Source organism: Salmo salar, chromosome ssa02 (genome assembly GCF_905237065.1).
Source record: "Salmo salar chromosome ssa02, Ssal_v3.1, whole genome shotgun sequence".
Lineage (NCBI taxonomy): Eukaryota > Metazoa > Chordata > Actinopteri > Salmoniformes > Salmonidae > Salmo > Salmo salar.
Genome location: NC_059443.1, coordinates 33,093,299 through 33,163,970, shown reverse-complemented (window position 1 = coordinate 33,163,970; position 70,672 = coordinate 33,093,299). Strand labels below are relative to the sequence as shown.

At 43.5% G+C, this 70,672-nt stretch overlaps 4 protein-coding genes and 1 pseudogene across 11 annotated transcripts in view; 3 read left to right on the top strand and 2 right to left on the bottom strand.

Moving 5' to 3' along the window:
- The window catches only part of LOC106580557 (potassium voltage-gated channel subfamily V member 1-like), an 11,131-nt gene extending 698 nt beyond the window's left edge, over positions 1–10,433 (bottom strand). Inside the window, exons 1-3 of the mRNA XM_014161746.1 lie at positions 10,050–10,433; positions 5,857–6,891; positions 1–423 (exon numbers count right to left, since the gene is read on the bottom strand). The exon at positions 1–423 is cut by the window's left edge and continues 698 nt beyond it. Of these exons, the coding sequence (XP_014017221.1) occupies positions 1–423; positions 5,857–6,844 (1,411 nt within the window). The 5' untranslated portion in view covers positions 6,845–6,891; positions 10,050–10,433. The remainder of the gene's footprint in view (positions 424–5,856; positions 6,892–10,049) is intronic.
- A 7,227-nt stretch (positions 10,434–17,660) lies between these two features.
- Positions 17,661–24,682, top strand: LOC106580504 (protein DEK). 2 transcript variants are annotated; one of them, XM_014161664.2, is made up of 12 exons: positions 17,661–17,936; positions 18,756–18,924; positions 19,149–19,247; positions 19,506–19,615; positions 19,739–19,833; positions 21,731–21,851; positions 22,047–22,343; positions 22,531–22,707; positions 22,913–23,024; positions 23,132–23,274; positions 23,366–23,434; positions 23,619–24,682. In XM_014161664.2, exons 2-12 carry the CDS (start codon positions 18,759–18,761, stop codon positions 23,628–23,630), a joined length of 1,401 nt encoding a protein of 466 aa, XP_014017139.1. In that variant the 5' UTR covers positions 17,661–17,936; positions 18,756–18,758; the 3' UTR covers positions 23,631–24,682. The 2 variants fall into 2 exon arrangements, with proteins under 2 accessions (XP_014017139.1, XP_014017129.1); XM_014161654.2 differs by having other exon boundaries at positions 23,129–23,274.
- Positions 24,683–25,714: 1,032 nt separating this feature from the next.
- Positions 25,715–33,551, top strand: LOC106580498 (succinate-semialdehyde dehydrogenase, mitochondrial-like; annotated as a pseudogene).
- A 535-nt stretch (positions 33,552–34,086) lies between these two features.
- LOC106580477 (dyslexia-associated protein KIAA0319) lies at positions 34,087–49,359 on the bottom strand. Of its 3 annotated transcripts, none has more exons than XM_045702605.1 (18): positions 48,934–49,359; positions 47,841–47,918; positions 46,538–47,196; positions 45,753–45,924; positions 45,526–45,588; positions 45,304–45,396; positions 40,756–40,888; positions 40,206–40,417; positions 39,867–40,032; positions 39,609–39,757; positions 39,168–39,319; positions 38,889–39,027; positions 38,596–38,755; positions 38,249–38,385; positions 37,890–38,012; positions 37,691–37,781; positions 35,824–35,912; positions 34,087–35,735 (listed from the first exon to the last, which is right to left on the bottom strand). In XM_045702605.1, the coding sequence occupies exons 2-18, from the start codon at positions 47,890–47,892 to the stop codon at positions 35,578–35,580; spliced, it is 2,748 nt and encodes a 915-aa protein (XP_045558561.1). In that variant the 5' UTR covers positions 47,893–47,918; positions 48,934–49,359; the 3' UTR covers positions 34,087–35,577. The 3 variants fall into 3 exon arrangements, with proteins under 3 accessions (XP_045558561.1, XP_014017095.1, XP_045558563.1); XM_014161620.2 differs by having other exon boundaries at positions 35,824–35,915; positions 48,934–49,358; XM_045702607.1 differs by lacking the exon at positions 46,538–47,196 and having other exon boundaries at positions 35,824–35,915; positions 48,934–49,357.
- Positions 49,360–51,233: 1,874 nt separating this feature from the next.
- LOC106580462 (tyrosyl-DNA phosphodiesterase 2) lies at positions 51,234–61,865 on the top strand. Of its 5 annotated transcripts, XM_014161573.2 has the most exons (8): positions 51,234–51,316; positions 51,434–51,570; positions 57,769–57,852; positions 58,955–59,977; positions 60,388–60,479; positions 60,643–60,761; positions 60,928–61,098; positions 61,179–61,865. In XM_014161573.2, exons 2-8 carry the CDS (start codon positions 51,539–51,541, stop codon positions 61,482–61,484), a joined length of 1,827 nt encoding a protein of 608 aa, XP_014017048.1. In that variant the 5' UTR covers positions 51,234–51,316; positions 51,434–51,538; the 3' UTR covers positions 61,485–61,865. The 5 variants fall into 5 exon arrangements, with proteins under 5 accessions (XP_014017048.1, XP_045558550.1, XP_014017060.1 ...); XM_045702594.1 differs by lacking the exon at positions 57,769–57,852 and having other exon boundaries at positions 51,237–51,316; XM_045702596.1 differs by having other exon boundaries at positions 51,272–51,570; positions 59,001–59,977.
- The last annotated feature ends 8,807 nt before the right edge of the window (positions 61,866–70,672 follow it).

The following is a 70,672-nucleotide window of genomic DNA, read 5'->3' as shown; positions in this document are numbered from 1 at the left end:
CTCCTCCCCTTGCTGCCCCACCCACCTCCGAGTCACCCAGCGAACCCCGCGCCAGCCTCTTGAGCGCCTCCCCGTGCCGCAGCGCCACCTCCTTCATCTTGAGAGTGAAGTAGCAGGCAGAGAAGCGGTCGTTGATGATAGCGATGGGCAGTGCCAAGATGAGGATGCCAGACAAGATGCAGAGAAAGGCCAGCACCTTGCCCAGGGCGGTGTCGGGGCGGATGTCTCCGTAGCCCACCGTGGTCATGGAGGTGGTGGCCCACCACCAGGCACAGGGCACGCTGCTGAAGGTGGTGCCGGGGATGTCATGCTCCAGGGCGAACTCCACCGTGGCGAAGATGGAGATGCCCACGGAGAGGAAGAGGAGCAAGAGACCCACCTCCTCATAGCACTGGGTGATGGTCAGGCCCAGGGACTTGAGGCCTGGGAGACACAGGGATACAGAGGGCTGCGGTCAATTATACATCAGTTCAGGAGATTAAATGACAGATTACTTATTCAGGTCGTACACCTGAAAGTGCCTTGTCTAACGTCAGAGTCTTACGGCTGTCTGCACTGATGATGCCATCTGTTGGAAGACCATGCTGAAAGTGTACACTCTTTGATGGTACGCAAATCTTACAGAGTGTGGCAGGTGCACACTTTCAACTGTAGAATAATTACCTGAATAATAAACTCTTAAAATCAGTCTTAATACCTTTTCACTTGCCTAACATGAAGGTACTATAGTGCATCTATTCAAATTATACACTGTATTCCACAAACAGCTAATATAAAAAAATGTGAGAAACTCATGACTGAGAATTTAGTGGGGAAAATTGAAAGCTGGTAGCTGGTCTCGGCCTTGTCTTAGGACGGTAAGTTGGTGGTTGGAGACATCCCTCTAGTGGTGTGGGGGCTGTGCTTTGGCAAAGTGGGTGGGGTTATATCCTGCCTGTTTGGCCCTGTCCGGGGGTATCATCGGATGGGGCCACAGTGTCTTCTGATCCCTCCTGTCTCAGCCTCCAGTATTTATGCTGCAGTAGTTTATGTGTCGGGGGGCTAGGGTCAGTCTGTTACATCTGGAGTATTTCTCTTGTCTTATCCGGTGTCCTGTGTGTATTTAAATATGCTCTCTCTAATTCTCTTTCTGTCTTTCTCTCGGAGGACCTGAGCCCTAGGACCATGCCTCAGGACTACCTGGTATGATGACTCCTTGCTGTCCCCAGTCCACCTGGCCGTGCTGCTGCTCCAGTTTCAACTGTTCTGCCTGCGGCTATGGAACCCTGACCTGTTCACCGGACGTGCTGGTTGCACCCTCGACAACTACTATGATTATTATTATTTGACCATGCTGGTCATTTATGAACATTTTAACATTTTAACATCTTGACTATGTTCTGTTATAATATCCACCCTGCACAGCCAGAAGAGGACTGGCCACCCCTCATAGCCTGGTTCCTCTCTAGGTTTCTTCCGAGGTTTTTGGCCTTTCTAGGGAGTTTTTCCTAGGGAGTTTTTCCTAGCCACCGTGCTTCTTTCACATGCTTTGCTTGCTGTTTGGGGTTTTAGGCTGGGTTTCTGTACAGCACTTTGAGAATATCAGCTGATGTACGAAGGGCTATATAAAAATAAATTTGAAATTTTGTAGTTAAAATAAGTGCAAAACTCGAAATACACACAACTGAGCAGGTGGTAGGTCTATTCACGCACTGAAATTGCTTGTAAGCTCTCCAAACTCTTCAAGTAGAAAATAAATATTTGGTTAAGTTTGCCAAGTAAGTATACTTTTTAATGTTCTTTTTATGTACTGAAACACTATATGGGATCAAAATGAGACCTAGCTAGTACATTTGGTTCTTTGGAAGTTGTCTATAAACCAAACAGTAAAGCAAACGCATTTTTGTTTACAAAATGATACAGTTATCAGGATGCACCTTTCTTCAGGATATTGTCAGACAGACATATTGTCACACACATGGCAAGAACACTCCTGCCTTTATATTTTCAAGTCATTTTAGTCAGACCATGGGACTGAAACTGAGCAAATGTCATAGACTCCTCAGGGATATCAAGATATACCAGCATGTAGACAAAGTGGAGAACATGCCCTGTAAATCCACACTTTTCCCCTAAAATAATCTGTTTTATTAACAGCTATCACCCAGAGTGAGAAATCTATTTTTCTCTCTTTTCCTGACGCAACATGCCATACTTACCAATTTGTTGAAGTAGCATACTAGAGGGAATATGGTACAATTGCAGTCATGGATGCCAACAAAGATTTGTAATACATCCCATAATTCTATAAAAGTGTAACGATGGCCTACTATGTCATTTCATCCTAGATCAAAGACAAAGTCGACCTCTCATCGCCTTTTCTTTTTTCTTTCCTCTTCATTGAAAGGACAAGATGTGACGTGCTGGCTCTGTATCTGTCACAGTCTCTGGTCTACTTCCTCCCCTCTTATCTTCTCTTTTGGTGTGGTAACATCATCTCCCTTCATTATGCATGGCCTCACAGCCTACATCCCAAACCAGGGCTCTCATCCCTCGTCAAAATCAGCAACATCCAAGCCATTCACATGCATGAATTACCACATAAGGAATCATGTAGTAACCAAAACAACTGTTAAACAAATCTAAATATACTGCTCCAAAAAATAAAGGGAACACTTAAACAACACATCCTAGATCTGAATGAAAGAAATAATCTTATTAAATACTTTTTTCTTTATATAGTTGAATGTGCTGACAACAAAATCACACAAAAATAATCAATGGAAATCCAATTTATCAACCCATGGAGGTCTGGATTTGGAGTCACACTCAAAATTAACGTGGAAAACCACACTACAGGCTGATCCAACTTTGATGTAATGTCCTTAAAACAAGTCAAAATGAGGCTCAGTAGTGTGTGTGGCCTCCACGTGCCTGTATGACCTCCCTACAACGCCTGGGCATGCTCCTGATGAGGTGGCGGATGGTCTCCTGAGGGATCTCCTCCCAGACCTGGACTAAAGCATCCGCCAACTCCTGGACAGTCTGTGGTGCAACGTGGCGTTGGTGGATGGAGCGAGACATGATGTCCCAGATGTGCTCAATTGGATTCAGGTCTGGGAAACGGGCGGGCCAGTCCATAGCATCAATGCCTTCCTCTTGCAGGAACTGCTGACACACTCCAGCCACATGAGGTCTAGCATTGTCTTGCATTAGGAGGAACCCAGGGTCAACCGCAGCAGCATATGGTCTCACAAGGGGTCTGAGGATCTCATCTCGGTACCTAATGGCAGTCAGGCTACCTCTGGCGAGCACATGGAGGGCTGTGCGGCCCCCAAAGAAATGCCACCCTTCACCATGACTGACCCACCGCCAAACCGGTCATGCTGGAGGATGTTTCAGGCAGCAGAACGTTCTCCACGGCGTCTCCAGACTCTGTCACGTCTGTCACGTGCTCAGTGTGAACCTGCTTTCATCTGTGAAGAGCACAGGGCGCCAGTGGCGAATTTGCCAATCTTGGTGTTCTTTGGCAAATGCCAAACGCCCTGCACGGTGTTGGGCTGTAAGCACAACCCCCACCTGTGGACGTCGGGCCCTCATACCACCCTCATGGAGTCTGTTTCTGACCATTTGAGCAGACACATGCACATTTGTGGCCTGCTGGAGGTAATTTTGCAGGGCTCTGGCAGTGCTTCTCCTGCTCCTCCTTGCACAAAGGCAGAGGTAGCGGTCCTGCTGCTGGGTTGTTGCCCTCCTACGGCCTCCTCCCCGTCTCCTGATGTACTGGCCTGTCTCCTGGTAGCGCCTCCATGCTCTGGACACTACGCTGACAGACACAGCAAACCTTCTTGCCACAGCTCACATTGATGTGCCATCCTGGATGAGCTGCACTACCTGAGCCACTTGTGTGGGTTGTAGACTCCGTCTCATGCTACCACTAGAGTGAAAGCACCGCCAGCATTCAAAAGTGACCAAAACATCAGCCAGGAAGCATAGGAACTGAGAAGTGGTCTGTGGTCCCCACCTGCAGAACCACTCCTTTATTGGGGGTGTCTTGCTAATTGCCTATAATTTCCACCTGTTGTCTATTCCATTTGCACAACAGCATGTCAAATGTATTGTCAATCAGTGTTGCTTCCTAAGTGGACAGTTTGATTTCACAGAAGTGTGATTGACTTTGAGTTACATTGTGTTGTTTAAGTGTTCCCTTTATTTTTTTGGGAAGTGTATATTTTAGATTTTAAATTCTTTAAAGTAGCCACCCTTTGCATTCTCTAAACCAGCTTCACTTGGAATGCTTTTCCAAAAGTCTTGAAGGAGTTCCCACATGCTGAGCACTTGTTGGCTGCTTTTCCTTCACTCTGTGGTCCAACTCATCCCAAACCATCTCAACTGGGTTGAGGCCAGGTCATCTGATGCAGCACTCCATCACTCTCCTTCTTGGTCAAATAGCCCTTACACAACCTGGAGGTATGTTGGGTCATTGTCCTGTTGAAAAACAAATGATAGTGGGACTAAGCCCAAATCAGATAGGATGGCGTATCGCTGGAGAATGCTGTGGTAGCCATGCTGGTTAAGTGTGCCTTGAATTCTAAATAAATCACAGACAGTGTCACTAGCAAAGCACCCCCACAGCGTCACACCTCCTCCTCCATGCTTCACGATGGGAAACACACATGCAGAGATCATCCGTTCACCTACTCTGCATCTCACAAAGACACGGTGGTTGGAACCAAAAATCTCCAATTTGGAACAGATTTCCACCGGTCTAATGCCTATTGTTCATGTTTCTTGGCCCTAGCAAGTCTCTTCTTATTATTGGTGTCCTTTAGTAATGGTTTCTTTGCAGAAATTCGACCATGAAGTCACCTCTGAACAGTTGATGTTGAGATGTGTCTGTTACTTGTACTCTGTGAAGCATTTATTTGGGCTGCAATTTCTGAGGCTGGTAACTATAACTAACTTATCCTCTGCAGCAGAGGTAACTCTGCGTCTTCCTTTCCTGTGGCAGTACTCCGTCATAGCACTTGATGGTTTTTGCAACTGCACTTGAAGTTCTTGAACTTTTCCGGATTGACTGACCTTCATGTCTTAAAGTAATGATGGACTGTCATTTTTCTTTGCTTATTTGAGCTGTTCTTGCCATAATATGGACTTGGTCTTTTACCCAATAGTGATATCTTCTGTATACCACCCATACCTTGTCACAACACAACTGATTGGCTCAAACGCGTTAAAATATATTTTCCTTCTTTATTATTTTCCCCTTACCACACCTCTCCTAATTGGAGTAAACTAATGGACAACAATACGTAGGCTTCCACTTCCAGCTTAGACACACTACTTACATTTCACGGACAGTATATTTTACATTAGATATCTTTTGTTTGTTTTTTGTCCCAGCCTTCAGCTACCCTCAACCCCTCCCATCTATCTCTGAAGACCATCCAGTTCTGAATTCCAGCTGCCATGTATTTTTTTCCACTGTGCTGTGATGTTTCACAAAAGTTGACTCTCTATTCTATTAGTTTCAACAGATTCTTCAGAATTTTTGGCCTACAGACTACAATGACACACTGTTGTGCAAGTAACATCAGCCATCTTGTCTGTCTACCCTGCTGTACTTTTTACACACATCTACAATCACATAATGAGTTGCTGGAAGAAAGAAATAAGGTGTGATATATCCTTTGAAAATAATGTTGTATCTCAACTGGACTGCTACCTTCAAAATCAACTTTGAGATCCTGGACAATCTGACATCCTGGACTACTGCAGCTTGGCGTGACAAATGATAGGTAGCGGTATCAGGTTTAGGAATCATGACAGGATTAAAATGGCTGCGTATCTGTATGTTTGGATAGACGACTACATTACCTGTGGAGTGGCGTCCTAGTTTGAGCATGCGGAGGGACCTCATGAGCCTGAGCACCTGCACCACGCGGCCCATGTTCTCCAGCTCTGTAGAGCCACCGTGCAGACTCTCAACTGCCAGAGTCACATAGAAGGGCAGGATGGCTAGCAGGTCAATCACATTGGGAACACTACGGGTGAAGCGGCACTTGTTGCGCACGGAGACAAATCGCAACACCAGCTCGCCGGTGAACCACACCACGCACACATATTCCAGTGCGTCCACGAAGAAAGGTGTACCCCCATCACTGCCCCCGCTCTCGTCACCGATCCCGTTCCCACCCACATCCCCCAGGTCCAGCGAGATGAGCACAATGTTGACAATGGACACCGCCACGAAGATGATGGACAGCGTGCCGAAGGCGCGTGCCGCTCTTGAAGACTCTGGCTTCTCCAGCAGGTTCCACAGGCGCCGCCGGAGATCTGGGCACGCAGCGCCGTTGAAGTCTTCATCCTGGCTTTCGTCAGCCTCAGCCTCGTTCCGCACGTCCAGGCTCTCCTTGAGCTCCTTGCGGCGGTAGTAGCGTTCCCGGCAGCAGGGATCGATGCAGAGCTCGTCGATGCCCCAGTACTCTATCTCCTGGAGGAAGGAGAGCACGCAAAGCTCCTCCCTGACATGCAGGTGGCCTGTGCGGTAGAAGTTAATCACATACTGGAAGGTCTGTGAGCTGCGGTCGAAGAAGAACTCATTCTCCAGGAAGTCAGCGTCATCGCAGAGCTCCAGGGCAGAGTCCCGTGTGGACAGGGCCAGCTTGCCCAGACGGGTTTCTGGGTGGGATGCCAGCAGCTCCTGGGAGAGAACGTAGCGGCTGCCTCCCACGTTGATGGTGAAGAAGTCCAGCGGGTCGTCACAGACAGGAGGGGGCTCGCTGTAGAAGACGCTAGAGTCTATGGACAGGAGGGAGGTCCTGTCCCTGTAGAACTCAGCTGGGCTGGATGAGCTGCTCATCATGGCGGGCACAGGCCTGCTTGGGGTGGAGGGGAAAACCTGAAGGGGGACTAGGAGTGCAGTTGGATATCAAGGAAAAGGTAAAACACTGAGGTCAACATTTGTTCAGGTTCAAAATAGTGACTGGCACCAAATCCAATTGAGACCACATAGAGAACAGTTAACATGTAAGGTAGAATCTTCATACTAATTCCAAGAGGAATTCTCTACTCTGTCCCTGCTTGTTCCATCCCCTGTGTAGCCTATTAGCCATGTGGCAAGGGAATACATTGTACAGCTTGGCTAGAAGCAGCCATTAGTTATCCCTAATCCTCAGTTAAACTCCCTCTGCTCCCTGAATGAAGGAATCCACATTTCCTTGGCTGCTCCTACCAAAAGCATCATGTCTGACATCAGATGAGTGAGAGAGAGAGAGAGAGAGAGAGAGAGAGAGAGAGAGAGAGAGAGAGAGAGAGAGAGAGAGAGAGAGAGAGAGAGAGAGAGAGAGAGAGGGGAAGACAGGGAAAGAGCCTCTGGCTGTGTCCTGCTTCTTCAAAGCTCTTTGTGGAGATGTAAATATTTTAGCTGGCCTACCTAATTAATAGAATTAATGTTCCTATTCCTGTAATCATTAATACCCTTTGTTAAGTCTATCTGCTATCTAACAACGTCATGGTGGTAATTTTAAGTCACACATATTCAAAAGATAAATCCTGAAAAATGGATATCAGAGCAGTTGATCTGTTGGCAAGAACACAGACACTGTAAAATGTGCTCATCTGTCATGATTGAAAGGAACTACCATATACTGAAAACATGCCCTGTGTGTAAAAGTGGTGAAAGATTAGGATTTTCCTCCATTTTAAGTGAGAGGAGGAAGATAATGCCTAAGCTACACCAATTGATATAATAACAAATCCAAAAGGGGCAAAATGTAAATTGCTATTTAAACCAAAAGCTTAAAATGGTCCTACCAAACAAGTTTCTGGGTATGTTTACTCTACATATTTCTAATGTCTCTAAATGGCTGTGTGAAGTCGGAAGTTTACATACACTTAGGTTGGAGTCATTAAAACTCGTTTTTCAACCACTCCACAAATTTCTTGTTAACAAACTATAGTTTTGGCAAGTCTGCTAGGACATCTGCTTTGTGCATGACACAAGTCATTTTTCCAACAATTGTTTACAGACAGATTATTTCACTGTATCACAAATCCACTGGGTCAGAAGTTTACATACACTAAGTTAACTGTGCCTTTAAACAGCTTGGAAAATTCCAGAAAATGATGTCATGGCTTTAGAAGCTTCTGATAAGCTAATTGACATCATTTGAGTCAATTGGAGGTGTACCTGTGGATGTATATCAAGGCCTAACTTCACACTCTGTGCCTCTTTGCTTGACATCATAGAAAAATCAAAAGAAATCAGCCAAGACCTCAGAAAATAAATTGTAGACCTCCACAAGTCTGGTTCATCCTTGGGAGCAATTTCCAAACGCCTGAAGGTACCACGTTCATCTGTACAAACAATAGTACGCAAGTATAAACACCATGGGACCGCACAGCTGTCATACCGCTCAGGTAGGAAGGCCACTCAGCAAGGAAGAAGCCACTGCTCCAAAACCGCCATAAAAAAGCCAGACTACGGTTTGCAACTGCACATGGGGACAAAGATCGTACTTTTTGGAGAAATGTCCTCTGGTCTGATGAAACAAAAATAGAACTGTTTGACCATATTGACCTTCGTTATGTTTGGAGGAAAAAGGGGGAGGCTTGCAAGCTGAAGAATACCATCCCAACCGTGAAGAACGGGGGTGGCAGCATCATGTCGTGGGGGTGCTTTGCTGCAGGAGGGACTGGTGCACTTCACAAAATAGATAGCATCATGAGGTAGGAAAAGTATGTGGATATATTGAAGCAACATCTCAAGACATCAGTCAGGGAGTTAAAGCTTGGTCACAAATGGGTCTTCCAAATGGACAATGACCCCAAGCATATTTCCAAAGTTGTGGCAAAATGGCTTAAGGACAACAAAGTCAAGGTATTGGAGCAACCATCACAAAGCCTTGACCTCAATCCTATAGAAAATGTGTGGGCAGAACTGAAAAAGCGTGTGCGAGCAAGGAGGCCTACAAACCTGACTAAGTTACACCAGCTCTGTCAGGAGGAATAGGCCAAAATGTCCGCAATAGGCTGAGAGAGGCTGGACTGAGGGCTTGTAGGCCTGTTGTAAGGCAGGTCCTCTGAAAAAGCGTGTGTGAGCAAGGAGGCATACAAACCTGACTCAGTTACACCAGCTCTGTCAGGAGGAATGAGCCAAAATTCACCCAACTTATTGTGGGAAGCTTGTGGAAGGCTACCCGAAACGTTTGATGCAAGTTAAACAATTTAAAGGCAATGGTACCAAATACTAATTGAGTGTTTTTAAACTTCTGACCCACTGGTAATGTGATGAAAGAAATAAAAGCTGAAATAAATCATTCTACTATTATTCTGACATTTCACATTCTTAAAATAAAGTGGTGATCCTAACTGACCTAAGACAGGGAATTTTTAGGATTAAATGTGAGGAATTGTGAAAAACTGAGTTTAAATGTATTTGGCTAAGGTGTATGTAAACTTCCGACTTCAACTGTATAATGAGAAAATAAAATATGAGTAAATTGTATTTTCATGCCGGCAATCACATTAATTAATGAATGGTCATTGCAGAAGATATGTGATGAGCATACATGACAGAAAAGGCAGGATAAATGGGGGCGTCTAGACGTAAACTGGATTCCTATTACACAATAACTACATAACAATATTATATTACTGGCACAACATAATGAAAACGACAAGTATTCATGGTTTTAATTTCACTCGCAAATAAAATAACTACCTACATTTTGTAAGCCTAGGAGGTGAGCAGTTTGGATTATGTAATAACAGAGCAACACATGTGTTTCGAATGAAAAATAGCTGTAGATATTCTGGTTATTATATGAATCATGAATAAATATACAAGTTGCTGTCAAATATTTATTAGATTGAAATAAAGTATTAATATGTTTTGCATTAAATTGTTTTGTTGTCAGAGATAGTAGGTTACTGGAATGAACCATCTCTGAAAGATTAGCCTGTACTGTACCAAGTGGACCACAAAACTACAGTAGTAGCCACGAAACTAGCCCAACTAATATATCTTAGCCAATTTAACATAACAAGGGGGAAAATGTTGGTCTTACCTGGCTATATATTGAGAATTTCCATCTTGATAAAAGGGATAGTTGAGTTTTCCATTAGCCAAGTTCCTTTTTATACTCTGCGTAGAACAGCCAGTTATGCGTTTTGACACTAGTGTTGGTCATGATTCTTATCTTCTTGTGAGCATAAGTGAAAAAGAGCTCCAGTTATTCGAAGAAAACGTGACAAAACTCCGTGCGTTGCAAACAGCTCTAATACCTCAGATGCGCACCGTGCGCTAGACTCTCTTGACTCTGTCCTTGCTATCTTAGATCCTTTGGACGTCCCTACCCCTTTAAAGTTGAAATAAAAAATGGTTAGGGTTAATGGTAGGGGATAATGTTATGGACGTCCCAAGAATTCCGGTTTGTACTAACCCTCTTGGCTCGCGGTGTCGTTTAAAAATGTTGAGTAGCATCGAGCACACGCAAGGAGAGGCGTTTTTCTGAATATAGTGCATGCAAATGTCTTATGGGTCTTTAAAAATCCAATTGACCTTATTCATATTAGAAACCATGAAAATAAATATTTCATATGAAAGTTTTGAACGCTGGTTTATCAATGATATTACGTTATGCAGATTGATATTTCCAGAGAGATGGCATTTTAGACAATTTCACAAAATTGTTCCATCAAAAAATGTGGCCCATCTCAAAGGTTCTCTAACTGCAACGCATTTTTGTCCATTCAAACATGTCTCTGAAAAAGCGCTCATCTACATGCACCATTGTATGTTCTCATCTAATTTGTATTTGCAAAAGTCCCCCAACCATATGCTTTGAATCAGACAAAGCCAAGGTTCCTCAATTTAATTTTTACCTGCCATTTCAGTTCTGTAATGAGATTTATTTTCCTTCCTTGTTCAATGAGAGGAAGCCAAGGCAGGGGAGAAACGTCAAAGTACTTTTTTTGTAGGAGTTTGGTACTTAAAATATCCACATCTATTTGTACAGATCCAGGACATTATTTTTAAAAGGTAGGTTCCTGAATTCCCATTTCGTTTCTACTTGTCACAGTTCACCTTCCGTTGACCCCAGAGAGCCCTCTGATCTTTTCTTCACTTCCTATGGCAATTATGGAAGCCTTGAGACAGGCTTGGTCTGCTGTGACTGCACCTCCACAGCTCTCCAGACATGCAATTACTGTCCATCTATATGTGGCATTTCTCACATTGTTCACCCATGTGCATGGAAAGAATATGTATACAATAGGATACAATGGGTCCTATGTGACATGCAGGACATCAGGATCCAGGTTTATCTGTAAAGTGTCTACGAAAAATGATAGTTTCAAGTTCATATGGCTACAGAGTTAATATATCAATAGTATACCATTGTTCGATTGAGACTTTTTAATTTATCTGCAGTCCCACTAACATGTATCTAAGCAATTTGGTGTCAGTTTCCAGAGGCACTGTAATATCTGTACCATTGCTCCCATTGATAAGTTACTTGGCACCATCTTCTGTTCATGAGAGGTATCACCAAGATTAATATTGTGATGGGTCCGTTTTATTTTATACACAACCATCTGCTGTTCATGAGAGTTATCAACAATATTCAAATTGTGATGGGTCCATTTTATTTTATGCACAACAATGTTGTATTATTCATTCATTAACAAAAAATATCAGTCCCAAAAGGTGGTATCATTTACAAAACATAAGAGATATTTTAGAGTAATAACTAACTCACACCTCCAGAGAGTATGGACCAGACAGTGATCAGAATTTTGAGCTCCTCAATTCAATTGGTTTCTCCTCATCGAGTCCGTTTTCAATAGTCACGCTCTCCGATGTTCTAACATCAACAAGTAAAAATCCATAAGTATGGTGCTTGATTCAATTCACATACTCCACAATTCAAATATAGACAGCTAAAATGTCTAAAACAGAGGGGTTACCCACATTGTCTTCTCCACGAGTGGGTCTATGTAGTCTTGGAGCTCAGTGTTGAGGGTCTCTGGCAGTAGAAAGCACAGCCCCCCGCCGATGATGGGCAGGAGGCCACAGATGAGCATGGACAGGGCATAGCAGATGCATCAGAGGGGCCAGGATGCCCGCCCCACGGGCACACATGGAGTTCAGACCCACAGGAGAAAATTTGACATACACAGTATGAAGAATGAGGATATTATTCTGCTGTAATAAACTGTATACATTGGGAATTTAACTAACCTTACAACGGTGGGATAGAGTTCAGCAGTATATACACATAGACAATAGTGAAAGAAGCTGCTATAGCAAACTTTCCAGTCACTGCAATGACTGTCACCAATACTGGAAGGTCTAAGGGTCAAAATAAGACAGAAATAAGTACCATCAACAGGTATGTTTCAGAATATAACGCCAACTACACCAAGTTCAGGGAGATTGGGGGGTTCTTGGGGGTGGGGAATGGAATTAATTGTATTTTTATGTTTTATTTTTCTTGGGGGGGGGGGGCTGTGGGAGGGGTCTCAAATGGTTGTGGGACAGCTATTGGGGAACTGGGAACTGTGTGGGGGGGGGATCTTGGAGGGTTCGGGTTCACGTTTTTTTGCCTGGTGGGAGATCTGTCAACGTGCCCTTGAGCAGGGCATTGACTCTGGATGCTTCTGTGTGTCACTCTGAATGGAAGTCTGTTGGATGACTGGTATGATGTAGTTGTTGAGCGGCTTCACTGCAAGTATATTGTACGCTTCGGATATTCAATAAAAAAAAGTTCAGGGAAATTCGACAAAGATAAAACATTTGAATGCTACACAGTATAAACCCAGATAGGGTAGGTGTTTGAGCATTTGCATAACTGGAAACAGCCTTCGGAAGTGTACTGGTGTATTGGTCCACTCAGCCCCTTCAAAATAGGAAAATAACAATCACACACTACAAAGGTTTGGGGCTGTCAGCTCGCTCAATAGTCAAACACTGTTTGATGTTTGTAGACAGTACAAGGTGTTATATTTTGGCTAATTGAGATTAGAGATTGGAGTTTATGTGGTAAGAGACAACCTGGGAGTATTGCCCCACCTAGCAGAAATGTGTTCATGGCATTGCCTGATTTTGTCATGCTGACCACGAACCGAAGGCCAATAGACAGATGTTGGGGGTGAAGGCAGCGGCCACTCCAAACAGCAACTGGATAGGCAGGGAAACGAGGATGGCGAAGTGACAACCAAACCTGCGGAGGTATTTCACATTTTTTGGGGTGACCTCTTCACTAAACTCGTGACAATTTATAAGTGGATTGTGTGTTTTACCTGTCTGCCATAGGACCAAACACCAGGGACCCTATTAGGAGGCCGGTCATGTAGATGGACTGTGATGCCTCACTCACACCTTTGTTGTCACACACCAGGTTAAACTGATGAGGAGGAAAGGAAAGAGGAGAGAATTTAGTTGCCTTTGATAATCAGGAAATGGATTGCTTCTTTTCATAATAAAAGCACCATACATGCCTAATCTCACAATATTTCAGATACAGTGCATTCGGAAAGTATTCAGACCCTTTCTTTTCCACATTTTGTTACGTTACAGCCTTATTCTAAAATGCATTGAATTGTTTTTCCCCTCAATCTACACACAATACCCCATAATGACAAAGCAAAAAAAAAGTTTATTTCACCGTAGGCAGCGATTACAGCCTCAAGTCTTCTTGGGTATGACGCTACAAGCTTGGCGCACCTGTATTTTCTCCCATTCTTCTCTGCAGATCCTCTCAAGCTCTGTCAGGTTGGAAGGGGAGACTTGTCCCAAAGCCACTCCTGCGTTGTCTTGGCTGTGTGCTTAGGGTCGTTGTCCTGTTGGAAGGTGAACCTTCAACCTGCTCAGGACCTCAAACTGGGGTTTCATCAAGGATCTCTCGCCGTACTTTGCTCTGTTCATCTTTCCCTCGATCCTGACTAGTCTCCCAGTCCCTGCCACTGAAAAACATCCCCAAAACAGGATGCAAACACCACCACGCTTCACCATAGGTATGGTGCCAGGTTTCCTCCAGACGTGACGCTTGGCATTCAGGCCAAAGAGTTCAATCTTGGTTTCATCAGACCAGAGAATCTTGTTTCTCATCATCTGAGAGTCTTTAGGTGCTTTTGGCAAACTCCAAGAAGGTTCTCATGTGCCTTTTACTGAGGAGTGGCTTCCATCTGGCCACTCTACCATAAAGGCCTGATTGGTGGAGTGCTGCAGAGATGGTTGTCCTTCTGCAAGGTTCTCCCATCTTCACAGAGGAACTCTGGTCACAGAGGAGCTCTATCGGGTTCTTGGTCACCTCCCTGAGGGTGGCCAGCTCTAGGAAGAGTCTTGGTGGTTCCAAACTTCTTCCATTTAAGAATGATGGAGGCCACTGTGTTTTTGGGGATCTTCAATGCTGCAGACATTTTTTTGGTAACATTCCCCAGATCTGTGCCTCAACAATCCTGTCTCGGAGCTCAATTCCTTTCGACCTCATGACTTGGTTTTTGCTCTGACATGCACTGTCAACTGTGGGACCTTATATAGACAGGTGTGTGCCTTTACAAATCATGTCCAATCAATTGAATTTACCACAGGTGGAGTCCAATCAAGTTGTAGAAACATCTCAAGGATGATAAATGGAAACAGGATGCATCTGAGCTCAATTTCAAGTCTCATAGCAAAGGGTCTGAATACTTACCTAAATAAGGTATTTCTGTTTTAATTTTTAAAATAAAATTAAGGTGCAGTTTGTGATTGGATCAGGTAGATCTGCCACTCACATGGCCTTTCTTCTGAGGCAGCTATTTGTTGTAATCCTGGGATTTTGCAAGCTTCTGGGGAAAGGATCTGCAGAGATGGGTGCGACCGGACTCCAAGGCATGCAAGCCCAGGTCATTGCATGCAGAAGGTGTAGGTGGTGCTGTGAGACCTGGGTGCCATACTGGAGTGGCGTACTCTAGCACTAGATGGACAGAACAGGTGTAGAATGTCAGAAGGTCTTCGGGGGGGGGGGTTGAAGTGGCGAAGATGGTTCATGAAGAACCTTTGGTGGTGATGTGTGTGTCCCCTTTTAAGTTGGCTTGGAGTGCCACACCGAGCTCTTTGGCGCTGGACACCACCTCAAGTGTGTGGCCGGAGGCGGATAATGGCAGAGGCTGGATCAGGATTGTGACTGAAACAGGTGTACATGACATTGCACTTTATTGGTTGAGATTCATCTTGTTTTGTTCTGACCAGTCGGTTAGTTGGTAGAGGCCCTGATGTATTTTGGAAGTGTCACGTGTCTTGATTCTATGAGGTTCAGGTCATCCACAAAGGCCCAGGAGTTGGATAGGGTACCCTCTGATTTTTATTTTACTAGGCAAGTCAGTTAAGAACAAATTCTTAATTACAATGGCGGCCTACCAAAAGCAAAAGGCCTTCTACAGGGACGGGGGCTGGGATTAAAAATAAAAACAAATATAGAACACACACATCACGACAAGAGAGACAACACAACACTACATAAAGAGAGACCTAAGACAACATAGCAAGGCAGCAACACAACATGACAACAACATGGTAGCAACACAACATTGTAGCAGCACAAAACATGGTACAAACATTGGGCACAGACAACAGCACAAAGGGCAAGAAGGTAGAGACAACAATACATCATGCAAAGCAGCCACAACTGTCAGTAAGAGTGTCCATGATTTAGTCTTTGAATGAAGAGATTGAGATAAAACTGTCCCGTTTGAGTGTTTGTTGCAGCTCGTTCCAGTCGCTAGCTGCAGCGAACTGAAAAGAGGAGCGACCCAGGGATGTGTGTGCTTTGGAGACAGGTGTTGTATGTGGAGGATGAGGCCTGCAGTAGATATCGCAGATAGGGGGGGGGGGAGTGAGGCCTAAGAGGGTTTTATAAATAAGCATCAACCAGTGGGTTTTGCGACAGGTATACAGAGATGACCAGTGTACAGAAGAGTATATAGTCCAGTGATATGTCTTATAAGGAGCATTGGTGGAAAATCTGATGGCCGAATGGTAAAGAACATCTAGCCGCTCGAGAGCACCCTTACCTGCGCCATTGATGTGAGCCACATACATTTGGACCAAGCCGTGTGCCCTGGGGGAGGCCACAGGAAAGTTCTTGAGGCCTGGGATAGAGATCTTGTAACCTGGCTATGGCCAGAATGGAAGTTTAAAATTCATGGCATGGTCTCTGGTCGGACAGATAATTGCAAAAGGTGTTTCATTGCAATGGTGTGAGCCACAAGATCAAAGGCCGTGCTGTAGTCCGTCAGGACCAATGTGCTGGAGGTGCCTCTGGTGTTTGCTGTTCTGTACAGGCAGTGGGTGGTTGAGTGTCCCTTGAGGCAGCCAAACTGTTGTTTGGAGATGTTCTTTTGGATATCCTGTGTTGTCCATTCAACAACAAAACCTTCACACGCCTTTGCCAGAAGGGGCGTGAGCAAGACTGACCGTAGCTGGTCAATGCTCAGAGGATTACTCTTCCACAGTGAATCTGCCACTGATGAAGGGGCTTTTCTGGTTGGGACGGAGAGTAGTCTCCTGTGCATTTCCCATGGTTCAACAGTAGGGCGTGGCATAGCTGGCAAAAATCTAGGTAGGTCTGACAGGTGTAGTGTAGGTAATGATGTGGTGACAGATGAAAACTTGGCATTTATAGCATTGGCAGAATGGTTGTCTGAGTGGAGCCTGTCAACTTTGATGGAGATTGTCTTTTTACTCCTGGTCAAAGATGTATTTTGATGGTACAATGTGGTTATGGCACATGTAGCATACAAATCATAAAGAGAGTACCGTGCATCAAAGATGCAGTTTTTTTTTAAAGGTTAAATATTTTATTTCCAGTCACATAAATAAACCTATATTTTAAACACAGAAAGCAACCCGGCCTTTCCATAATACACTCAGTCTAGTGTGAGATAGAATTTAAAAAATCCCATTCTGAAAAAGCACTAATATTGTGAAATAGCCCAAATGCAACAGTCGCCTCATCAGTTTTAGGCCTTAGCAGGTGAGTCCCTTGCCCCCGCTGTTTTCCTGCACAACAAGGTATAAAGGCGGTAGCAGCAGAAAGTACTGTACAGCGTGTCCCGTTGATCGATTTCTACTGATTAATTGACATGCCAAAATGTTAACTCTTGAGGGAGTTATATTAACCTGAGCCGCGTTGCACCGGTCAATGGCCCGTGACGCGAACGGGCAAAAACCGAGAGGGAGGAGCGCAAATCTCAACTCGAACAGTAATCTGCGCTACTAGGTTATGTTGTTAACAAGGCAGCATGATGCATCATCCAGAAACATAAACATATCTATTTTCCATAAAATATTGTAACGACATATTCGAATTTTCTAACTAGTTTTCAGTGGGAAGGCAGATAAAGCGTTTTTATCAAAAGCAATCACTTTTGCGTGTAAAAACAAAACAAAAAACACAATATACTCATTACTCTATGTGCTTATGCCCGGTTCAAAGCAACTGGGAATTCGGAAAAATACAAGGTCGAATCATGACGTCAGTGATATTCAGGTCGGAAAGCTCTAGAAAGACGTCCGAGTTCCAGAGTTGGAATTCCGAGTTGGCGGACCATTCAAATCGATTTGGAGCACATTTTTTCTCTCTCCGAGTAACCAGTTGTTTCGAACGCACATTTTGAGGCCGCGCATTTTTTCACCCGCATTAAACTCTTCCCACCGGGGTAACTCGGGACAGATAATCGAATCCCCTCATTGAGTGTATTATCCAATCGACCAATAAAACCAGGGATATACGACGTCGGATGTTAGATTAGTCCTAATTGGCTCATTTATAATATTGTGTGGTTTAGTTAGTCATGATTGACTCATTTCTAATGTTGTGTTGTACGTCATCTAAATGATTGCCCATTGACGCCCACACCTCAACAACCCCGCCATTTGGAACCTAATCCAATTCTGTTTTGGTGACAAGGTAAAGTATTGAATATATTGGCATACTGTAATAGCTGGCTATAGATTTCGAATGAGCCAGAATGGTCATATTAAGTATAATTATAGTGATGAAACAAATATAAATATTCAGCTTTTAAATGCATTCAGTAGCTAAAAAGCTGCCTGACTGGCTGCTACGTTGACAAGAAGACTGAGCTAACCGCGGTAACGTTAACTAGCCAAGTCAGGCAGCATCAGCGGGAATGTATTGACTTTACTAGTTAACTATCCCGTTGATCGGTTTCTACTTAAACACCATCGTTGTCAATTCAACAGGTTAGCAAATATCAAGATAGCTAGTTTTCAGTCTGTGTGGTGGTGAACATTGAGACATGGCGTAGTCTACGTAACGTTAGTTGGCTAGCTGGCTAACGTTAGCTCTCTGTGTTCAAAACAAACCTGCGCGCCAAATCATGTCTCCGGGCGCCACACTGCAAAAATTAAACTCCACAAGATTTGAATGTACTGTTGTAGCTGGCTAGCTATGTATACTAATAATGACAACTATCTGGTGTTGGGTAAATTGTTAGATTGTAATTTTAACTAACTAGGTAACGTTAGATAACTAATTTCAGATTATAAGTGGTTAGCAAGCACAAACGATGCAATTGAACAAAAACTATCTAGCTAACAATGTTCTCGGACATGACATTAAGTTCGATGGAAAGTTGTTGACTAGCTAACGTTAGCTTAATGTTGTAGTTAATATAATTCACATAAAAAGGAGGGACTATAGCCAGGTGCTTCTCCAGGGATATCTGGCTAAACTGATGGGGGAAACTTCTTTCTTCCAAAACAGGGCATGTCAGCAGATGTTACAAAGTGCATTGACATGACTGAAGCTATGGATGAAAAGATGGAGGTTTGTCCCCTGTCGGATGTTGTAGAGAAAGAACCAAAGGTTGAAGACCTGGCCGACTCACCATATAATGCCCGAAAACCACGGAATGAAATGAGTAGAGACATAAGTATGATAAGTCAATGATGTTTATGAACCCGTTTTGCTCAATAGGCCTACACTGTAACTTATAGTTCAGTACAGGTATCTAGCTAGATATCAACCCTCCTTTACCTTCTTCAGCTTTGCATGGGTCCAGCTTGTTAGTAATTGCATGCACAGAGGCCTGGTTTGCTACAGTTGATGAAGCCAGCAGCAATGAATTATATTTGACCTGTTATGTTCTTCTTGCAGCTCTATCTCAAATAGTTGAAGGGAAGAGGGAGAAAAAGACGGTGCAAAGACTTGATTTCCAGGTTGCGAAACCTGCGAAGGTGCTGAAAGTTGAAAATGGTAAGATGGAGCATCCTCGGACATGTCTATCGCCAAAGGCTATAGATGAGCACAGAGAACTTTTCCAAAGTTTTGTTGACATGAGACAGAATGAAGCTTGTAAATAAGTTCTCATCATTCTCGTAGTCTATGTATTGGGATGCAACTGTATCATGTACCAGCCCCGCTGGGATCCCATATCATGCTCCCACCATCATTTTGCCCTCTGTAGTCAGCTCATTATTTAACAGTACAAACCTAATTTCCACTCCCTCTCAGGTGGTGGAGATAAATTAGGAGACATTGTGCGAGTGAACCACCACCTTGGAAAGCTGAAGGTTCCAGATCTGAAACCGCTTCATACAATTCTCTTTGATATGCCAGGTAAGGTAAGTGTATCTTACACTTTTTAAAAGGTTGAGTAATGTCACAATGGACACCCCTGTGTGGGTAAAACAACTCTAGAGTTGTTGTTCTTAGTCGGTTGTCATTGTTGATGGTTCCCTCCTCAGATTGCCACAATGAGGAAAAACATGCGGCTGTTCAATGGCTTCCCGTTCGAGGTTGACAGTGATCCCTATATAAAGAAGAAGGAGAGGATGATGAAGTAAGAAGGAGAGAGGTTTTCTCAATTAGGACTTATGAAACAACAGTAGTAGCGTGTGTGTGTATATATATATATACATGCATGCATACATGCATGCATACAGTACCAGTCAAAAGTTTGGACACACCTACTCATTCAAGGGTTTTTCTTTATTTGTACTATTTTCTACATTGTAAAATGACACATGGAATCATGTAGTAACCAAAAAAGTGTTAAACAAATCAAAATATAAAGTAGCCACCCTTTGCCTTGATGAAAGCTTTGCACACTCTTGGCATTCTCTCAACCAGCTTAATGAGGTAGCCACCTGGAATGCATTTCACTTAACAGGTGTGCCTTGTTAAAAGGTAATTTGTGGAATTTCTTTCCTTCATGCATTTGAGCCAATCAGTTGTGTTGTGACAAGGTAGGGGTGGTATACAGAAGATAGCCCTATTTGGTAAAAGACGAAGTCCATATTATGGCAAGAACAGCAAATAAGCAAAGAGAAACGACACTCCATCATTACTTTAAGACTTTGAACGTTTCTTCAAGCGCAGTCGCAAAAACCATCAAGCGCTATCATGAAACTGGCTCCTATGAGGACCGCCACAGGAAAGGAAGTTCCAGAGTTAGCTCTGTTGCAGAGGATAAGTTCGTTAGTTAAATACACCTCAGACATTGCAGCCCAAATAAATGTTTCAGAATTCAAGTGACACCCCTCAACATTGACTGTTCAGACTGTGTGAATCAGGCTTTCATGGTCCCAATTGCTGCAAAGAAACCACTACTAAAGGACACCAATAAGAAGAGACTTGCTTGGGCCAAGAAACACGAGCAATGGACATTAGACCAGTGGAAATCTGTCTTTTGGTCTGATGAGTCCACACCACCGTATCTTTGTGAGATGCAGAGTAGGTGAATGCATAATCTCTTTATGGTGTGGTTCCCACTGTGAAGCATGGAGAAGGTGGTGTGGGGGTGCTCTGCTGGTGACACTGTCTGTGATTTTATTTAGAATTCAAGGCACACTTAACCAGCATAGCTACCACAGCATTCTGCAGCGATACACCATCCAATCTGGTTTGGGCTTAGTCCCACTATTTGTTTTTCAACAGGACAATGACCTCCAGGCTATGTAAGGGCTATTTGACCAAGAAGGAGAGTGATGGGGTGCTGCATCAATTGACCTAGCCTCCACAATCACTTGACCTCAACCCAATTGGGATGAGTTGGACCGCAGAGGGAAGGAAAAGCAGCCAACAAGTGCTCAGCATATGTCAGAACTCCTTCAGGACTGTTGGAAAAGCATTCCAGGTGAAGCTGGTTGAGAGAATACCAAGAGTGTGCAAAACTGTCAAGGCAAAGGGTGGCTACTTTGAAGAATCTCAAATTTAAAACATATTTTGATCTTTAACACTTCTATTTTTTGGTTACTACTTGATTCCATATGTGTTATTTCATAGTTTTGATGTCATCACTATTATTCTACAATGTAGAAAATAGTACAAATAAAGGAACACCCTTGAATGAGTAGGTGTGTCCAAACTTTTGACTGGTACTGTATATTTTTTACCTTTTTTATCAGGGAGTCGTACTGAGATCAAGGTCTCTTACAGATGAGTCCTGAATTACAGAAAATACACCCATCAACATATAAATGCAACCAGAAAGAAAAACACAGTCATAAAAATGAACACATTCATCAGTAAAAAGGTCCTCAAATCAGCTTTCTGAATTTCCCTAGGGGCACCAACACGAACATTTTTAACATTGTTCCACATAAGGTGCTTCTAACGGCTTTAATGAAGTAACATGTTTAAACATTATCTGAAATATTGTTGTGATTGTGGATCAAACTTACTCCATTATTATAAACAAGCGAACTAATGACTAGTAATTGTGTGCACTGATTCAGGATAACATGTGTAAGGTTGAGGAACATCTGTAAAGTGTTGGACCTGGAGAAGGGTGGAAACCAGTCAGTCCTCATCGACAGGATCATGACTTTCCTCATGAGTCCCAGAATATCAGGAAAGGTGAGTTACAGGTCTTCTCTTTATTTTTCAAATAAGTCATTGTCATGTGAGTGATTGGTCTTTGTTCTTTAGCTAGGTAGACATTTCTTGAGTTTGTTGTCTTGTCAAATAGAATACAAAACTGAACTGTGTTCACCAATGAGGTCTTCAAAAACATATAGGCCCTACCTATAATTCTATCCTTCCCATCTGCAGCCTGTGATCTCAAAGAGAAAGAAGAAGTCTAAGAAGAATATCTCAACCAAAGACTCTAGGAGCAAGACCAAGGCTAAGGACAGGAGTGCATCCAGCAGCCCCCGGAAGGTCAAAGCAGAGAGCAAGTCCAAAGCTATCGTCACTGATTCTAGCAGTGATGACGATGAGGACGACGAGCAAGGAGTCACAGTAGAACAAGACGAGTCGGACGCTGAAAAGAAGAGCGGGAAAGAGGGAAAGAGGGAAAGGGTGACGACCGATGACGATACCGATGATTCTGAAGACTACGACGATGAGGTGAGGAACTGAAATGTTTTAATGTAAACTGATAGGTATTGTCCATTGGAAATTGATATTTCCCTTATTTGGTCTTGGACGATACTAGTGCCACTGTATAAATATTTTAGAACTGTAAAAGGGAACGGTCAGCCTGTTCTGTCACTCAAAGATTAACCACAGAAGTCCCTTCTCTCCTACCAATCAGGATCCCAAGTCAAATCCAGCAGCCAAGGGCAAGAGAACACCTTCCAAGAAGCGTGCGCAACCAGCAAAGAAGGCAGCTCCTGCCAAAAAGAAAACAAAAGTGGAAGACTCCGACCTGTCTGAGTCTGATTCAGACAAGGATGAGGATGAGAAAGATGGCGAGAGTGAAGTTGAGAAGGTGAGACTCTTCTGTCAATCTGTCCCAGATTCTGGATTTGCTAAACTCACAGCAAGTCTTATGAATACAAAAGTCAACAGTTTGGGTTTGTGTCCATATTTGTATGTAATAGATAATGTCTATAATATCTGGATAGGGTTTTTACCCATTTGTCTTTTTTTATCTTGAACTAATGGAATGAACTCATGGATTGATTTGTCCTCAGCCAAAAAATAATCCGGCAGCTAAGAGGGCAGCACCGGTTAAGCCAGCAGCTAAGACCAAGAAAGCAGACAGCAGCAGTAACAACCAGAAAAAGACAGCCAACAAGGGCAATGGTAAGAATCTGTAGATTTACTTTTATAGCACGTTTCATACATCATTGGCAACCTGTAGCCTAATGCTTATTGTTATGTTTTTCCCTGCTTGTTTTCCTAAATAGCAGCACTCGACAGTTCGGACGACGATGAGCCGTTGATCAAGATGATCAAGAAGCCTCCTACAGATGAGCAGCTAAAGGAGACGGTGAAGAGGCTGCTGAAAGACGCCAACCTGGAGGAGATGACCATGAAGAAGATCTGCCAGAAGGTATGTTTGCTTCTCAAACATCTCTGATTTGATATCACAATGATGGTTGGCTTACCTGTAAAAGTCTAACGCAACAACTTCTCTGTCCCAGGTGTACGACACATACCCAGACTATGACCTGACCAGCAGAAAGGACTATGTCAAGCAGACAGTAAAAACGGTGAGTTACCTGTCCTCCCTTGGTGTTCTGGAATAGCAGCACTGTGCTTGCCTCTTAGACTACTCAAGTCTGTCAGTCATTACCCACAAACAATTGTGTGTGTGTGTGAATGCTTTTCAATTGTTTTATCTGTTGGCAGACTGATTTCTTTGTATAACCGTCTGTTTTGTTTTGTTCGTTGCAGCTGATTTCCTAAAGGACATAAAAAAGGACATGAAAACGGTCCTTGTGACAAATAACTGTGGGAACGTTCCAATTCTGGAAAAGGATAATCAAAAGAATGTGCCTACCTTAGAACTGCTCAAACCCCAGGTTTACTTCTTTATGTGTTTGTTTTTATTTGAATCAAAATGTTTTTGTTTCTGTATTGTCATTTCCAACTTGACTGCACACTTCTCTTAGGTCATATTTAACATGCTACTTAAGGCTTATGCATTTGAGTCATTGCTTGTTAATAATCTGCTTTGTTAATACACTTTACAGTTTTCTACTGATCCCAAGCAAAGGGTATTTAGGCTAAACGAACAGTGTTTAGAGATTCAAGGTTGGTCACTGTAAATGGAAACATGTCCTCAGGCAATGCATGAATTCACACATTGTTGATTTTAAATGTATTTCTTGACTTGACCAGTCAAAATAGAATAAGGCCCCTCTCACTATAGCTGTCCACTGCCTTTGTCTTCTGTGGAGGATTTCAAATCTTTCCCTCTGGGGTTTTGATGCACATATAACAGCTTTATAGCAACAAGGCAGTGGTATGTATGTATGCTGGGGTCTATTCACTAGAACCAAACGGGGAGGGACCTACAGGAATTTGACCAATAAACTTTCGGTTTTTAGTAAACTGTTTCTGTTGCAAAACATTTTGGACTAATGATTCCACCCCTCTTCCCTTCCCCCTAGGCATTTTGTGTAAAATGGTTTTGCATGGCAAGCTGTTCAATTGAGTTTTGAAAAGTATTTGTCACGGTCAAGTCTTCAAACATATTCCTTGATTGCATTTATAAGACTTCATGTTTTTATATGTAAATGTGTACATTTTTGAATCATTTACTTTTGATGAGATCCTGTTTTAGTCCTTATATTGTCTCTGTATGCAGTACAGGATGATCTGATTTATGTAGTTGTTACCTTGCTCAATGAAGAGTTGGATTTTTTTAGTCAATATACCTTTGACAAAGTAAGTGTCATTGAATGAAATTGTCTTCCAATGTTATGCATATAAATTAAATCAGATTTTTGAACGAACACTTGTCTATCTAGTGTTTTGCTAAAGCAAAGACACTCGTTACTAAGGCGTTAAACAGTTAAGATATTGGCCCTGTTACAGCACATCAAAACCTTGATGTCATGTAAATTGTAACTGCCTGACTAGGCTACAAACAATATTGGTCAGTACAATCTGGAATCTTTGGGATGTTCCTACCTTAACCATTTTACATTAAACTTCAATGGGGGTTAGGGATGTCCCAAGGATCCCAGATAGCAGGGACTAGATCATTTTGGCTGCATTCAAGAGTATCAAAACGGAATTATAAACTGGGTGGTTCGAGCGCAGAATGCTGATTGGCTGACAGCTGTGGTATATCAGACTGAATACCACGGTATGACTTTTTTTTACTAGTCTAATTATGTTGGTAATCAGTTTATTATAGCAATAAGGCACCTCAGGGTTTGTGGTATATTGCCAATATACTACAGCTAAGGACTGTGTCCAGGCACTCCACCTTGTGTTGTGCTTAAGAACAGCTCTAAGGTGGGGTATATTGGTCATTTACCACACTGGCCTTATTGCTTAATTATAAAGGGGTGGTTTGAGCCTAGAATTGTGATTGGCTGACATATTTAACAAATAAGGCCAAGGAGGTGTGGTTTCGGTCAAAATACCACAGCTAAGGGCCGTTCTCATGAGCAGTGCCTGGACACAGCCCTTAGCCGTAGTATATTGGCCATATCACGAACCCCTGAGAAGCCTTATTGCTATTATAAACTGGTTATTTACATAATTAGAGCAGTAAAAATAAATGTTTTGTCATACACGTGGTATACGGTCATACAGCCAATCAGAATTCAGGGCTCAAATCACCCAGTTTATAAAAGACTATACCACAGCTATGACAAAACATTAATTTTTACTGCTCTAATTACGTTGGTAACCAGTTTATAATAGCAATAAGGCTCCTCGGGGGTTTGTGATGGGGCCAATATACCAAGGCTAATGGCTGTCTGTATCCAGTCGCTCTGCTGTTGCATCATGCATAAGAACAGCCCTTAGCCGTGGTATATTGATCAGGCGTATTGCTTAAATGTATCATTGTTAAATTGTGGCTGTCTGATTATTAATAACGAGTCATTATTTATGATGCAAGGTGATTTGTAGATCATTAGTCGTCAGTCTGCTGAAATGTCGAACAAGCCCATTGAGCAGTTGATGCAATGTGATTTATAGATTAGTCAGCTTCGCCTTTAAAGTCGGCTTGAGACTGAAAGGACTGAACTTTGACAGATTTAAGACTTTACTAATGATGCAATGTACACATGCCTACATTTCAGGGAAGCTGGTTATAGTTTGCGGGCTCTTATTGGACGCAAGAGAAGATATCCAAGCGCGTGGATTGGCCAGCTAAACATCAATGGCGATGGGAAAGACAGACGATGTAACGTTGTAACAAACTATTTGTCAATACATTCGCTTATTTCATAACTATAACTAGCCTAGTATCTTAGATACTGTCTTTGCATTGTAACGTATTGTAGCACTTGCAGTCAATACGAAGAATACATGTACCTACACATTTTGCTGCTTTCGATAATGACATTTGTGTTATAATGTATCTATTTTGAGCGAAGGAGCACACGAATTATGGTTTCACTTAGTCAGTAATGTATTGTGTGTGTGCATGATCACGTGTTTACATCGATCGCCTTAAAGAAGGGTTCAAACTCGTATCTATCCACGGACGACAACCTTATTGAAATTCCCACTCACTGCAGCAGTTTTTCTTTGACTGACAGAGCGAGACAGCATTCTACTTGAAACCTCTTGTGGATAAAGCTATTCTCCTGCTATGGGTAGTTTCTGTCTCCTAAGAAGTCGGTGTCTCCTCCGCCAGTTCGGCCTACCATTTGTCATGCATCGGCAATACAGCCTCGACATTTCCGCTCAGCTTCTCCGAACGCAGGGCTATGTGAACGGGCAATTGCTCCCTCTACCTTCCCAGTGCTGGACCCAGCGACGGGTGAAGAGATTGCGAACGTCGCAGACTGAGGTCCAGCAGAAGCTAAACTAGCTATCGACGCAGCCTACAAGGCATTCTACTCCTGGAAACAACACACAGCGAAAGTATGCCTCTACTTTAATTATGCTGTAAGACAGTTGACTTGACAGTTCACGATCCACAATTCTGTGAATAGCATATTAATATTGTTTTCCTTCTTCATCAGCACCACCGTTTCCCCCACATTTCCTAGTTGCATGAAATCAACAGTGTGACAGTTGTGACTGGCATGCATGTTAGGCAGAATATAATAACCAAATAGAGACAGTCAAAGTGCACAATGACATCTATTACAAGCATCATAGCCTATATCCCAGGGTTCATTGTTTTGGGGCCTGTACTGTAGTGTACGCTCTATAATAGCTTGGCCCGCAAAGTAGCCACTCCAGGTTGCATTGTTGTTTTTTTTACTGTCCATCATAGAGGTCGACCGATTATGATTTTTCAACCCCAATACCGATTATTGGTTCACGAAAAAAGCCGATAGATTAATCGGACGATTTTTATATATATACTGCTCAAAAAAATAAAGGGAACACTTAAACAACACAATGTAACTCCAAGTCAATCACACTTCTGTGAAATCAAACTGTCCACTTAGGAAGCAACACTGATTGACAATGAATTTCACATTTTGTTGTGCAAATGGAATAGACAACAGGTGGAAATTATAGGCAATTAGTAAGACACCCCCAATAAAGGAGTGGTTCTGCAGGTGGTAACCACAGACCACTTCTCAGTTCCTATGCTTCCTGGCTGATGTTTTGGTCACTTTTGAATGCTGGCGGTGCTTTCACTCTAGTGGTAGCATAAGACGGAGTCTACAACCCACACAAGTGGCTCAGGTAGTGCAGCTCATTCAGGATGCCACATCAATGCGAGCTGTGGCAAGAAGGTTTGCTGTGTCTGTCAGCGTAGTGTCCAGAGCATGGAGGCGCTACCAGGAGACAGGCCAATACATCAGGAGATGTGGAGGAGGCCGTAGGAGGGCAACTACCCAGCAGCAGGACCGCTACCTCCGCCTTTGTGCAAAGAGGAGCAGGAGGAGCACTGCCAGAGCCCTGCAAAATGACCTCCAGCAGGCCACAAATGTGCATGTGTCTGCTCAAACGGTCAGAAACAGACTCCATGAGGGTGGAATGAGGGCCCGACGTCCACAGGTGGGGGTTGTGCTTACAGCCCAACACCGTGCAGGACGTTTGGCATTTGCCAGAGAACACCAAGATTGGCAAATTCGCCACTGGCGCCCTGTGCTCTTCACAGATGAAAGCAGGTTCACACTGAGCACATGTGACAGACGTGACAGTCTGGAGACGCCGTGGAGAACGTTCTGCTGCCTGCAACATCCTCCAGCATGACCGGTTTGGCGGTGGGTCAGTCATGGTGTGGGGTGGCATTTCTTTGGGGGGCCGCACAGCCCTCCATGTGCTCGCCAGAGGTAGCCTGACTGCCATTAGGTACCGAGATGAGATCCTCAGACCCCTTGTGAGACCATATGCTGGTGCGGTTGGCCCTGGGTTCCTCCTAATGCAAGACAATGCTAGACCTCATGTGGCTGGAGTGTGTCAGCAGTTCCTACAAGAGGAAGGCATTGATGCTATGGACTGGCCCGCCCGTTCCCCAGACCTGAATCCAATTGAGCACATCTGGGACATCATGTCTCGCTCCATCCACCAACGCCACGTTGCACCACAGACTGTCCAGGATTGGCGGATGCTTTCGTCCAGGTCTGGGAGGAGATCCCTCAGGAGACCATCCGCCACCTCATCAGGAGCATGCCCAGGCGTTGTAGGGAGGTCATACAGGCACGTGGAGGCCACACACACTACTGAGCCTCATTTTGACTTGTTTTAAGGACATTACATCAAAGTTGGATCAGCCTGTAGTATGGTTTTCCACTTTAATTTTGAGTGTGACTCCAAATCCAGACCTCCATGGGTTGATAAATTGGATTTCCCTTGATTATTTTTGTGTGATTTTGTTGTCAGCACATTCAACTATGCAAAGAAAAAATAATTTAATAAGATTATTTCATTCATTCAGATCTAGGATGTGTTATTTTAGTGTTCCCTTTATTTTTTTGAGCAGTGTATATTTGTAACAATGATAATTACAACAATACTGAATGAACACTTATTTTAACTTAATATAATACATAAATAAAATCAACTTGGTCTCAAATAAATAATGAAACATGTTCAGTTTGGTTCAATTTGGTTTCCTGACTGATGTCTTGATATGTTGCTTCAATATATCCACATCATTTTCCTTCCTCATGATGCTATCTACTTTGAAGTGTACCAGTCCCTCCTGCAGCAATGCACCGACTTTCCAAAACTATAGTTTGTTAACAAGAAATTTGTGGAGTGGTTGAAAAACTAGTTTTAATGACTCCATCCTAAGTGTATGTAAACTTCCGACTTCAACTGTACCTTTTGACTATTGGATGTTTTTATAGGCACTATAGTATTGCCAGCCTAATCTCGGGAGTTGATAGGCTTGAAGTCATAAACAGTGCTGCGCTTCAAGCATTGTGAAGAGCTGCTGGCAAACGCAGGAAAGTGCTGTTTGAATGAATGCTTACGAGCCTGCTGCTGCCTACCACCGCTCAGTCAGACTGCTCTATCAAATCATAGACTTAATTATAATATAATAAACACAGAAATACGAGACTTTGGTCATTAATATGGTCAAATCTGGAAACTATCATTTTGAAAACAAAATGTATATTCTTTCAGTGAAATACTGTTCCATATTTTATCGAACGTGTGGCAACCCTAAGTCTAAATATTGCACAACCTTTAATGTTATGTCATAATTATGTAAAATTCTGGCAAATTAATTATGGTCTTTGTTAGGAAGAAATGGTCTTCACACAGTTCGCAACGAGCCAGGTGGGCCAAACTGCTGCAGGTGGCCCTGACTCTGCTTCCACTGAACGCAAGAGAAGTGACACATTTTCCCTAGTTAATATTGTCTGCTAACGTGAATTTCTTTTAACTAAATATACAGGTTTAAAAAATATATACTTGTGTATTGATTTTAAGAAAGGCATTGATGTTTATGGTTAGGTACATTGGTGCTACGGTTGTGCTTTTTTCGCGAATGCGCTTTTGTTAAATCATCACCCAGTTGGTGAAGTAGGCTGTGATTCGATGATAAATGAACAAGCACCGCATTGATTATATGTAACGCAGGACAAGCTAGTTAAACTAGTAATATCATCAACCATGTGTAGTTAACTAGTGACTATGTTGAGATTGATTGTTTTTTATAAGATACATTTAATGCTAGCTAGCAACTTACCTTGGCTCCTTGCTGCACTCACGTAGCAGGTCGTCAGACTGCCGCTCAGTCTCCTCGTGGATTGCAATGTAATCCGCCATAATCGGCGGCCAAAAATGCCGATTACTGATTGTTATGAAAATCGGCCCTAATTAATCGGCCAATTAATAGTCCATGAGTGATTATGCAATTATTAAGCGCAACTCACTCACTGCCATATTAATACATCACTAAGTGAGAGAATATCAAAGTCTGACTCCAACATCTTATGCTGTAGTTTGGGGAGAATCCTGTTCACTCCAGTTTTGTCTTTGATCTGGTAAAGATGGCTTCATTGTACTGGTTTTCTTCTGTCCATGCAGCCAACAACCCCCCCCCTGTCTTTTTATCCATCCCCCCTTTTCCGACTCTCTGTCCCATTTTCATCATGCAAATAAATGCTCTGCTGCCATGCATGTGAAGCAATGCTTCGGAGCGAGAGGGACTGAGTGAGTGGAAAGGCTACAGCCGGAGTCACCACTCACCATCAACACCTCATACACTCTCAATACACAGCAAACATTGTTGCATCAAGTTCCATCTCTGTTATCAGGAGCTGCTAGTTTCAGGGAGCGCTAGTAAGACCAGATGGATTCTTCCAGATTCTTGTGGATCATGCAACTTATTGATTCCATGATCTGATTGAATGTTTTCTTCCTTAGGAAAGAAGTGTCCTTCTACGGAAATGGTACGATCTGTTGACATTGAACAAGGAGGACCTTGCTAAGCTGATCACCTTTGAGTGTGTGAGTATTGTCTTGCTGGATGCAACAGGGGTGCTGTCCTTGTAATGATTTGAATTTCATTCTGAGTTGTAAACCACTTGTGTGTTCTGCACCTCTTAGGGCAAGCCCATGAAGGAGTCCCTGGGGGAGATTGCTTACGCTGCTGGCTTTCTGGAATGGTTCTCTGAGGAGGCGCGCCGTGTCACCGGGATGTTGTGCCCTCAGCTGCCAAGGACCGTAAGATCCTTCTGCTCAAACAGCCTGTGGGTGTGGCTTCCATCATCACTCCGGTGAGCCGTAATGCTTCATCCATCTACTACATGTCAGGGATGTCCAACTTAGGTCCTGGAGAGCTACCTTCGTAATGCTTTTCACTTCCTGCGTAACACCTAGCCTATCCTCCTTCCCCCCTCCCCCCACACACACAGTGGAACTTCCCCAGTGCTATGATCACCAGGAAAGTGGGTGCTGCCCTGGCCGCGGGCTGCACCGTCGTGGTGAAACCTGCCGAGGACACACCCCTCTCTGCCCTGGCGCTCGCTGAGGTCAGTGCTTCCGTTCCCACAACAACACTCACTGTGCACTGTGGCTGGGTCCCCAATGACACTTCATTTGTCTAATTCATATGTTTACTTTTTGTGTGTGTAAAGCTGGCGAGTCAGGCCGGGATCCCTGCGGGGGTGTTTAACGTGGTTCCCTGCTCCAGAGAGAAGACCCCCTCCATTGGGACTGTCCTCTGCACAGACCCCCTGGTGGGGAAGGTCTCCTTCACTGGATCCACTGCCACTGGCAAGGTATGGAAACGGATCTAGAATGGCTTCAGAGTTAGCTTAATCAATCCTGAAAATGCAATATACATTTCATGTTAGTCTTAAATATTGTAGGTGGATAATTTTTCCATGAAAAGGCCTGTGATCTTCCTGATAACTCCTCCCTCATCCTCAGATTCTCTTGAAGCATGCCGCTGACACCGTCAAGAGGGTTTCAATGGAGCTGGGTGGCCATGCCCCCTTCATTGTGTTTGACAGTGCAGATGTGGACAAGGCTGTGGCGGGAGCCATGAACTCCAAGTTCAGGAACTCAGGACAGGTACTGGAATAGGAGTTATCTCAAAACAAATCATTTTGTGTCTACTGTGCTGTTCAAACTGTGAAATACACCATATCGAAATGTTGCGTGTCATTCTAAAATGGGGTGTCTTAAGTCGTGGCCTAACCTCCATGTCCCTCAATGTGCCCTTTGACCCCCGTTAGACATGTGTCTGCTCCAACCGCTTCCTGGTCCAGAGTAGGATCCACGATCGCTTCATAGAGAAGTTGGGGAAAGCCATGGACGCAGAGCTCCGTCTGGGCCACGGCTCTGACCCAAACACCACCCAGGGACCCCTCATCAATGTCCGTGCCTCTGAGAAGGTAACCTGGTTCCTTCTGTCAAGAGGGTGTTTGTATTATAACTATACTATAACTGTATTATCTGCATGATGTTGTTTATATTCTATGTTACATAACCTTATGATTTCCTATGTCTCTCCCAGGTGGAGCACCAGGTAATGGATGCAGTGTCGCGGGGGGCCAAGGTGCTAAGGGGGGGGAAGCGTCTGGATGGCTCATTCCATCAGCCCACTCTGCTGGCTGACGTCACCACAGACATGCTGTGTACCAGAGAGGAAACCTTCGGTCCTCTCCTGCCAGTCATCAGGTCAGTGGAGCTAGGAGAGATCAGACAACTGAAGACTGGATGGATGCTGAAATGGGAGCTAACTCAAGGTGTTTATTCTCTTTTCCTTATGACAGGTTTAACACAGAGGAGGAAGCACTTTCCATTGCCAATGCATCTCATGTGGGTTTAGCAGGTGAGCTAAACATTATTGTATGCACCTTGCTGTCATGTCTGAAAATCCCTCAAACCTATAATAGAATAATTATTTGACAGAGCCAGTCTGATTTACAAATTTTATTATTTAATGTCAATAGAAAGTCTATCTCAGAATCTGAGTTGATGAGTTTCATTCAACTACGCTCTTCTCCACCCCCTCCCAGGGTACTTCTTTTCCCAGGACGTCAGTCAGATCTGGCGGGTGGCGGAGAATCTGGAGGTAGGCATGGTGGGGGTCAACGAGGGTCTCCTCTCCACCCCAGAGGCCTCCTTCGGTGGGGTCAAACAATCGGGCCTAGGCCGTGAGGGCTCCAAGTACGGCATCGAGGAGTACCTGGACGTCAAGTACATGTGCTTTGGAGGGCTAACCCCCTGAGGGTCCACTGCCCCACCCCCACCCCCAAGTAGGAAGCGGTGATGTTGAGAAAAGGGAGGATTCTTAGGCTCTAGTAACAGTTACTTAATCATATTTCACTTTTTTTTTTTTAAATACAATGGATTACAATCCTCAAATATGATTCCTTCACAAATGATTGTGATTCTGATCCTCTGCATATGTTGTCATTGAGAGCCTTCATCGCTCAGATACAGGGAAAGAAATATTAACAAACATATGTTAATGCACTAGTCTTCCCACATACAATATATTATACAGTAGAGCTGCCTTACGATATTCAGACAGGTGGTACAAACTGTGTGCTGTATCTGAGCCTGCAATGTAAATGTTGTGTTCTCTGAAACTGAAGTAATGTCTCTTGCCAAACATTGTCTCCTAAGTGCCGTTTGAATGATTTGACAAATTCTGTTTTCTAGTTGTGACATTCTTATTGTAAAAATTTTTAAAATATATATTTCTAACTATTGTAAATATTAATGGAGTATTTCAGAAAATATAAAATAAATGACTGTGAGTTACTTTGTTGTTTGTGGAACAATATCATTTGGTTTATCTTAGATTAGTGTTTCCCAACCCTGGTTCTCCAGTACTCCCAACAGTACACACTCATTGTAGCCCTTGACAAACACACCTCATTCAACTCATTGAGGGCTTGATGATTAGTTGACAAGTTCAATCAGGTGTGCTTGTCCAGGGTTACAATAAAAATGTGTACTGTCGAGGGAATTGGAGGACCAGGATTGGGTAACACTGCTGTGGAGGGAACTGGAGGACCAGGGTTGGGAAACACTGTGCTGTGGAGGGAATTGGAGGACCAGGGTTGGGAAACACTGTGCTGTGGAGGGAATTGGAGGACCAGGGTTGGGAAACACTGTGCTGTGGAGGGAACTGGAGGACCAGGGTTGGGAAACACTGTGCTGTGGAGGGAATTGGAGGACCAGGGTTGGGAAACAGTGTGCTGTGGAGGGAACTGGAGGACCAGGGTTGGGAAACACTGCCTTTCATCTTACTATTCATTATGGACAGGAAAGAAAACTACACAGAATTCAGTACTGTTCATTGATTTGATGCATTTGTTTTATTTCTGGCAATATATTATCTGTAAAAACATTGGTAGCTGTAATTAGTTAAGTAAACAAATTATATACCAAAAATTGGGTGGTGTAATGGGAAAAATCCATGACTATTAGTGTTTCCGTCCATATTGGGGAAATATCTCCCCAGTCGCTTACGAGAACAAAAAATGTAAAGCAACCATTGGACATGCTTATGTTACTTTAATGTCTAAAGTATTTTATCCATTCCATCAATGGTTACCTGTCCTGCAAATTAACGTTACTTATCAAATACAACAGTCCTCTTCTTAACCCTTAAACTGTGTGTCCTGACTGTCCTGTCAATCATTATTTTGCACTATACTCATGTAATCAGACATTCTCTGACACTGAATTCAGGAGGCAAAAAAATCCATCATTACACAAAGGAATTACTGATTGAAAGCATGTCACCCACCATGTTCAAGTTAGATAATAGATCTTACCAAGGGAAGGAAGAAAGGATGCTTTGCCAAGTACTTGGATAGAACAGCGTCTCTGTCAGCCACAAGCTTATGGTGCATAGTGCAGCTTGGCACCTTTATGGCTTGTCCCATGAAATGCCTGGTTCTGTTTCTTCAGGCCCATTTCTAAGACCTATTATGCTTATTTAGCATAAAGAAGCTTTAAAAGGAGAAAGATACCAAAACTATACAACTAGTTTGGAGGACAAGGGTGCAAACTCAAACTCAATACAGTTCAGATACAGTAAAATGCTGTGTTGTATTGTGTAAAAGTCAAAGACACTCATAGAGAGATCCCAGATAAATTGAGTTAGATTCTGATTAAATCATTCACGAGTAGCATCACAAGATGGATTCTGGGTAGTAAATGTAAGAATTATGAGACTTTTCCCCAAATGTGCACTCAAGCCATTTTGACAAATCCAATTTGTCAAATAATTTACAGGAGAGGCGTCAGACGCTCACAACCAGGGTTGGGCTTGTCTCCATTTCCTATAAAATAATGACAGTAAAAAAAACATTATTGGATAACAAGGCAAAGATAAAGGTCAGTAGTAGTCGGTAGACTAGTATGCATAATGGATAGTTGTATGTACATTCACCAATCTGGTTATCTGTAGAAGTATGTGAGGCCACAGAACCTCACTGTGCTCCTCACAAAGAGCACCTTCATCCTTAGTGTCGAATCATTCAAACAGTCTGTATGTATGTAAACTCAATGCTACTGTTAGTCCCCAGAATCCAGGGATGCCCAACTCTAGTATTCTACGGCCCTTGGATTTTCACATCTCCCTGGTGCTAAGTCGTCCAATGAATGTCATAGAAAGTACACATCTGGTCGAAACCAGTATTTGAATAGAAGACGAGACCAAAAACAAGCAGACACTATGGCACTCGAGGACTCGAGTTGTGCACCCCTGCCACAATCGCAAAAGTGGGTTTCACTCATGTTGTCCGATAACCACCCCGGTTTCGTGTGTTCCTGCTCATCCGAAGGTGTTCCCGTTGCGGGCAGCCTGAGCATTGGTCCGGTTTCTGCTCCGGACCGGTCGGTCTCGGCTGAAGATGGTGTCCTGGTCACTGTCCAGCTCTGACTCGGACATCATGAGGCTGGAGTTGTGCTCTGTGCTCCTGTGTTTGATGTCTGAGATGGGGACAGACCGGGTAGATCATGGCAGGGTCACCAAACACAGGAAATGTTTGAAATGTTGATTGAAAAATCAGACACTTACTGTATTTGGGCCTTAGCTCCATTTTCTCCTGTTCGTCCATGTTGTCCAGTATAGTGTACTTGGTTTTCTTCCTGACCTTAGTGCGACTCCTCCTAAACATAAAAAAACACATTTCTATTAAAGTTCGAATGCAGCCGTAAAAAAAATCTCAATATCAAATCATTTCCAGGTAACAATTAAGTACCTTACTGTGATTGTTTTCAATTAAAATAGTCTAAAAGATACAAAAAATGACTTGTTAGCTAATAGCCATTTCTCAAGCAACAATTTTGCTAGGACTGTCTGGGGGTGGTCTGAGTGGGGAGGGGGAAACTGAAAACTTGCTGTTATTGGCAGAGAGGTTTGGAACTCTCTTTCTTATTGGTCTATTAACTAATTTACCACCAGGCGATGTAACCAGGCAGACCAAAACCCCATCCAACCAAAACAGGCAGAAATTTCAGGCAGTCTTTTCAAACAGTTCTTACACTAAAATGGCAATATCATAATTTTCACAATTTTACAGTATTATTCCAACCTCAGTGTGGAAATACTGTATATATACACAGTACCAGTCAAGTTGGGACACACCAACTCATTCCAGGGTCTTTCTTTATTTTTACTACTTTCTACATTATAGAATAATAGTGAAGACATCAAAACTATGAAATAACACATATGGAATCATGTAGTAACCAAAAAAGTGTTAAACAAATCCAAATATATTTTATATTTGAGATTCTTCAAAGTAGCCACCTTTTGCCTTTGACAGCTTTGACAGCTTTGCACACTCTTGGCATTCTCTCAACCAGCTTCACCTGGAATGCTTTTCCAACAGTCTTGAAGGAGTTCCCACATATGCTGAGCACTTGTTGGCTGCTTTTCCGTGAAGAGGCGACTCTGGGATGCTGGCCTTCTTGGCAGAGTACCTCTGTCCCGTGTCTGTGTTCTTTTGCCCATCTTAATATTTTCTTTTTATTGGCCAGTCTGAGATATGGCTTTTTCTTTTCAACTCTGCCTAGAAGGCCAGCATCCCGGAGTTGTCTTTTCACTGTTGATGTTGAGACTGGTGTTTTTTGTGGGCACTATTTTAACGAAGCTGCCAGTTGAGGACTTGTGAGGCAACTGTTTCTCAAACTAGACAATCTAATGTACTTGTCCGCTTGCTCAGTTGTGCACCGGGGCCTCCCACTCCTCTTTCTATTCTGGTTAGAGCCAGTTTGCACTGTTCTGTGAAGGAAGTAGTACGCAGCATTGTACGAGATCTTCAGTTTCTTGGCAATTTCTCGCATGGAATAGCCTTCATTTCTCAGAACAAGAATAGACTGACGAGTTTCAGAAGAAAGTTCTTTGTTTCTGGACATTTTGAGCCTGTAATCGAACCCACAAATGCTGATGCTCCAGATACTCAACTAGTCTAAAGGCCAGTTTTTTTGCTTCTTTAATCAGAACAACAGTTTTCAGCTGTGCTAACATAATTGCAAAAGGGGTTTTCTAATGATCAATTAGCCTTTTAAAATTATAAATTGGATTAGCTAACACAACGTGCCATTGGAACACAGGAGTGATTGTTGCTGATAATGGTCCTCTGTACACCTATGTAGATATTCCATAAAAAATCTGCCGTTTCCAGCTACAATAGTCATTTACAACATTAACAATGTCTACACTGTATTTCTGATCAATTTGATGTTATTTTAATGGGCATAAAATGTGCTTTTCTTTCAAAAACAAGGACATTTGTAAGTGACCCCAAACCTTTGAACGGTAGTGTATATATAAAACACAGGAAATTCCATGTTTTACTGCACTGGGCCTTTAACAAACAGCTAATCATAAAATCTATATATGACATTGCTGTGTGTCTGTTCAAGAAAAGAAAAGTGACCTTTTGCAGCAGTACACACACGCCCAGGTGACTGTCATGATGAAGACAATGACCATGAAGAAGGACAGGATGAAGTAGAGAACCCGCCACTCTGCCAAACAGAAGAGAGAAAGGACTGGCACTGTGAATGTAGCATCTCACAGCAGACGGGGCAAAAAGTATATCATCCTCTCAGGACCCATGAATGAACATAGCTCACCACAGTTGCTCTCTCCGTCACCAAAGAACCTGCGAATGAGGTTCTCCGTCCAAAAGGGGTCACAGACACACTCCTTGGTGATTGGGTCACACGTTCCTCGGCCCGAGCAGCGGAGCAAGCACACTGTGTGGGTGGTGGGATGAACACCAATACACAAACAGGATCAGCATACACCAAGGCAGAGGACAAAGACAGACAGCTTTATTAGTCACCAAGTGATGAGATGTCATCTAGTCTAATTTAATCTCTCATGTAATATAATCAGAGATGGTCTATAATGTTGTTGTAACATTGTAACAGGCTTTGATATAATATGGTATGATAAGGTAAGATGTGGTGTTCTGTGTTGTGGTACTCACTGACTGTATCCACTCGAAGGACTCTGAAGAGCAGGTAGTCAGTCTTCTCCCTCAGCAGCTGCCCACGCAGCACACTGGCCAGTTTAGGACCAGGGACTGGCCCCTCAGGACCCTGCACTGAGAACCTCAGCACTGTGCTACACACACACACACACACACACACACACACACACACACACACACACACACACACACACACACACACACACACACACACACACACACACACACACACACACACACACACACACACACACACACACACACACACACAAACAATGCAGTAATACAATGTGTAAAAACACAACCATGTGTGTTTTGTATGTGTTTGCTGCGTCGGGCAGTACCTGAGATCTGAGTGTCCCCATAGGCCCCTGAGGTGGATGTCATTGTCCAGGACGTGGAGCAGTGCAGCCAACTGTCTGAGCACTGTGTCCCTCTGTGACACACTCACCTGGGCCAGCGCCACCAACACCTCCACCTCCACCTCCTCACGACCACCAGGGTCTGTGGACACACACACTGTCTGAGAACATACACACTCTGACAGAACACACATATGCTGTACGTGCTGTTCAGCTCTTCCTCCTAATGCTCGTCATGGTCCGTGGGGAAACACAGTCTGAGAACACACATCTACCTGGCCGCACTTCCACGGTGGCTGTGGCAGTGCTGCTGCGTCCCTGGGTGTCTGTGACACGCAGCTGGAACAGATAGGTCCCCTCCACCAAGTTGGCCAGGCACAGGAAGGCCTGCTGCTCTGAACCATATAGTACGTCCTGGGGAAACAACAGGACAGAGTAGTTCCTACCTTAAAGTAGTTCCTACTTCCTACCTTCCTACCAGTTTAGCTAACAGCATATTACAAGTTCAAACTATATTTACCGTATACCTAAGTATCAAGACTCCTCTCACTCACCCCAGCAGCAGGGCTCTGACTGTCCCGGACCCAGAGGAAGTGCACCTCGGCTGGGTCACCATCCGTCACTGAGCCTCTGAGCACCAGGGAGTTGTTGGGCAGGGTGAGGGTGTGGCTGCCGCTGGCATGTGCTACAGGTGGAAGGCTTCTGGCTGAGGGAGGATGGACAACGGGCTGTAGATGAGTACCATCATGCTCAACCAGCCTGGGTGATGATGTCTCATCTTGTTTTGAACACTTTTGCTGTGATTGAAGCATTGTGTGTTTTCTTAGCAGGTTGACGTTTATTGTCATTAATTATTGTTAGGGTTAGCAGTGTGGTTAAGGTTAGGTTTAAAATCAAATTGTATTGCTTTGTGGCTGTGCCAGCTAGTGACCTCTCTGCAGAGCTGCCTCCAGTACATGAGTCATCCCAATAAATGCCAACCTGTGTTTTCTTACCCTCTTGAACACTGACTGTGAGAAAGGCACTGTCTGTCAGCCCTTCCTGGTCACTCACAGTCAGACTAAATGTGTAGCGGCCCGCTCTGAGGCCCGTTACTATGGCTACGGGCTTGTCCACACCCTCTGTCCTTGACCCTGGAGGACCTCTACAAAACAACACAGAAAAACATCATGAGAAAGCTCTTCAGCTTGTTCTTCATATCTTTATAGACTCTTCTGGACACAACCTTTGACATATATGAACAGCGTTGGTACCTGATGGTGTCCCAGTGGTAGCTGGTGACGGCGTGGTCATCAGTGCTGCTGCTTCCGTCCAGGGTGACGCTGGTCACTGGGAGGGTCAGCTGCCTGTTAGGACCCACTACAGCCACAGGGGCTCCGTTTGACTCCTTGACCTCAGCTATGGGGGTGCTTTTGTTCTCTATGGGACAGAGCAAAACAGATAATTTGTTGAAACATGTCCTATGCATGTTTTGATACCCCTAGGTTTACTACTAGGTGGACTAGGGTAAAGGAATGCCTGAGGACAATACAATGTTGTAGAACATATCTGATACTCTGTTATAATCTTAATACTGTCCTTATGTCATTTACCTGTCATCTGAGTGGCAGCGGTACTGACAGAGGAGGTGGCTGTAGTAGGGTCACCCTGCCTGTGGGCCAGGGTAGCAGCAAGGCCAGGGCTGGAAGTGGGAGCGAGGGTGACATGGCTGGGGTAGGGCATTTGGTCATTCTCCACTGGCTGAATGACCTTCACTGCAGCCGTGGTGGAGTCTGACAACCCGGCAGAATCTGTAATGGTCAACCTGGAAAAAAATCAAGATGAATCCAGCTACTCTTGTACGCTTGTATTGTAGTGGTGGGGGAAACATTGATGGTAATGGCTTACACAGTATCTATGTCACGTTTCCATGAGGCTTCATTCATAGATATAACTATCTAAAGGCAGAAAACCTTTGGTCCTGTATTCCTGTTGGTTAAACACCAACTATGATTAATAGTGCAGTCTGACCTGTGTTCCATGGTAGAGCAGCATACACAAACTATTTTTTCTTCCATTCATTATTTGAATTTCAATCCTTGAATTGACTGAGATTAAATTTAATTGGACCCCAAGTCTAGGCCACAGAGGTCCTACCCATACCTGAACGTGTACTCTCCAGGGGCAAGGTTGGATAGATTGAGAATCTGTGTGTCTGAGAAAGCTCCAAGCTCTATGGATGGACCTCCAACCTGCTCCCAGTGATGGCTGATCATCACTCCATCATCAGTACTCTCTGTGAGGGACCATCAAACACAAGATAGTCATAATATAGGCCAAATCTATTCTGTAAACGGACAACATAGTATATTATTAGGTGGGTGCTTGATAGAATTCATATTCAAATAATTGGATAGGACTTGCAGACTCAAATTCTTCAACAGATTGAAATACTGGCTAACGGTATTTAAATACAGCAGTAAGAGAATGTTACGACCCAAAACAGATCTTCATCCTCGATTGAAACATTGTTTTTGTTTCACATCAATAAATGTTGGAGCATTTGAGTGTGCATGCCCTAATGGCTCTTAGTCCAGTATTTGATATTAGACTGAACTCCTTGATCTGTAATGTTCATTCATCTGTCTGATACTACTGCTCTGAAGACAAGAGGAAGACTGCCCTCTACTGATTCATCCATACCATGTCCAGCAGCATCTTGACACCCACAGGGGAATATTTCTCCTTACCATTTCTCATTTTGGGCCACTGTCATGATGATGAATATTTAGATAATGCATGAACCCAACAGCTAAAACAAATTATTTATTGAGGTTGTTACAAACTTGGAAAAGAAAGAACACACTGATGCGAAAACCATTTCTCAATTGAATGAATATGGTCTTACATTAACATTTTAGTAATTTAGCAGACACTCTTATCCAGAGCGAAATACAGGAACAATTAGGGTTAAGTGCCTTGCTCAAGGGCACATCGACAGATTTTTCAGGTAGTCGGCTCTGGGATTCGGTTACTGGCCCAACGCTCTTAACCACTAATCTACCTGCCACCCCAGCTATATAGTATTATATACAAACTATTCAATTACGCAATATCTGAAACAGATAGCTTATTTTGTTTACAATAAGATAGTAATTGTTAGTTTATAAGGCGATTAGAAGTAGAATATAGATGCCACGGTGGAAATGGCCACTTCTTTGTTCCCCTCTTTTATTGGGATGTTTTGTTCTAGTATCTCTTTTTTCATTATTTGACATTGTTTATTTTAAAATGCAACCCTAATGTTATGTTAAAGTAGGCTAGCTTGGCCTGAAAGCCATTCTGTACAATATGCTCTAATGTTCATTAGGAATTGTAACGCACTGGCCATAGAGAGGGGTTTTTGTTCTTTATTTTGGTTAGGCCAGGGTGTTACATTGGGTGGGCGTTCTATGTTTTTGTATTTCTTTGTTTTGGGCCGTGTGTGGCTCCCAATCAGGCACAGCTGAAGTTCGTTGTTGTTGATTTGGAGTCACACATAAGGAGCATGTGTTTCCTTTGGGTTTTGTGGGGGATTGTTTCTGTTTAGTGTTTTGCACCTGACAGGACTGTTTGGCTGTCGGTTTCCTTGTTTTGTTTTTGTATAGTGTTCTTGCCGTAATTAAATACAAAGATGAACACTAACTCCGCTGCGTATTGGTCCACTTTCTCAGACGATGACTTCTCTGTGGACGAAGACAGCCGTTACAGAATCCCCCACCAACAACAGACCAAGCAGCGGAGGAAGGAGCAGCGCCAGGAGGAGCAAGGATCCTGGACCAGGGAGAGAAAGGACTGGACATGGGAGGACATCCTGGACGGCAAGGGATCCTACACTTGGGAAGAGATCCTGGTCGGAAGGGATCGCCTCCCATGGGAACAGGTAGAGGCACTCAGAAGACTGGAGGCAGCAGGAAAGAAGGACCAACGGTATGAGGGAACACGGCTGGCAAGGAAGCCCGAGAGGCAGCCCCAAAAAAATGTTTTGGGGGGGCACACGGGGAGTGTGGCAGAGTCAGGTTGGAGACCTGAGCCAGCTCCCCGTGCTTACAGGAGGCAGCGCAGTACTGGTCAGACACCGTGTTATGCGGTAAAGCGCACGATGTCCCCAGTACGCGTGGAGAGCCCGGTGCGCTACATCCCAGCTCCTAACATCTGCCGGGGGAGGTTGGGCATCGAGCCAGGACGGGTTGTGCAGGCCGTGAGCTCTAGACCTCCAGTGCGTCTTCAGGACCCGGTCTGTCCTGTGCCTGCTCCACGGACCAGGCCTCCAGTGGGTCTCCCCATCCTGGTTAAGCCTGTGCCTCCTCCTCGGACCAGGCCTCCAGTGGGTCTCCCCATCCTGGTCAGTCCTGTGCCTCCTCCTAGGACCAGGCCACCAGTGGGTCTCCCCATCCTGGTCCGTCCTGTGCCACCTCCCAGGACTAGGCCTCCAGTGGGTCTCGCCAGTCCGGAGCCGCCAGAGCCGCCCACTAGTCAGGAGCCGCCCGCCAGTCAGGAGCCGCCAGAGCCGCCCGCCTGTCCGGATCCGCCAGAGTGGCCCGCCTGTCCGGATCCGCCAGAGCGGCCCGCCTGTCCGGATCCGCCAGAGCGGCCCGCCTGTCCCTATCCGCCAGAGCGGCCCGCCTGTCCGTATCCGCCAGAGCGGCCCGCCTGTCCGTATCCGCCAGAGCGGCCCGCCTGTCCGGATCCGCCAGAGCGGCCCGCCTGTCCGGATCTGCCAGACTGGCCCGCCTGTCCGGATCTGCCAGAATGGCCCGCCTGTCCGGATCTGCCAGAATGGCCCGCCTGTCCGGATCTGCCATCGCCGCCCGCCAGCCGGGTGCAGCCATCGCCGCCCGCCAGCCGGGCGCAGCCAGGGTCGTCCGCCAGCCGGGCGCAGCCATAGTCGTCCGCCAGCCTGGCGCAGCCAGGGTCGCCCGCTAGCCGGGCGAAGTCAGGGTCGCCCACCAGAACTTCGGCGCGGCCAGATGCGCCACCTAAGAGGGCGACGCCAAGGGTGGAACAGAGGCCACGTCCCGCACCTGAGCCGCGGCCGTAAGAAGGCCCACCCGTACCCTGCCCACCCTGCCCTTCAGTGTCAGGTTTTGCGGCCGGAGTCCGCACCTTGGGGGGGGGGGTACTGTAACGCCCTGGCCATAGAGAGGGGGTTTTGTTCTTTATTTTGGTTAGGCCAGGGTGTTACATTGGGTGGGCGTTCTATGTTCTTTTTCTATGTTTTTGTATTTCTTTGTTTTGGGCCATGAGTGGCTCCCAATCAGGCACAGCTGAAGTTCGTTGTTGTTGATTGGGAGTCACACATAAGGAGCATGTGTTTCCTTTGGGTTTTGTGGGGGATTGTTTCTGTTTAGTGTTTTGCACCTGACAGGACTGTTTGGCTGTCGGTTTCCTTGTTTTGTTTTTGTATAGTGTTCTTGCCGTAATTAAATACAAAGATGAACACTAACTCCGCTGCGTATTGGTCCACTTTCTCAGACGATGACTTCTCTGTTTCGTCTGAGGACGAAGACAGCCATTACAGGAATAGCCCATAAGTCCTCACAGAGTCTTTCTATGTCAAGCAAACAGTATGTATTGTAGCTATAAGAAATAATGTAAATTCAGCTTGTAAACTCAATCATTTCCCCCACATTTCATATATCTAAGTCAGAGGAGAATCACTGGATCCAAAGTGACAGTGGCCTACATGTCAAATGTCTGGTCTCCAAGGGGAAAAGTCACAGCTCCATCTCTTGGCTCACAGTGCTACTGGTGACCTGCACCACCCGTCAAAGCCCCAAAAGGCTAAAGTCCTATATGAGTCCCTCCTGCTTGTTGACCCCAGAAACCCCAATGAAATCAGGATGATCCTGAGGAAGGTTGGTTGTCTAAGCTCATCTCAGACGGCTGTGTCATGTCCTAAGCCGTCCCAGCGGGTCTCACAGTGTCCTGTGCAGCATGTAGAGGGCAGTGCCAGTCCGGTGCCTGGTCACGTTTCCTGCCCACTGACAGAGAAGCAGCTGAACAACTTAACAAAGAAAGAAATGAAAAGATTGGAAGTAAAAAAATACATAAATAAAAAGAAAGGAACTGGAAAAGAAATAGAGCCAGCTGCAGAGGCCTAAAGTAATCCTCAAGCTGCAACGGGGTGAAACCCAGACTCTAGATGGAAGGGGGCTCTGCCAGTACGTCAGATAAATCTTCTATCAGCAAGGGACAAAAGAGAACACCCAGCCAGATGGAATGAGGAAGCTCAACCTGTACCTCAGGGGAGTCTGGCAGGGGACAGAAGAGAGCAGCCAGCCAGATGGAACGAGTAGGACTCAACTCCAAATCCAAACGCTTCTTCAATATCCCTCCCAGCCAGAAGAAGTCGAAAATCATTGATATTTACTCATATGAATTTGCACCCAGCCACATAGCCAATCACACATACACACACAAGCACTAACAACATTTGCTTTTAAGTTTAAGTTTGCTGCATCTATTAATTTGAAAATACACTTTTACATTAACCACACACAGTAAGTATTTAGTATTTGTATTCATATTAGTGTGTTTAATGGTACATCGGAGCTGTGACTCTGATCATTCATCTGATATATATTTATCTTTAGTAGGCCTACTCTAAAAGTAAAGAGTAAAATTATGGTAAGGTTAGTCACCATCCAAAGCCAACTATTTCATACATACGGCTGCCGTTCATGATGGTTGAGCTGGCAGGAAGTGACACGACCTCGGTTACTGGGAGGGTGATGGCTTTGGGGGTCTGGTTCCTTCTCGCAGCTGTAAGGTAAGAGATATTCCATCCATTAGGACTGTCAGCAATGTGTGACTGCTGTGTACCCTTTCTAATTAATCCAGGAAATAAACTTCCGATCATGCTTGTAAAAACCCTTGTGTTTGTGACTGTACCAGTTTGGGGCTCTGGGCCGACGGAGGCTACCAGCTCCACTGTGTCCCTGGGCAATGTTAGCTCTACAGGATTGTCAGATTATACAAAGACAAGAGATTGAGAATAAAACAACAAAATATTAGATAGAAACAGGTTATGTAACAGGGGGAACAAAGAATATGAAAGACTACCTACGATCACCAATAAAGATTTTAAAAATCCAATGAACAAAAACCTATTGCAGTACCTGTCTGTGTGGATGTGGTCAGGGGTACAGTACTGGACAGATGAGCTGGGGCTTTATTGGGATGGGAAGTCCTTACTTGGCTCGGTTGGGAGGAGTGAACACTGTCATTCTGTGGTTTGGGCGTGAATTTTGGCCCTGAGCTGGCCATGGATGTGTTCTGTAGTTCACTATCCTACAATGAAAACACAACAGAAAATACATTACTATTCGTATTAGTAAATGATGACTCTCTAATATAGAATCTGTATTGCTCATTCCCAAATTAACACTCTCCAAATCCCCCTCCTGGGAATGGCTGACAAGCCTACATTAGCAAGAGAAGCTATATGGATTACAGTATGTCCTATCCTCAAAGGATACGTGAAGGTCAGGCGCGCTGAGTGAATGTGACTACAGAGCAACTGAGTCAGCAAAATGCCACTGTAATAACACACACACACACACACACATATATGCAGACTGTCAGCTGGGTGACCGTTTATCATACCTCAGGGAAGTAACCCTATTTAAAATGTCCCAGCTGTCTTTACAGGAGATATTTCCAACTGTCTGCCTTAATTTAGACAGACTGCTTTTTCATGGCCAGTTTGTTCACTAATAGTGAGCTATCTAAATCCTAATCACTGTACTGGATCAATGGAACGTAGAACATCTATGTAACTCAGTATTATTTCCACCATGTCCTGACAAACATGTATGTGGTCCTCACACTGCCTGCAACCCTATCCATGCCATCATTTCTTGTTGCGTCATGATTCCTGCCCATTGTTCCATCTGACACTTACTTTCTTGTTTTCAGGTGTATCGCCAGACGTGGGGTCACTGGGGGGTGCCCCCTGGTTGACTGTCGCCCCAGTGGAAGGACTGGGCAGGCTGCTCTCAGCCCCTTCTGTTGCAAATCCCAGCCCCTCTAACCTGCCTTCACTTTCCGATAGGTTGAAACCATCCCTCCCTTCCAATGCTGCAGGCCAATCTGGAAGATCCCCACCGTTATCCTCAGGGCCAAGTTCACTCTCAGGGTATTCCAAATCCGTCCCACCTGGGTCACCAAAATCTGTCTGGGGCCCATCTAACAGGGCTAGGTCCTTCAGGGCCTCCACGTCCCCAGAGGGGCGGGGCCTCCAGCGACTGGGGTAGGGCTCCCCCCTGACCAGAGACTGGAGCAGCAGGGTCTGGGGGGGTCCTCTCTGCAGGAAGGCCATATAGGAATCAGCTCCAGGTCTTTGTCTGGGCTGACAGTTCTCCCTCTGCTGGCAGCTGAGGATGTAGCAGCGACGCTCAAACAGCCAGGCCAGGTTACAACCGGGCAGATCACAACAGGCCCCAGCACACTGCGCCAGAGATGACACGTCTGGCACCCGCAAGATATTGCTGTTCCTCAGGGCCGGGGAGACCACAGCCTCTGAGTAGGTCGCACCCTGCCAGCACTGTGACGCATCTGCAGCTATGGTACAGAGCACAGAGATATATGGTAAAACAGCTTTTGCTTAAACTTTGCTTATATTTAGTAAAGGTCAGCAATAAAATCAGAAAGAGTCAGATGGAAGCATTAAACGGAGGGAAACTAGCATGAATTATTCAGCGATCACTTCACTGATACTGTGAGCCTAGGTATACTCACATCTTAGCTCTCAACAATATCATCTGATAACTGAGGGAAAAGGCATCATCTGCTTTCTTTGTGTCACAGTGGAGAGTTTATGATAATGAATAAATGGACTCAATAACAGCAAACATAATTCTTCTGCTGCTCTCACAAGGGGATATTGAGTGCACAAGCAGATCCTGGTAAACATCACCCAAATATACTGCCACTCTTAGAATGAATCAATAAGCTTTTTGGAGGTACTTAAAGGACACATTTGGGTTCATTATCCTGTTATTAATTGTTCATTTTAACCCCCGAAAAGCATCTCTTGTGAAACCATTGTCTTCTTGACAACATGGGAATCAGAAACTCAATACAAACATGACTGCTGTTTGTTAACTGTGTGCTACAATACAAATACAACATAGAACACACAGCAAAAATATTCATTTAACATGAGGTACATTTACAAGAATGTCATTTTAAAGATGTCCCCTAACCTTCCACATAGTGCAGGAGGAGACAGAGAAGCAGGTGAGCTCCTGTCTGCATGATGCACCGGACAGACTGATCTAAACCTGGAACACAGAAGAAATCACAGACACATTACTCATTGTCCCAGATATTAATAATAATAATCACACATCACCTACTGTATCTACCAATGACCACTTTGATACTCACTCACAAAAGCAACATGGATTCTCCTACCCACAGAGAATGGCCGTCAGTATCCTCCTGCCTCATGTTGAGTGGATGGTGTGTGACTCAGTGTAAAGCCACATGCCACCTTGGCAAGGATGACACAGCACCGCTCTCTGCCCATACCTCCCATGGTGGACTCTACTGGTGGGAACCTGTTACTACTGTCACCATACTGTGTGCTTACTGGTCTGTTGCTTCCGCATACTGTGTAGGTAAACAATGATCATATATTTAAGTTGTTTCAGCTAATTGTTAAGGGTAGTGGTTAGGATAAAGTGTGATTCTAATATAGGGCTACAGATCAAGGGTCACTGTTGGTCACTGTATTTGAACTCAGGACAAAGCATTGAATTTGGCCTCAGGCTTGATCCCCATTGTCTGTCCTTTTGCATACCATGCTGAGGAAGTCACTGAATAAGCTGACACCATAGAAGGCTCTCTAAATAACTAATTAATTAATCAATTACTTAATCATGAGTAAACCTAACATATTGGTAATGTGTGGTCGCACTAAAACACAACATCCAATAAAGTCAACAAGCTGATTTCCTTTACTTTCTCCATCCACATCCCTTGTATTATAAAACGCTGTTCCAGCACCAAGGACAGCAACTGAGAGGAGGTGGAGAAAAAAGGTTTTATGAGGCATTTGATGATGACGCAACCAACTGTTTTCTAGACTGGGAAGCTAACGTCAATAGCCTACTAACCTCACGGTTGTTGAGGGTTATAACATGGTTCGAATGTGTAGTCTACAACAAGATATCGAAATGAAATAGATACTACCGAGCAAGCCAGAGCAGTTCAACTATTCAAAGCAGCCCTCCATTACTCACTGCTCATACAGCACTTGCGAAAGATGTAGCTAGCTACACGTGAGACACTCACCAAGGATGAAGGGTGCAACAATGTATCCAAATAGCGGTGGAAGTGAAAGTCTTTGTTCCAGTCGATAAGACAAATTATGCTGGCATTTTGTAAATTCCCGGCGCTCACACAATGTGCAGTCGAAATACACCTAGCTCGGCTGGGTTGCTACAGTCTTATTCACGCCAGCTACTGCACCATCCTTCTCCACTGTTCCCCTGCTGCTGTTACCGGTAGACATCCTTTGTAGCTCTTTTGGGCGCAGCCGAATGGGTGGTGGTAGGTCTCGAGAGGCAATTTGCTCTGCAGCTGAGCAAAATTAGTGCGCACTGATATTCGGGGAAAAGCTGCTCATGTCATGCTGCTCACCATCCTTGACTGGCCTCGGTGGCTTGCCTTCCATGCAAGGGGAGGAAGTGTCGCCAGCGGGATATATCAGGGGAGGGGGACGATATATCTTCAATATAGAGTACCAGTCAAAAGTTTGGACACACCTACTCATTCAAGGGTTTTTCTTTATTTGTATTATTTCAACATTGTAGATTTATAGGGAAGACATCAAAACTATGAAATAACACATGGAATCATGTAGTAACCCAAAAAGTGTTAAACAAATCAAAATATATTTTAGATTTTAGATTCTTCAAAGTAGCCAACATTTGCCTTGATGACAACTTTGCAGACTCTTGGCACATTCTCTCAACCAGCTTCACCTGGAATGATTTTCCAACAGTCTTGAAGGAGTTCCCACATATGCTGAGCACTTGTTGGCTGCTTTTCCTTCACTCTTCGGTCCAACTCACCCCAAACCATCGCAATTGGTTTAAGGTCGGGTGATTGTGGAGGCCAGGTCATCAGATGCAGCACTCCATCACTCTTCTTCTTGGTCAAATAGCCCTTACACAGCCTGGAGGTGTGTTTTTAGTCATTGTCCTGTTGAAAAACAAATGATTGTCCCACTAGGCCCAAACAAGATAGGATGGCATATCGCTGCAGAATGCTGTGGTAGCCATGCTGGTTGTTTGTGCCTTGAATTCTAAATACATCACAGACAGTTAGACAGTGTCCCCAGCAAAGCACCCCCACACCATCACACCTCCTCCTCCATGCTTCACGGTTTCACGGAGATAATCCGTACACCTACTCTGCGTCTCACAAAGACACAGCGGTTGGAACCAAAAATCTCAAATTTGGACTCATCAAACCAAAGGACAGATTTCCACCGGTCTAATGTCCATTGTTCGTGTTTCTTGGCTCAAGCAAGTCTCTTCTTATTTGTGTCCTTTAGTAGTGGTTTCTTTGCATCAATTCGACCATGAAGGTCTGATTCGCGCAATCTCCTCTGAACAGTTGATGTTGAGATGTGTCTGTTACTTGAACTCTTTAAAGCATTTATTTGGGCTGCAATTTCTGAGGCTGGTAACTCTAATGAACTTATCCTCTGCAGCAGAGGTAACTCTGGGTCTTCCTTTCCTGTGGCAGTCCTTATGAGAGCCAGTTTCATCATAGCGCTTCATGGTTTTTGCGACTGCACTTGAAGAAACTTTCGAAGTTCTTGAAATTTTCTGGATTGACTGATCTTCATGTCTTAAAGTAATGATGGACTGTCATTTCTATTTGCTTATTTCAACTGTTCTTGCCATAATATTGACTTGGTCTTTTATCAAATAGGGCTATCGTCTGTATACCACCCCTACCTTGTCACAACACAACTGTTTGACTCAAATGCATTAAGAAGGAAAGAAATTCCAAAAATGAACTTTTAACAAGGCACACCTGTTAATTGAAATTCATTCCAGGTGACTACCTCATGAAGCTGGTTGAGAGAATGCCAAGAGTGTGCAAAGCTGTCATCTTGGCAAAGGGTGGCTACTTTGAAGAATCTCAAGTATAAAATATATTTTGATTTGTTTAACCTTTTTTGTTACTACATGATTCCATATGTGTTATTTCATAGTTTTGATGTCTTCACTATTATTCTACAATGTAGGAAATAGTAAAAATAAAGAAAAACCCTTGAATGAGTAGGTGTGTCCAAACTTTTGACTGGTACTGTATACAGAATAATTTCATGTTCAAAGATAATAATGAGCCTTATGGGTATAGGCATATAAGATATTTAAGCCATCATCACCATTATACCTATTATAATAATTTACTACTTTTTTATCCATACAGTTATTGGATTTTCAAACAGGACTAACAACAGGTACATAACCCCCCCCCCCCCCAAAAAAAAAAAATTAGAACACCTATAATTATTATTATTATTATTATTATTGTCTGGCCCTAGTTGGTTCACTTTCAGTTTCACCAAATGACTGCGTGGTTTCTCTCGAGAGGGGGCGTATTTACGAAGAATCGAAACTAACGTCTCCAGACTGAACTTCCACTGCAATCCACGGTCCGTCACGAAAATCGTTGTATTTATTTTTATAGTCTGAATTTGAAAATCTGCATTACTATGTAGCATGTAGGCTTAAGTAAGCAGCCTAACTTACATGTCATTTTATTTGGAAAGGACCTGTAGGCCTACTCTGTCAGTTGGGAGTAAGTGGAGCTGGATGCAGTTTGTATTTGTACCTATGGGGGAAACGGCTGTGTAAAAGTGAAAAGGTGAACAGAGATGGGGGACAAGCAACAAGACTCAGTGGAAAGGTAAGTGACAAGCCATATATGTTTACGATAGGTTATACTAGGCTCGGTGGGGGTGTTGTGCCGAAACCTCCCCCCTGCCAGAATCCCCCCCATCGCGTGAACGCGCGCGCACTCAGTTCTTCATTGCTGTGACTTGCTGGAACGCGCACGCACTCAATTCTTCATTGCTGCGACTTGCCTGCTAGTTGAGATGTCTTATCACGTTCGGCTGCGTTTCATTTTATTTTTTTTATGTCGGTTTGATAGCGGGGAGGCACAAGTAATGACTGCAGTTTTCGTTTTGGCTATTTGTTTCAAGTGTATTAGTCTATAAAGAAATATCTTTGCCAAAATTCGTAATCTCTCCCATGTCTTATTCGACTTGTAGTTGGTCTGAAATGTTTATTGCGTGCCTACATTTTACTCCCTCCTCAATGTTTAATATAACACACATACATTAATTATTAATTTCGGTGTCCTATCCTTGCGTGAAGTTTGTCCTACAGAAAGTATTTGACTCTGATGTGTGCCACAGAAAGTATTTGACTAGCCACAAAATTAAGGAAATTAGAAGGGGGAGGGGGTTCGGGAAGTCTTTTTTTCTTGCCTGCCGAAATTCTGCCCCCCCCCCCCCTTCTATCTTGGGACTGTTAGGCCTGGCTTCAGAATAATTTTGGTAGCTCCTATTGACCAGCAGTGTGTGCTACAGAAAGCAAAACTAATGTATAAAGAAACATGCATATTTATTTTAGAAACATTTTGTAATGTTTAAGAAAATAATGATAATACACAAATATTATCACACAATAACACAAAAACATTACAGAAAGTTAAGTTTGTTAACAAACATTAAATAAGAAATACACATTTTGATTAGAGGTTGACCGATTATGATTTTTCAACGCCGATACCGATTACTGGAGGACCAAAACGAGTCGATACCGATTAATCGGCCGATGTTTATATATATATATATATATATATATATATATATATATATATATATATATATATATATTTGTAATAATGACAATTACAACAGTACTGAACGAACAATGAACACTTATTTTAACTTAATATAATACATAAATAAAATCTATTTAATCTCAAATAAATAATGAATTTGGTTTAAATAATGCAAAAACACAGTGTTGGAGAAGAAAGTAAAAGTGCAATATGTGCCATGTAAAAAAGCTAACATTTAAGTTCTTTACTCAGAACATGAGAACATATGAAAGTTGGTGGTTCAATATTCCCAGTTCTTCAATATTCCCAGTTAAGAAGTTTTAGGTTGTAGTTATTATGACGCAATCGTAATCGGTCAACTATTTCTCTCTATACCATTTATATTTCATATACCTTTGACTATTGGATGTTCTAATAGGCACTTTAGTATTGCCAGCCTAATCTCAGGAGTTGACAGGGTTGAAGTTATAAACAGCGCTGTGATCAAGCATTGCTAAGAGCTGCTGGCAAACTCAAAGTGCTGTTTGAATGAATGCTTACGAGCCTGTTGCCGCCTACCACCGCTGTCAGACTGCTCTATCAAATCATAGACTTAATTATAATATAATAAACACAGTAAGACGAGCTGTTGGTCATTAATATGGTCAAATCCGGAAACTATCATTTTGAAAACAAAACGTTTATTTTTTCAGTGAAATACGGAACCGTTCCATATTTTATCGAACGGGCTGCAACCCTAAGTGTAAATATTGCTGTTACATTGCACAACCTTCAATGTTATGTTATAATTATGTAAAATTCAGGGAAATTAGTTTGCAACGAGCCAGGTGGTCTAAACTGTTGCATATACCCTGACTCTGCGTGCAATGAACGCAAGAGAACTGACACAATTTCTCTAGTTAATATTGCCTGCTAACATGAATTTCTTTTAACTAAATATGCAGGTTGAAAAAAATATACTTCTGTGTATTGATTTTAAGAAAGGCATTGATGTTTATGGTTAGGTACATTCGTACAACGATTGTGCTTTTTTCGCAAATGCGCTTTTGTTAAATCATCCCCCATTTGGCGAAGTAGGGTGTGATTAGATGATAAATTAACAGGGACTGCATTGATTATGTGCAACGCAGGACAAGCTAGTTAAACTAGTAATATCATCAACCATGTGTAGTGAACTAGTGATTATGTGAAGATTGATTGTTTTTTACAAGATAAGTTTAATACTAGTTAGCAACTTACCTTGGCTCTTTGCTGCACTCGCAGAACAGGTGGTCAGCCTGCCGTGCAGTCTCCTCGTGGAGTGCAATGTAATCGACCATAATCGGCACCCAAAAATGCCGATTACCGATTGTTATGAAAACTGGAAATCGACCCTAATTAATCGGCCATGCCGATTAATCGGTCGACCTCTAATTTTGATATTTGCAAAATAAGATATAAAATGACAGTAAATCAAATATAAAAATACCATAAATAACATAAACAAATATTGGAAAGCTGCAACAGCTCGACTGAACATTTAGTCCACTTTTTATGGAAAGTTTTCCAGGTGATACCGTCACTGTCACGCCCTGACCATGGAGAGCCCTTGGTTCTCTATGGTGTTGAGGTCAGAGCGTGACTAGGGGGGTGTTCTAGTTTTCTTATTTCTATGTTGGTGTGCTTGGTATGGTTCCCAATTAGAGGAAGCTGGTAAGCGTTGCCTCTAATTGGGGATCATATTTAGGTAGCCTTTCTCCCACCTGTGTTTGTGGGATATTATTTTGTGTTTGTGCATGTGCGCCACGTAGTCACGTTTCGTTGTTCGTTTATTGTTTTGTTTTGGTGAAGTTTCACATGATAATAAATATGTGGAACTCTTCGTACGCTGCGCCTTGGTCCGTCTCTACACACGAACGTGACAGAATATCACCCCAACAAAGGACCAAGCAGCGTGAGAATGAGGAAACGATGTTTTGGACGTGGGAGGACATGAGAGGACACAAGACCCGTCCTTGGCGGGAGTCGCCAAGGAGCATAGGGGGACAGCGACAATGCCGGGGACCACGGCCACAGAAACCCCAAGATTTTTTTGGCTGGAGCCCTCCTTTGTGCCGGTGCCCAGTCTAGGCACGGCGTCCAACCCAGCTCCATGGCCGGAGCCCTCCTCTGCGCCGGTGCCCAGTCCAGGCACGGCATCCAGTACCGCTCCAAGGCCGGAGCCTTCCTCTGCGCCAATGTCCAGGCACGGCGTCCAACCCAGCTCCATGGCCGGAGCCCTCCTTTGCGCCGGTGCCCAGTCTAGGCACGGCGTCCAACCCAGCTCCATGGCCGGAGCCCTCCTCTGCGCCGGTGCCCAGTCCAGGCACGGCATCCAGTACCACTCCAAGGCCGGAGCCTTCCTTTGCGCCGATGCTCAGTCCAGGCACGACGTTCAGTCCGACGCCATGGCTGGATCCAGGGCCTGGGCGGGGGCTACGACCCGCACCGGAGCCGCCACCGACACTAGTCACCCCCCCTACCCTCCCCATCTGGTTTCAGGTTTTGCGGCCGGAGTCCGCACCTTTGGGTGGGGGGGGGGGTGGTACTGTCACGCCCTGACCATGGAGAGCCCTTGGTTCTCTATGGTGTTGAGGTCAGAGCATGACTAGGGGGGTGTTCTAGTTTTCTTATTTCTATGTTGGTTTGCTTGGTATGGTTCCCAATAAGAGGCAGCTGGTAAGCGTTGTGTTTGTGGGATATTATTTTGTGTTTGTGCATGTGCACCACGTAGTCACGTTTCGTTGTTCGTTTATTGTTTTGTTTTGCTGAAGTTTCACTTGATAATAAAAATGAGGAACTCTTCGTACGCTGCGCCTTGGTCCGTCTCTCCACACGAACGTGACAGTCACCTGGAACTCAACCCTAACCTAGTCCTGACAGGCAGCACAGACATAATCCTCCAATGATGGGATGGTTTTCATACAGGACTGGTGGAACCATCGTGGGCAGCAGTCACAACCAATCTGAAATTTATGATGAAAAATGTTAATATATTTAAAACATTAAAAACATTTTATTGAATTACAATCATTTCATTATCAGAGAAAGTGGATGATACTATCTCCAGAAATATTACTGCTTATACAAATTCGTAGTCCTAAAAATGTGCCTTTAGAAGTGAACAAGCAATCACCCAGTTAGTGTCTTCCTCATTATTGTCCACCTCCCCACAGAAGTGGCACAGTTAGCACAGGTCATCTAGCAAAACATAATCAAGTAGTTTATACATCTTTACATGCATTTTTTTGAGCAAACAGGGAACAAGGGAATAGTATAGGTTTCTTGTAACATCATTATTTAAATACATGTGTTTTAGTGGTCATCTAGTCAGAAGTTGGATCAAAGACAACCTTGAAAAATCCATATACATTTTTATTTTTAATGTACAATTATATTAATTATATTATCTAACATCTGAGAATGGGCAGGCAATCCCTCGGATGAAGAGCATCTCCGTCTTGCTGATTATGTGCTGTCATCCACGTGGAAATGTCACCTGCATATCTGATGTAGGAAAAAAGAGAAGAGATAAGTTGAGTGTCCTGTGAATATGTTTATGTATATGTACTGTACATGTGTATGTATGTGTATATATATTTTTTATTTTAATTTCTATTATTATTATCATAATTGTGTTTTGTGGTTCAGGGGTGGGGGGAGGTTGATGGGGATGGTGGAGGTGCTGGGGGTGTCCTATTGAGGGCTAAGAGACCTATTGGGGAGGGGATTCTTCATGGAGGCACATTCAGTCATAGTTTTGTTTATTATATTAGTATACTTCTTTTTTTTATCTTTTTTTTTCTATTATAACAGTTTACTGTGATTATGGATATGCACACATGTTGACTTATATATTTGAACTTTATTTTTCGCCCAGAGTACACATTTTTGATTTATTGTTGTTATTATTTTAATATTACTACTGTACCTACATTCTTAAAAACTAAAACAGGAAAAAGTGTAAAAAAAAATGTAGGAAAAGCCATAAGAGAGAAAAGCACGATGGGATGGGGGATTGAGAGATGGCTAGAGAGAACAGTTAGAGCTCTCTGAAAACTATTATTGCTGAAATAACCACTTCCCTTTGTGACTAGAGTCTAATACTTCCTGTGGCACACATCAGAGGTCATGATAGGTCACCAAAAATGATTCTAAAGTGTGCAGGGGCGGAAATCACGGGGGGGACACGACCCCCCCATCCTGGGAAAAATATGATTTGTCCCCCCCCAATATATCACTGAAACATAACTATGTAATTTAAATAATATTAATAATACGCAATGAAAGCAATTGTGCTGATTATAGACACTTAATAGCGCGTTTTTAAGTTTCAAAAGATTGCAACCCCCCCACCCTTTGCCTCACAATGGTTTGATCCACTGCCAGTTCCTTAGCTTGCTCGGTAACAGAGAGGCCGTATCTACTGTCTGAAAGGCACTCAATGCACGTAACTGACGTGAGGTTAATCCAGTCAATCGCGCACACACATTAGCTGAATATGCAGAGCTAGCGCGCAAATATTAACTATTAAGCTAGCTAGTACCTATTCCATTTATGTGGCGTCGTCAAAGATGGAATCAGCATGCAGGGGATGTAAGTTAGTGCTTCAAAGTCCCTGTGATAAGGTTAGCGATAAACTGAAATCCAAACTGAACAGAACTATACTCTCTTCTACCATTGTCTTAAATATATTTAATGGTCTCGTTGCAAAAGCTAAATTGTCGCAAGTGAACTTTTATTTATTTATTTTATTTCACCTTTATTTAACCCGGGTAGCAAAGATTATAGCAAACACCACTGAAACTGAATTGGTGCTCGCTAGCTTTGCAAATTCAGCTATTGTTGGAAGCCAGCCAATATGAAACAAACTATTAAAATTACAAAAGGTTGCAGCATATGTTGTGTAAATGGTGAACTCATACAGCTGTCAACTCTTGTCATTTTAATCCGTTTCACATTTGCTAGCTACCTTTTAGATCGAAGCCCAAATAGAATGATTGAAGATGATAGAAGCCCATCTCCTACTGTAAATAACCTACACACTGTGTGTGTAGCCAGCCAGCCAGGTTGAAAAATGGCAGAAAAATAAAAGACGGACATCAGAGTATATTTCAATACACCAAAACATATAGTAAGAACCCTAGTAGCCTAATATCTCAAAGACTAGTTGATAAAATGTTCATAAGAAAGAAATGAAATTCTAATGGAAATGTTTCACAATGATGTCATTAGGCAGAGCAGGCAACAGATGGCACACAGACAGCAGAGTTGGGGACAGATATGCAGGGACAGACTGGCAGACACAGGGAGTCTCAGGTAAGTTTGTTGAGTCTTTGTTTGGCAACATTATGAAAGGTTCTCAATTTTTTGGACTTGTAAAATAGGAACATAATTGGAAAATGCCACGGATACCCCCACTCTCAACTTAAACTGGTGACTGAACTAAGATTTGTTAAAGGCAATGGTATTGCTGTTGTGATTAGTTGTGTAGTTTTGGGTACCGGTAGTTAGGAGTACGGCAAACACCTTATTTCTTTGGTTCCTCAATATACATTTACCATATTACAATGTAGGCTATGTTTTACAGCACTACTTTTGGTGTCCCCCTCAGGAATTGCTCTTGAGAAAATTTAATGTAATTGTCCCCTCCAAAGTTGATATCAGATTTTCGCCAATGGGGGGGGGAGAATTTCGTCAGGCAAGAAAATAGGCTTGCCGAAATCCCCCCCCCCCCCCCAATTTCCTTATTTTTGTGGCTAGTCAAATACTTTCTGCGGCACACATCAGAGTCAAATACTTTCTATAGAACAAACGTCAGGATAGGCAACCGAAATTAATAATTAATGTATGTGTGTTATATTAAACATTGAGGAGGGAGTAAAATGTAGGCAAGCAATGAACATTACTACAACACTACTAGTCGAATACGACATGGGAGAGATGACGAATTTTGGCAAAGATATTTCTTTATAGACTAATACACTTGAAACAAATAGCCAAACCTAAAACTGCAGACATTACTAGTGCCTCCCCCGCTATCAAACCGACATAAAAAATGTAATGAAACGCAGCCGAATGTGATCAGAAATCTCAACTAGCAAGCAAGTCGCAGTAATGAAGAATTGAGTGCGTGCGCGTTCACGCAAAGGGAGGGGCGAATTCGGTCAGGGGGGAGCTTTTCGGCACAACAGGGGCACAGTGGGACAACACCTGGTATGTGGTGGGTTTGATTCCTACACGAGCCACATACTGCACTGAATAGTGTTAGCGATCACTTTGGATAAAAGAAAGCATCTACTAAATCAGTGGCCATATTATTATAGGTGTCTGGCATTTTGTAAAGTCAGTCTATTTTCCCATTCATAATTGATTAACTAATACCTCTCTTGTGATCATCTTATGACACCTACATAAACAGGCCAGCAGATGGCAATAAGAACCAGACGAGTAACTCCCTCCAACAGGTTACAGCCTCTGGAAATTCCAAGAGGAGAAAGAAGAAGAGAGGAAAGAAAAAGAGGAGTGCCGAGAAGATGGAGGACAAGGAGGGAGAGATGGGAAAATCTACCCCATTGCAGTCTGTCTTGGTTCAACCACAATCAGAGGAATCTAACCCAGCCAAATTCCTATCAGTGCAACCTGACCCACCCTTAGGGCAATCTAATCGAGAGAAAACTACACCAGAGCAACCTATCCCAGAGCAACCCAAACCAGAGACACCCAAACTAGCACAACGTAATCCTGCCCAACCATCTACAGGGCATCAAAACCCAGCCACGCTCCCTTCAGCACTATCTCCACACCAGTCATCACCAGATCAGCCAGATCAGTCATCTCCACACCAGTCATCACAAGATCAGTCATCTCCAGATCAGCCAGATCAGTCATCTCCACACCAGTCATCACCAGATCAGTCATCTCCACACCAGTCATCACCAGATCAGCCAGATCAGTCATCTCCACACCAGTCATCACCAGATCAGTCATCTCCACACCAGTCATCACCAGATCAGCCAGAACAGTCATCTCCACACCAGTCATCACCAGATCAGTCATCTCCACAACAGTCATCACCAGATCAGCCAGAACAGTCATCTCCACACCAGTCATCACAAGATCAGTCATCTCCACAACAGTCATCACCAGATCAGCCAGAACAGTCATCTCCACACCAGTCATCACAAGATCAGTCATCTCCACAACAGTCATCACCAGATCAGCCAGATCAGTCATCTCCACACCAGTCATCACCAGATCAGTCATCTCCACAACAGTCATCACCAGATCAGCCAGATCAGTCATCAGAGTCATCTCCAGACGAGGAAAAACCTAAGAAAAAGGGAGATCCAAACAAACTCACCCTTCTGACCTGGAACATAGACGGCCTGGACCTGGACGATATCAAGGAACGTCTTTCAAAGCTACTGGACTACCTGATCAAGTGAGTCACATCAACACACAACACATTTCTTCATATAGTCTTTAGGATGAGATGTTTGTGTGTCATTCCCATAACCCACCCTCCCACTGCGTGGAGAGAAGCTGTGACTAATCGGAGGGAGACAGTCGTCACAGTTAATGAGATTTTGGCCCATTGCTTTTGAAGTCTGTCCTAGATTCATCTTCGGCACAATTTTCGAATTCACTTTTGTCACAGAGTAAATTATTTTTACCCTCCCTGTTAAAACTGCACATATGAACCTTTATTATCCATCAAAAACAATGTTATTTTTTTTCATTAACTTTCTGGTCAAGTCACAGAACAAAATGATATGTTTACAAGTCATTAAACAACATCTTAAGCAGTGAAATAGTGTTGTGTTGATTTCTCATGTTCTTTCTCCCTTGAAGGTACCATCCTGACATTGTGCTACTGCAAGAGGTTATTTCACCAATTTACCAGGTTTTACAGCAGGTTCTGAAGCCATATCATCTGTTGCCGGGTAAGCAATAGCATTATAAATACCTTTTCAGTCATTATAAGTCATTTGAGAGAATTTCTAGCTTTTCTTTGGCCAGATGTGGATTATATGACTGTAATTATGTACTTATATGACTGTGTTTATGGTTATCCTTCCTGTGTTATGTTGATATGGTCCATCCCAGGTAGTGACAGAAGCTATTTCACTGCCATACTGCTAAGGAAGTCCAGAGTTCAACTTCTGGAGAGTAGCTTAGTGAATTACCCTACCACAGAGATGAGGAGAAACCTGCTTATGGCCCATGTAAGAACACTCTGTACCTTGCTTTATCTTTTCCTGTCGTCTCTCATTCCATCAAATTTCATTAAGTAATAGAAAATGTGCACAGATATTCAAGTTACACATGCAGATCTCAAGTTATGATTCTGCCCTTACTCAGTGTCTCTCTGCTCTCACTGTCGTGGACCAGGTTTCTTTCCTTGGCCATCCGCTGTGTGTGATGACGTCCCACATGGAGAGCATGAAGCCCAAATCCCTGGAACGCCAGAACCAGCTGAGGACGGTGTGGAAGACAATGAGGGAGCAACCCCAGGACTGCAGCGTTATCTTTGGGGGAGACACCAACCTCAGGGACTGGGAGGTGAGACAGGGAGAGGGAGCGATGTGTTTGACATGTACATCATGTGTGTATGTCTGCAACATGTCTGTGTGTGTTTCCAGGTGAAGAACCAGGGCGGTCTACCCGAGAGCATCTGTGACGTATGGGAGTCCCTGGGCCAGCCGGAAGACTGCCGGTACACCTGGGACTGTGTCACCAATGACAACAAGGACCTCCCTTTCCCCGCACGTCTGCGCTTCGACCGCATCTTCTTGAGGCAGGCCGGCAAGGGGTCAAAGGTCAGCCCAGATGGCATGACCCTGGTGGGTCTGAAGAGGTTGGATGACTGTCAACGCTTTACCAGCGACCACTGGGGTCTCCTCTGCACCTTCGTCATAAAACCTCTCAGTCAAGCAACACCTGAATGATACAAAGGGAACAGTTAGCTGTCCATATCATGTCAACCAGGAACAGCATAGAAATCTTTGCCCATCTTTATGTACTTTGGGAGATTTCGACCTAGGATTATGGATTATGGGCACAGCAATACTGATTAATGAATTCAATTTCTATGTTTGGCAACTGCTGCTGTTCCAAGGCACACTTTTAATTTATCCAGCCACATATTTGTCTGTGCCAACAGGTTATGTACCCTATTCAAGGACACATTCATACTGTCTCTGGACTTGGAAGCAGAAACTTTATTGGCTACCCTCCAGGGTACAGTATCTGGTTATTTTCTATCACTGTTTTAAACATCAAAGCAGAATCAAGCCAATTTCACAATAAACTCATTTTGTTCCAGACAATTATTTGTATTGACCCACTTTGATATGACTTTCTATGTGATTTTAATTTGCAAGGTGTAAGCAAAATGCAAGATTATGTTATAATACTTTTATTGCATCAAATGGTTGTTTTATGCAACAGAATAAGGGGTTGTTAGAACGCTCATCTGTGTGTGTTCTACTGAGGATGGGCCTCTGGAATATTTACGATGTCTTTGGGTGATACCTCATTCCAGAGCAAGAGTTAATGTTTCTGTACTGGGGTACCAGGGGGAGATGGCTCCAGTATGGAGTTGAGGGGGCAGACACTGGTCTCTACACAATAAGTTCTCATGTTTTTACAGAAGATACTGTCTATTGTGAATTATAAGTATCTTTCATACAAAATCTTAACCTTGTGACCCATTCCATACATCTGTTGTTTGTCATGTAGACTGAAGGAGGATGGACTTTGCTATAAAATGCTGTGGCTCCAACCAGCTGCTTGAGTTCTCAGTGATCACCTCCAGGGTTGATTACCGACCAGCTCCATTACTGCACTAATTAAATAATAAAGGTAGATTGTTTTGAAGAAATCTAAAAGTCTCTCCTTTTGATTACAATAATTCCACCACAAAGGCTGTATTGCTGTTACTGTAACAGATCTCTACCATTTTGCACTCACAAAGTGAACTTCTTGTGTATTAACAGCCTTACCCAACCATTCAGTAAAAATAGCACAGAAGAACCCCATACCAAACAAGTTAGTTCTGATTTCTCTCCACTAGAGGTAGCTCTGGCCATATTCCAGATCCACTCACTGCGCCAGACAGTGGAGGAAAATGACCTCCATAAATGACCTCCTTTATCGCATTAGGAATAAAGACAGCCCTATGAATAACAGCTGTCTAGCCCTGATAGCACCACCCTCACTGTGAGAGAGAGAAAGCGTGGTGCATTCATTCATGAAATGCGTGCTTTGTCAATGGTATCCATCGTGGCATTAAGCTGCCGAATCAGACACGGGAGAAAATACAGACACAAAACAGACTTCAAAATGTTTTTGTGACTACATGACCACATGTATGTCGTTTCCTGAGCCGCTGGTCTGGTTGAGACTGACGGTATCTGGTATCTAATGTTCTGTCTTGACTGTTTCTTTAAGGCTTTTCTCCTCTCTTGGTGTTCTCTATTACTGATAACCTCAATAATGAATGCTCTCTCATTGAAATGCCTTGAACATTTTGCTATCAATAATGTGCATCAATGGGTAAGCAAACAGAGCAGCTGACTCATGTATTTTTAGGGAGGGGTTGGTCGCAAGGCTAATGATTTGTTTTGACAACCATAGATCATGTTTATATTGCTGATAATATATTTATTGTGTTATTGTGTGCGTTAGGGTGACTTACTTCACAAAGTGTGTGAGTCTGTGCTTTTGAGTAAGTGTGTGTATGCGTCTTTGTGTGCTATTATGTTTATGATTGTGTGTGTATGCACACGTGTGTGTGTGCTTGCGCACGGTTGTATCGGTTTACTGTGGCTTTCTGTTCCTGCTCAGGTTGTTTCCTGAGTTATCTCCCCTAGGACCAGTGCACCCTCTTGTCTGTTTTAGATGGATGGCAGTATCTTCTGAAGGGAGAGAAATGGGTGAACAGGGCCCCAGTGTTTTCATTTGGAAAATTGATTGGGAGCTCATTTTCTCAGCTGTTTAATCCGAGCCGAATGGAAATATGTCGGCACAGTCTGCTGGAAATTAGGAGAGATGGCAACCTGTCAACGTGAGGAATTATTTGTTACTGGCGTGGCTTCAGCGAGCGGGTTAGCTTAGGTGTATATAAATGTACTAGCACATTCTCCATTAACATCCTCAGTAAAGAGCCTGTCAGTCAATCAGCCAGGTGCATTCTGGGACAGTAGCCAAAAATAGGTTTATTGTTTTGGGGAGGTACGGAGGATGACCTGGAAAAGGTGAAAATCCTCTGTGTGTTATTAGACATCGCGCTCATTCTCTCATGTGATGATACTGTCTCTAGGAATGAAGACTAAAGCTGGTTGAAACGATCATGTCTATTTGTTTTATTTTCCAGGTTGTAACCTGACCAAAGTGACATACAGCCCTATTCAGGGATGCAAACTAGTCATCTTTCAGCGAAATTCGCTGTTTTGAATCCAAAATAGGTGACCTACGTGATTCGTGTAGATCCGATGATAAATGTTTGGGAGGGGAGGGGGTGTTGAATCAGTATTGGCTGTAAGCAAACGAGTGATGCACGTTTGGAGCAATACTAGTGGCTGTATCCAAGGCTCACACGGAACTCAAACCAGCTGCGTGCGTGCGCCATCGTGCACCATCATGTATAAATGTATTTTGTCCCCCCACACCAAACGGGATCATTACACGCAGGTTAAAATATCAAAGCAAACTCTGAAACAATTATATTAATTTGGGGACAGGTTGAAGTCACCCACGTGGGTATAACCAATGAGGAGCTGGCACGTGGGTACCTGCTTCTATAAACCAATGAGGAGATGGGAGAGGCAGGACTTGCAGTGCGATCTGTGTCAGAAATAGAACTGACTTCTATTTTAGCCCTTGGCAATGCAGACACTGGTTGCAGTGGGTGCAATAATTGAATAACATAGATTTCTAAATTTATTTTGCAACGCTTGCGCACGCGACACGAGCAGTGTAGTCAGCCTGTTACTAGTTACAGCATCAGCGTGCGCTCTGGAAAGGCAGCTTGTCAGTTACAGCAGCGTGTCACTTGAACAATAACAAAGAGGATTTGGAGGTGGAGGGTCCGTCAGGTCTGGGGCGGTGTGTCACAGCATCATCGGACTGAGCTTCTTGTCATTGCAGGCAATCTCAACGATGTGTGTTACAGGGAAGACATCCTCCTCCCTCATGTGGTACACTTCCTGCAGGCTCATCCTGACATGACCCTCCAGCATGACAATGCCCCCAGTCATACTGCTCGTTCTGTGTGTGATTTCCTGCGAGACAGGAATGTCAGTGTTCTACCATGGCCAATGAAGAGCCCGGATCTCAATCCCATTGAGCACGTCTGGGACCTGTTAGATCGGAGGGTGAGGGCTAGGGCCATTCCCCCCAGAAATGTCTGGGAACTTGCAGGTGCCTTGGTGGAAGAGTGGGGTAACATCTCACAGCAAGAACTGGCAAATCTGGTGCAGTCCATGAGGAGGAGATGCACTGCAGTACTTAATGCAGCTGGTGGCCACACCAGATACTGACTGTTACTTTTGATTTTGACCCCCCTTTGTTCGGGGACAAATTATTCAATTTCTGTTAGTCACATGTCTGTGGAACTTGTTCAGTTTATGTCTCAGTTGTTGAATCTTGTTATGTTCATAAGAATATTTACACATGTTAAGTTTGCTGAAAATAAACGCAGTTGACAGTGAGAGGACGTTTCTTTTTTTTGCTGCGTTTAGATCATATTCTTTGTTTAATTAGTTTAAACCTGCATTTCCCCCTAGCAGGGATTTTTTGCATGTTTCAGTGCAACAAAAAAGTGTCACCTTTTTGGGCCCTCACCATTTTGCATCCCTGCCTATAGTAGAACATCCAATTATCATTTTTTACAGTGTCATTAATCATGCAGTTATCACATTTATCCATAAAAATGTCTATGTCCACTTTCTATCTTCTTACAATTAAACATACTGTGGAATATGATTCACATACGAATTATCATGCATTCTTCTTGCTGAACATTAAAATAGGGGGTCAAACAACAAAGCAAATACATGTCAATTTGCTTTTGAACTGTATCAGAGATTAGGGCCTTATGTTATCATAAATTGATATTCGCTGTTACTTTAACATCATTCTCAAGGTCAGTCTCATGAGGCACTGGATTGTTCCTTTCAGGACTCAGCAGTCCCTCCCTCCTTCATGTAGTGCTGTGGACAAATGTAGTTCTAATTCCTGTCCACTGCAGCAGTCTAAAGACAGGCCTCTAATGAAGAAACAAATGCCTGTAATATGTCTCTGTCACCACCTCTTTGTCCGTTCATTGTAGTCCACATCCTCTTCCTCCTCTCTCCCTTTTTCTCTTTTCTCCACCCTCGCTCCAACTGATTTTCATAATCAATCGCCCCCAATCCCCACTCTACAGAAACAGCAAACCATAACCTCCCATCTGTCCCCTTTCACCGATTCTGTCAAATCTTTTATTTTTATTTTTAAGTGCCTGTCTCAGCAGCTTGGCGCCCCATTGGTTAACCTCTCTGACCCAGCCAACTGATTTGGCCGGGGGTAGCTGATTCACAGGAAGGGTACATAGGAAGGGGCTACATAAGCACTTCCTCTCCTACCACTGGCAGCCTCTCATTCGGTGGGTGCATGTAGAGCACATTTCTGTACCCTTAAAGCTAACAAGTGTCAATAAATATGTCTGATGTGTTTTTGGACTCGAGAAACGGATACAGTTGTGATGTATTCTGAGTTTTATTTGGAAACTTAGACATGAGAAGAGGTGACATACCTATCTCTGTTCTTACTGTACAGTACAATTGAGTCAATCCATCCAGTCTAGGCTGTAATCAGAAGGTAATGGCCCTAGGGCACACTGTAAGATAGTGTAACCTTCTGTGACCTGTTTTAATGCACAGTCAATCATACTAATATGACTGTAATATAGTTCTCAGGGGAATGCTGTGTAAAAGTATCTGATCGATAGTAATCACATTTTGGTTTCAAAAGAGATGATAGAAGACCCTAAGAGGTTATTAAGGGACTTTTCAACCCCCCTATTGGAGCTCAGTCCGTGTCAGCGAGCATATGTGTAAAATGAACTGGGGTCATGAAGGGGTCGTATTAGATTGCACCACTGGTATTAGATTGCACCACTGGCTATGTCACGGGTGTAGTAGGGATTAGAACAAAATGCAGCAGGAATGTGTATACTCATCTTCTTTTATTCGGCAGAAAGAAGGAAAACCGAAACAAAACACACGTATACAAACATAACGACGATAACAGTCTTGTCAGGCACACAGCTAAACAAGAAACAGCTACCCACAAAATCCCATAGAAAACACCCCTCTTAAATAGGACCTTCAATTAGAAGCAACAAGGAGCAGCTGCTTCCAATTGAAGGTCCACCCAATAAAATCACATAGAAATAGACATACTAGAACTAACATAGAAATAGACTAACAAAGAACATAGCCCAACAAACCCCGAAACACTCTAAACAAACACCCCTCTTAAATATGAACATAGCCCAACAAACCCCGAAACACTCTAAACAAACACCCCCTGCCATGTCCTGACCAAACTACAATAACAAATAACCCCTTATACTGGTCAGGACGTGACAGGCTAGCTGCAGGAGGAATAGTGGCCTTGCTTTTCCCTCTGCCATAATGGTGTGGCAGTGGCAAAACACTGGCGGAATGGGCGAGGAAATGTTTTGGAACTGTAGGTGTGTGAGTGGTCAGAGCTAGAAGGATCAACAAAGGGCAAATTGTTGCCAGCAGCAGAAATGCTGAAATGACTTCACACACACATCTCATTTCAGAGAGGCCCCACTTCCTAGTTTAAAGGCTTTTTGTTGGGGTAGCTGGCCCCTTTGATGTTATCCTCAGTCTACCATACATATCTGTCCTATTGTCGGGGCTTGCTTGCCTACCCTTCTTTGTCATGCCTACCTTGACATGTTAAGACATACTCAGTAGATCCTTCCACATTTGCCCACCATCAGCTGTTGAAGACAGGTCTAATCTTCCAGCTGACATATTTTGGCCCGATAAGCAGGACCTGTCAATAAAGATAGTCGTTTAGAGGTGCCAAGATAACAACTTTGAAGAGAGGAGGTTTAGGATGGACTGAAAGATCAGAAAGTAGATAGAATTGCAACACACCCACCCTAAAGCTTAGGTAAGGATTTTATATGAAATGTGGGATTTGATTTAATCCTTCCACCAAAGATTCTTGTAGTTGGTATTTCATCTCTCTCTGTGCCAAAGGTGTAGCAGAGGTCAGCTAGTCGTAGACAGATAAGCAACTTTGGATTTTCTCAGTACAGGGCAGTGTCATTACTTTAGTTCTACTTCTCAGCTCGCTAAAACTTGGATATAAGGCAGCACATTTTTTGGATTTGGTTTTATTTATTTGACAATTTAAAAACAGTAGAAAGAGGAGGAAGGGAAGCGCTACTAAGGTACACAATAGTAAATGTTGGTAGACAGAATGTGCTCTTTGGTAAAAGGGGTGAGTTGGTCATCAAAAAGAAAGGAGGACCAAGGCACTCTTCATATAATTGATTAAAATGCCTTTATTAGTATGGCATGTTCAACAGAGACAATGTTTTTAAAAATCCGACGCGTTTCGGCTGCATGGCCTTGGTCAGGGAATACAAAGAAATAATACAATGTTCTCTTTTTAACAGCTTTTCCAATTAACCCTAATTTGAAGAGGGAGTGGTTAAAATTGATTGGACACACCTAGTAAGCAATACTATACACACTTTAAAGTGAAATACTGTAGCTATGTTATCATGAAAATTTAACTCCAAGCTAGAAGTATCAGAACACTTAGAAAGGTAGTTCTAACCTTAAATATGTCTGGGAGAAGTGTCAAGAATAAGAAAGCAATATATTCCATAGTACACTAGAACACAGCAAAACATGAACAACAAGAGTCTAAACTAGCTGAGGGCAATTGAGCAAAATGTCCACTAGATGACAGCAAATGTACCCATCACAACCCTACAGGAAGGGTGAGAAATCCATATCTTCATTTAAACCAGGGTATTTAGTGGCCTGTAGTTTGTAAATCCAAAAACGTTCCCTTTGGTTTAACTGTTTAAGACGGTCCCCTTTTCTAATAGAGGCCGGGATATGATCAATACCCATAGCTTGTAGGGAGGCAGGGTTGCCATGGTGTAAGGACTTGTAGTGCCTTGCCATGGGGTAGTCTTCATTGCCTACCCGTATGGCATACTTATGTTCCGCTAGGCGATCTTGAAGGCGTCTCTTTGTCCGTCCAATGTAGAACACCTTGCACTGTGGACATTCCAACCTATAGATGACTTGAGTGGTTTTGCAGTTAATGAAATGCTTGACGTAATACTCCATTTTGGAAGCTGTATCAACAAAATACTTTTTCTGTGCAATATTTCTACAATGGTTGCACTGGTTACATTTAAAAGAGCCCTTGGGTTTGTGGCCAAGCCAAGTTTTTTGAGAGTCACCCGGAAGATAACTGTGGACTAATTTGTCCTTTAGGGTAGGACATCTCTTAAAGCTTATGACTGGTGGCTCAGGAAAGACTTGGTGTAGTAGCGTATCACTTTGGATGATTCCCCAATTATTTGTAATGATTCTTTTAATGTTCTCTGCTTCAGTGTTGTATTTTGTAACAAAATACACTCTCTATGATGCATCACGAGGCACTCCCCTTCACAACAAGTTCTCTCTGTCAAGTAATCCAGCCCTTATACCTGCATCTTTCAGGACCTGGACACTGTAGCCCCGATTCAAGAAGCGATTCTCCAATTCAGCAGATTTGACACTATAGTCTGTTTCCTGATGGCAAATTCTGCTGACTCTTTGGAATTGGCCATATGGAATATTCTCTTTTAGCCTTTTGGGGTGAAAGCTGTCTGCCCTCAGAATGGTATTCCCATCTGTAGGCTTCCTAAAGATTGATGTGTGCAAACAACCTTTGTCATTTTTACTGATGTCGAGGTCCAAAAAATGAATGTTATCCTTGCTGTACTCCATAGTTAGTTTGATGTTAGGGTTAATGCTGTTAAGGTATTGGTGGAAGGAAATAAGTTCATCTTCTGAGCCGGACCAAAAAAGGCAAACATCATCAATATAGCGTCCCCACTATATAATCCGGTCAAAGAAATGGTTATTAGAAGGATCCAAAATGAAGTCATTTTCCCATTCACCCAAGTACAAACCAGCGTAGGAAGGGCTGTAGCAAGCTCCCATGGCACATCCTTTGACCTGTTTAAAAATACGGTCCTGAAAGATAAAGATGTTATGATTAAGAGTCCATTCAGTCAGTGAGACAATGAATTCTGTAGGAGGCATCTCAGTTTCAGGTCGGGTACTCAATAAATGGTGCATAGCTGCCAAACCTTATTCATGTTCAATGGTGGTGTAAAGAGACTCCACATCCATGGTGACTAAAAAGGAAGCTGTACCAATATAATTCAATTCCTTAATTTTGTTCAACACATCTGTGGTATCTTGAAGATAGGCTGGGAGTGACGTCAGAAAAGGCTTAATAAAGTAATCAATGTACTTAGAGATGGGTTCTGTCAGACTTTCATTACCACTAATGACTGGTCTGACTGGAGGATTTTCAAGATTTTTGTGGACTTTTGGAAGAAGGTAAAAAGAAGCCATATGTGGACTGCCATTGAAAAGAAATTTGAACTCATTGTCTGAAATGTAGCCATTCTCCTTAGCTTCTGTGAGGATCCCTTTCAACTCAATTTTTAGGTCCTCTGTAGGGTTGAAGGTAAGAGATTGGTAGAATTCATCATTGTCTAATTGACGGTAGGCTTCTGTCACATATTTGTCTTTACTCCACACTACTGTAGCGCCACCTTTGTCTGCTTTTTTAACCACAACCCGTTCATTTTTGGACAATGATTCAACTGCATCCCTCTCTATCTTAGAAAGGTTACGTCGTGATTGGTTGGAGTCAATTTTACCCTTAAACAGATTCTCCACATCAAAATTCATCTTCTTGGCAAATGTATTTAGTGTGGCATTCTGGACGATGGTGACTCTCAAAAAACTTGGCTTGGCCACAAACCCAAGGGCTCTTTTAAATGTAACCAGTGCAACCATTGCAGAAA

What these genes read in the sequence shown, in the direction of transcription:
- LOC106580462 (XM_014161573.2), top strand. Translation starts at nt 51,539, where the DNA reads ATGGGGGACAAGCAACAAGACTCAGTGGAAAG. An exon ending in CAACAAGACTCAGTGGAAAG is followed by an intron (nt 51,571 to 57,768) that starts GTAAGTGACAAG and finishes TGATGTCATTAG; the next exon opens with GCAGAGCAGGCAACAGATGG. An exon ending in CCAACCTCAGGGACTGGGAG is followed by an intron (nt 61,099 to 61,178) that starts GTGAGACAGGGA and finishes GTGTGTTTCCAG; the next exon opens with GTGAAGAACCAGGGCGGTCT.
- LOC106580504 (XM_014161654.2), top strand. Translation starts at nt 18,759, where the DNA reads ATGTCAGCAGATGTTACAAAGTGCATTGACATGACTGAAGCTATGGAT. An exon ending in GGTGCTGAAAGTTGAAAATG is followed by an intron (nt 19,248 to 19,505) that starts GTAAGATGGAGC and finishes ACTCCCTCTCAG; the next exon opens with GTGGTGGAGATAAATTAGGA. An exon ending in GACAGCCAACAAGGGCAATG is followed by an intron (nt 23,025 to 23,128) that starts GTAAGAATCTGT and finishes TTTCCTAAATAG; the next exon opens with CAGCACTCGACAGTTCGGAC.
- LOC106580477 (XM_014161620.2), bottom strand. Translation starts at nt 47,892, where the DNA reads ATGCAGACAGGAGCTCACCTGCTTCTCTGTCTCCTCCTGCACTATGTG. An exon ending in AACCATCATGAACGGCAGCC is followed by an intron (nt 40,889 to 45,303) that starts GTATGTATGAAA and finishes GGTCCCTCACAG; the next exon opens with AGAGTACTGATGATGGAGTG. An exon ending in TACCACTGGGACACCATCAG is followed by an intron (nt 39,758 to 39,866) that starts GTACCAACGCTG and finishes GTTGTTTTGTAG; the next exon opens with AGGTCCTCCAGGGTCAAGGA.